The 57,500-nt window shown below is 37.3% G+C and overlaps 1 protein-coding gene and 2 long non-coding RNA genes across 3 annotated transcripts; all 3 read right to left on the reverse strand.

The window, feature by feature from the left end:
* Nucleotides 1–5,695: 5,695 nt before the first annotated feature.
* LOC145550497 (uncharacterized) lies at nucleotides 5,696–7,058 on the reverse strand. The gene is made up of 3 exons (XR_014086385.1): nucleotides 6,707–7,058; nucleotides 6,094–6,130; nucleotides 5,696–5,913 (listed from the first exon to the last, which is right to left on the reverse strand). It is a non-coding gene; the product is annotated as an uncharacterized LOC145550497 (long non-coding RNA).
* A 4,073-nt stretch (nucleotides 7,059–11,131) lies between these two features.
* On the reverse strand, nucleotides 11,132–13,637 carry LOC145550494 (uncharacterized). Its single transcript, XM_081604406.1, has 4 exons — nucleotides 12,702–13,637; nucleotides 12,484–12,552; nucleotides 12,006–12,152; nucleotides 11,132–11,329 (listed from the first exon to the last, which is right to left on the reverse strand). The coding sequence occupies exons 1-4, from the start codon at nucleotides 13,206–13,208 to the stop codon at nucleotides 11,132–11,134; spliced, it is 921 nt and encodes a 306-aa protein (XP_081460532.1). The 5' UTR covers nucleotides 13,209–13,637.
* Nucleotides 13,638–15,492: 1,855 nt separating this feature from the next.
* LOC145550496 (uncharacterized) lies at nucleotides 15,493–16,377 on the reverse strand. Its single transcript, XR_014086384.1, has 2 exons — nucleotides 16,068–16,377; nucleotides 15,493–15,975 (listed from the first exon to the last, which is right to left on the reverse strand). It is a non-coding gene; the product is annotated as an uncharacterized LOC145550496 (long non-coding RNA).
* Nucleotides 16,378–57,500: the final 41,123 nt, after the last annotated feature.

A 57,500-nucleotide genomic window follows, 5' to 3' on the forward strand; every position in this document is an offset into this window, starting at 1 on the left:
GTAGATGGCAGTCTTTTTGTTCATGGTCTGAAGACAAGATTCATACTCTTCTAGCGTCAAGTGACACCGAGAAAGGATCTGCTCTAAACTCATGGAAGCGACTTCAGGTTCGTTCAGGAGTTGCATCAAAGGTCTGAGTTTGGCTTTGGCAGTTTCAGTGTCATTGTTCTCACCTGGTCTGGAGATCACTGTGTTTCTGCAGGGGGGCTTTGGAAAACCAAATCGACAACCAGAGTTCACACTCTTGAAACAATCTGGTGTGATTCTTACTGTGTCTCTGAACTTCAGAAACTTTCCGATACAGTTCTGGTTCTCTGTCTGGATCAGGAAGCTGTGCCGAGATGTATTTATCAACAAAATTACACACAGTTTGATCGTCTGACTCATCCAGCTGTGGAGCTCCTTCAACCCATAGCATCGCATGGATGTGTGGACTTCCTCTGTGCTGAAACTCAACTCTGTAAAAATAGTCAATCACTCTTCCCAAAGGCTGAGCATCTGACAGCAACAAATCTCTGAAAAGTGCCTCAACTCGCTTATCAAATAAACGCATGCAGGTGACAGGATTGGATCGCAGAATCTCAGACTTGGCGGTCCAGTCAAGAGCGTCGACATCAATTTCCTCACCTTGTTGCCTCTTTATGGCTTGAATGATTTCAGGCCATCTGAACTCTGCAGCTGAAAACGTGACAAAAAAACAGGGGGTGCCAATTTGACGAATTATACTGAACAAGTCTTTTGTTGCTCTGTTCCAGTATGCTGGAGTACCTCTTAGAGGTTGCATGAATCTCATGGCGTCTTTATTTCTCACCAGTTTCTCAACCTCTCGTTTGTCCTGCAACATACCTGAGGTTATTCTGCGACCATCTCTGGTTCTGGTCTTTCCTTTTCGTAGCTGAATCGTCATGCTGTTGTTAGCCAAGTGTATCTCTGTCACAAACTGTGCAAAAAACAAGTATGTTGGGTCTCTGGCAAAGCGATTATCAACATGAAATAGCCGTGACTTGAAATATCCACTTGGTGTCACTTTAATGAGTCTCCTTGTGTCCAAAGTGTTCTCTGATGTTGGAAATTGTACCGGGAAGCTCATGGATTCCAAATTTGGGGTCTTAAAAAAGCTGACGGGTGAATTTGATTGTGCCGGCGCCAAGCAGTATGTACTTTCAGAGAAACAAAGTATCTCTTCTGATATGTCAGGAGGCTGAAGGCATGATTCTATAGCGAATCCTCCATTTGGCAAATCACCTTCTTCTCCATCATTCATCTGTGGCTGGAGTTGTTCACAATCACTGTCCTGATCATTTTCAGCCTCACATAAAGCATTTTTCTCATACTCATCAATTTCCATGAGATCTGCTTCATCATAGTCATCCTCATCCATACTTACATCACTATTGCCATCGTCATCGTCATCATCATCATCATCATCATCAGGAAGTGTAGGGTCACAAAGCTCAGCTTCATGTCTAATATCTATCTCCCGATACTCTGGATGAATCTGCTTAAGTTTTAATAATGCAGAGATTAGTTTAGACCAGGTTACTGTTTGAAAAAGCTGATGACCTCTGTAGGACAAACGTCGCTTCAATTTTACTCTCATCACTTGTGACTCGCTCCGAAGCCTGGGCAAGGCATTGACTGTCTCTTGGAGCTCTGATGGTACACACACAAAATTGCCCCTTATTAATCTTTGTCTGCCTTTTGGAAGCGGAATTATTTTTGCAAACGGTATGCACTTAGCAATTAGATGTCTTTCCAGAATATTCAAATCTGACAGCTCACTGGGAATTACTGCCAAGTCAAGTTTGTTAGCTACTGCTAGCGGTGGCATGGATCCTTTCTTTAGATGTCTGTGGCAGGTGTGACAAATCCACTCTTGACTTCTCTCATGAGGAACCGTACACTGTCCATCCATGCAGCCTTCATCACAAACATGAATGTACTTGCCTGTCAAACACTGTTTAACCACATCTGGTTTCTTTATATAATTCGACCTTTTACAGAGTTCAACTTGGTTGGGAAACGAGGACTTGTGACAGACAGTGCACACATAAGTGGGGCCAGCTTTTATATTTGATCTGAAAACTGAAATGGCTTCATTAATCAGTCTGTTCTCTGGCGTATTAGTTTGTGCAACACGTGTTTCAAGATTGTCCGTTTCTCTCTGAGGGAATCTTTTCATCTGTCTGTATTTTCTTTTACATTCAGTGCACATCTGTTCTTTTGCAGCATCCTGAATGAACTGTCTTTATTTGTCTCTCATTAGGGATTTCATCAGTTCTTTGTGTCTGAGCCTGAATTCTCTGTTTTTTGCATAAAGCTCAGTCATATAAGACCTCTGTCTCTGTCTAAATGTTGGATTATTTCTGTATAAATTTCTGATGTAGCTTTTCTGTCGTTCCTGAAATCTAGGATTATTTCTGTATAAATTTCTGATGTAGCTTTTCTGTCGTTCCTGAAATCTAGGATTATTTCTGTATAAATTTCTGATGTAGCTTTTCTGTCGTTCCTGAAATCTAGGATTATTTCTGTATAAATTACTCACATAGTATTTTTGTCTCTGTTTAAATTTTTCATTCTCTTTGTATGCTGTTCTGATGCGTGATCTCTGTTTCTCTTTAAACTCATAACTCTGTCTATACAGATTTTTCATGTACAGGTTTTTCTTCTGCTTCCTTTCAGGGTTGTTTTGAAAATTCCTGTGAGAATAAGATATTTTCTTTGCTCTGAAGGACTCGCTTAATGCATAGTTTTCTCTTTCCTTCCTTTTTTGATTCTCTTTTCTTTGTTTCGGTATCTCTGCCTTAAGTAGTCTCATCTTCATCTTTTGTCTTTTCGCTTTAGGGTACTTTGACAGTTTCAAAGACATTTCCAAAAGTGCACTTGTTGCATTTTTTGTTTCACTGGAAATGGGGAGTACTATATTTTCTTGTGTGACAGACGACATAAAACTAACTGCATTAGATACACCTTCAATTACATCATCAGAAGGACCACTTGCAACAGGACACATGACTTCAACATTGATGTTTGACTCAAGAGCAGGAATGTTTTGTGTCAGGGAAGCAGACTCAACCTCTTGCTGAACAGCAGTTGGTGTCTCGGATTCATTTAACAGTGGAGAGGTGCCAACTGTGTCTGAAGCGTCTCTCTGGTAAAATGAGAGGGGCTGGAGTTCAAATGCACAAGATGATGGAACATTAAGCATTGTGTACACTGATTTTAATCTGTGAATCATGTCACTAAGACGGGAAAATTTCAGCATCACTGCTGTGCCAAAGTTTAAAAGATTGCATGTCATTGGCATTCCATTTTTGTTCCTTGTGTGTGGGTCAAAGTATCCATACTCACCAAATCTGCTTCTAAAAACCCCAATGGCCAAGCCTGACATGATCAGCAGCCCATATTGTACATCTGATGACAATTGTCTCAATGCTTTTTCCAGGCTTGGAAAACTCTGTCCACCTCCAAATGTTCCACATACGGGTACTGGAGTCATGGCGATCTGATATGTTGACCTGCGTGCCAGTACCTCATTTGGTAGTTCATCAGTTGCCAAATGGATGCTACGAGGAAATCTTTCTCTAGCCTGTCTGTACACGGCATCACCTTTATCCAGAATGAGGTCAAGATCTGGTCTGGTAATTGTTTCATTCTCATGGAAAAAAGCCAGAAAAACCAAACTGTTTGCCATACACTGACTGTTCCTGTATTTTCCATATTTTAACGAATCTTGACTCCGTGAGGCACACACATTTATCACTGATGGCTGAAGTTCTACATTAACTCGAGACTGCTGAGCTGAACCACGTCCCCTTTTCACCATGTCAGCATAAGACATTTGTGATGCACTTTTTGTATCTCTTGCATTATGCTGAAATACTGGTTTGGCAGTGTTTCCATTAGATAGTGTCACAGAGGATAAACTGTTTTCACTTATATTGTTTACCTGCTGTCGTTCAAAAGACTCTCCAACTGACTTGTTCTCCGAGTCAGTACCTGTCACTTTATCGCTCTGAGGCTGTTTCTCCTTCTGCCATCTGAGCTTCTGAGCCTGGGAACGCTGATTCTTTCTGGGCATTGTTGTTTAGACTTCTGGACAGGTCAGGCAGGAAACAGCAACTCCAATGGTCGTTGTTGATCTTTTTATCTCAAGATAAGCAGATACAACACAAAACTACACCAATGCACTTACAATCAATGTATTAGTGTTGAATAGCTAGTCAGTACAAACCTGTGAACAAACCTGAAGTTCAGTCCAACGTCAGTAGCAGCAAGCAGGAACACGAATTAGGCAGCTCAGATAAAAACTGAGCTTTACTTCAGTCCAATTGGAATTTTGTTCAATAAAGATTTAGCTCAGAAGATTAATTTTCAGTTTTTAAATGTATACAGATCAAGTATTTAGTTGATCTGTTTCAGAAATTATTTAAAATAGAAAATTATAATCCAATTTTGAAATAGAAGTGTTTTTAAACTTCAGGTCCAAATCAGATTACTCAAAAAGACGTCTTAGAAATATCAAAGTTTTACGTTTTTTCTTTTTACTGTTTTTGACTTTATGCCAATAGTGCTCTATAAATATATTTTGTCAGACAAGACCAGAGCTTTACTTAAGTCCAATTAGAATTGGAGCAATGTAGTTCAGCAGAAAGCAAACTTTGCTTTCAATTTCAAAATTTATACAGATCAAGTTTTTAGTTGACCTGTTTTGAGTAATTATTTTTGGCCAATTTTTAAATGGAAGCTTTTCAAACTTAAGAGATTACTCAAAAATGACGTCTTAGATGTGTGAAGCTTCCCAGTTATTTACTCTTACGGTGGAGAGAGGTAGACAGGAAAGACAGAGCAGTGAGAGGGGAGATTCTCTCAGATTCTCAATGATAGTCAGATGAGTTACTGATGAACTCGATAGAAGTAGGATTTCTCAAATATATAGCCACAAAATCAATGCCACAAAATTCATGTCACAAAATCAATAGAAGAACTGTTCAGAGGTCACAGGACGTAAGATGTGAGTGGAAAACAGATCTAGTTACTGGTAAACTAGATTAAGAGAGACAGGCAAACATCAATTTGGCAGTAAACTGATGGTTGAAGAAATAAAGGGAACTCTGGTTACTGGTAAACCAGGCTCCTGAATTCGGAAAAACCAGGCCACCTATTGGGATGCTGGTTTTTGAAGAAATTCGTAGGAGAGTTTAGGGATGGGATAGTAAAATGCACAGTAAATGGTTTTCCAGATATGTTGGAAGGAAGAGGAAAGGAAAAAACACAGTTGGAAAATTAAAATGCTTCCGACAGTGGTTAGAAAAGAGGGTCCGTGGAACACCTGCGAGACAAAGAACAGCCAATAGACATCAAAATGAAACATTCTCAACAGAGCAGCTTCTGGGTCAGATTTCATCTGAAAAGGTTCAAACTGTGAAGAGATTCATACCTACTACTATTGTGAACTAAGCTTTGTGGTGTGAATTGGGTTGTTGCTGTGTTTTCATGACCTTTATTGAAATAGTTCAATGAATGTAGATTATGATATTCTTACTGAAATAAGATGCATCCCAGCATACCAACAGATAAAAGAGCCAGTTGCTTTAGCAGAATTTAATGTTGACTTGACCTTCTTCATCACAGAGATTAAAGTGAGTGACAGAAAACCTCATCATGAGTCCAGAAAACAACTCAGAGGGTTGTTGCAGTACTGAGTCATGTTTCTTACAGGGTTTTGGACAACAGGGTCGTCATGTGAGCATAACCAACATATCCTGTTTGAATCTAATTTAAAGCAAATGTTTGTGGACATGATTTTATTCAAATTGTGTGTGAGTCAAGTTGGATCAGCTGTGACAGCTCGGCTGATCCACGTTGAAACATCCGCTCACCAGGGAGAAAGGTGTTTGGGTCCACTTCTCTCTGTGAGGGAGAGTAGAAACAGTTTGTTATTAGCTGACCAGAAAACCTTCAGGAGTCCAGAACACACATATCCGCTAAGGTTCTTTGTCCTCTGTACACAAGCTGCTTTGATCTAGACATTTCTGGACGTTTCAGCTAACTTTTTTAAATCAAATAAAGCCACATGCTGCTAGTACTCACCTCACTGAGCAGAATTTGGTGGAAATATCTAGGTTGTCTGAAAGGAGGGAAATAACAGTTAAATTTATTGAATTTATTTAACAAAGGCACATAGACAAAACAGACTAACGTAAAAAGCAGCAGTCCTATGTTTGCATCACTCTGCTTCTGCTGTGAGCGTCTGTCCCTAATAGGGCCATTTTAATAGTGCATTTGAAATTCTATTGCAATGAAGAGTTGGGAGTGACACTATTACCTTATTTATGTTTCAGACAAGGTTCTGTCTAAGAGGATTTTTTAAAAAGACATCGAGTCTGTTTTTTAGATACTAAGATTGTAATGTATATGGATTTTAGACAGCTCATAAGATCACCACCTTGTTACACATTTGTTTAGTGCACAAAGATGGTACAGTCCAAAAAAATATTTCAACAAAATGAGGAAGTTTGCTAAAAAGCTTTAAATATTTTCAGTCCAATTTGTGAGATTTCTGTGTTCATAAAATGTTGGTTCAGAATGAAACTGTCAAAAACATTCAGGTTTTCCACATTGTCACTGTCTAATCGTATATTTCCAAATTTATTGTTAAAAACATTTGCGCTCGACAGGCTGCTGAACTTTGCAATGTACTTACCAGGCAAAGAACGCTGGTGAGCAGTTTTCTTTCATCTGTGAAAAGACACTGTGTGTTATCTCACAATTATTGACTTGATCAGAAAAATACACAACACGTTGTGTATATTTAGGTGAATTCCAACAGTTAACACGTTAGAATGGTTTTCAGTTAAGACATATAGTAGGCGTCAATGATAGCATATCATGCTAACGGTCGGCACCCATCAGAAATAGGAGGGTTAGCGGTTTATAACTTCATTATGGTATGGCGATTCGTTAAGAAGCGATTATTAATATCTTTAAGAATGAAACCGTCTTTCATCTCTTACATTTTCTGATTATTGCAAGCCAGCTCTGCACGTCACAACCCAAGAACAAAGCAACGTTATCGAACAGCCTCTTAAACGGCTGACAGTCCGTTTCAGTTGAACTGAAAAGTCTAAATCAACTCCGAGGTTACCGTAGCAATTTTATACATAGTTAGCTGAATAGAAGCTGACCATGAAGACAAATACTAACATACATGGTTATAAATTAAGTCAATTGGAAATACCCTCTTCAATCTGAATGGACAGGTTTTCATACGAGTGATACCGTCAATTTAGCATATGCTAATGATTGTTTGCTATCAGAAAAACTCCGTATAGCGGCTTTCAGCTTTATTAAGTTACAGCCACACTTAAGAAGCAATTATGTAATAACTATTTGACAAGGAAACCGTCTCTCATTGTTTATAATTTTATTATCACGACAGACCCAAATAACACACCGCTTACCTGTGGGGACAAACGAAGAAGTGAGAAGGTAACGGCAAAGAACGTCACGTCATGTGTCAGAGGCATTCAGGAGGACTCGGATATTTCCACTTCGATTACGACTGTGGCTTTTACATGCTTGTTAAATCAATTCAAGAAAGATTTGGCACCAATTTTAAGTCTCATGTACAATTCGGGTTTTGAAACAAACATTTTGAACTGCATTTATTTTTATCGAATTAGAATTAATTATAACATTCAAAATTATATAGACTAATTATTAATTCCCTTCGTTACTTATGCCTTACTGTGACTTTGTTGAAAGTTCAAAATGTATTGGCATAAATTGTTATTAAATAACACTACTTCTTCATCACTGTCATAAAAAAATATAAATAGAAAATATAAATGTAATTTACTGTGGAGAGGCGCTCATCAAATGCTGGTGACGTTCATTGAACGCCACTTAAAGCCACTCAACTGCGCATGTCCATAAAGCCGTGGCAGGTTAACGTGTTCTTGTTTGTGCTCTTGTCTCGCCACAGACATAACAATTAACACACTAAAGCAGGACTGTCGGCAAAAGCGGGCATTGGGAGAAATTATCCACCTCAGAGTCATGGTCACATCCATACTTATAGGTCTTTTTTTCTTCATCCCGCAGTTAATAAAATTAACGGCGGCTAGGATTACACAAAACCACAGGTGCAAACCGGAGGTGCAAACCATTAAGCAAAATTAAATAATTAGATTCAAAATCAGATATACTCCTTATTTCCCTTCGTTACTCATGTTTTACTGTGGCTTTTATTCAAAGTTCAAAATGTATTAGATTTAAGTCTTATTAAATAGCATTGCTTTTTCATCACTGTCATGAACAGCGCTCTGTTGATGAGTGTTGATGAGTCTCAGCGTTATGTGTTTAACAGTCACGATGACGTATCAGCGCATTTAATCAATCATAACACGCGGTTTTGTTACTGGAAACCATATTCAAACATCTGTCAAAGCTTTATAAGCAATTGTATTTTTTAAGTATGTTTTTATTACATAGTTCAGCATATTTAAATATGATTAGTGGCTATAACAATAGAATAGGAATAGAATATTCTGATATTGATGTATGAAGAGCAAATTACAAAGAACAGCCGTTCATAAATTAATAAATTAATTAGAAATAATGTAAACTGGAAATAATTCTCTATTATTATAATTACATAAAATGTATTCTTTTGTTATGTGTCTGGTCCTTATCTTACTGAAACACCTCTGTCATTGTTTTAACCGTGTTATTTTAAGATCTGAAGCCCCTCCGTTTTATTTCTTCTTCTGTGGTATTGTCTTTAAATTGTTTGCGCCCCTTAGCCCTCCCCTTTTGACATGTCATGTTGTCCTGCGGGAAAGGTGTGTGCTTTTCATTTTTCCATCTAAATACATTCAGTTTATTTATTGATCTATTAAGTTAATTTTTGTTTTATACTTTTGTTTGGTGTAGGACTTGGAGCGGGCAGCCTATAACACGGTTGTTTTGTCTGTATTTTCGTCAGAAATAAACCGAGAATCATCCGCTTGAAAGAAACTGTGTCACGGTCCATTCACTCAAAACCAGCACAACGCAGAAAAGTATCCGGTTACAATAGCGATACATATATATGTAAATATAGAAAGATAAGTAAATATATATAAAAAATGTCACAAATAAATAATGATTAATATATATATATATATATATATATATATATATATATATATATATATTATATATATATTATATATATATATATATATATATATATATATATATATATATGCTTCAAGAGATAGTCTTGAAGAATGGCTATGAGAATTATAAGAATTGCAAATATGCACTCTTGAGAATACATATTTTCTGTATGACTGCTGCTGATATACAAAAAAAATAGAAAGACTCTTAGGTAGGAAGATTGACGCTTCGATTCATATATTAACAATAATTATATTGTTTTGCCCTTGTATCTGCGTCTCTTCTCATCAACAGAAATGTTAATGGTTTTGTCATTTTCAATATGAACCTCTCGCTTGTTTGGGTTGTCATTATCCATTTGAGCAATACTCTCAGGTTTGGATTTCTCCGTAAAAAAAACCGCTACACGTGTTTTTTATTTTTATTTTTATGGTCCGCTAAAGGCTTTCATCCTTCAAAAACTATCCGGCATACAATTTTTGCCCAAAATGTTATGGTTTTCCGGCTAATTAAAATCAGCTGACGGATTTAAAGGGGCGTGTCCATTTACATGCCCTGTCATCAAATACGGTGTAGAAAGTAAATTTTCGGTCGGCTGACCGACAATGTTCGGTATGACTTGACACAGAGAAGACTCTTAACTTTGGATACTTGAAAATATTGGCTTTGTAACCTCACGTCAGGGTCGAAATTCACCTGAAACCCCCTCCCATGCTCTCTGAATGAATTTTAGCAGCTCTGAATGAGGTGCTAACAACGGCGCTCCTGCTTCAAAGATCACACGAGCCAAGCTGATTACCCTCTCCGTTGTCTTCCTGCTTCGTGCGTGGAAACTAAAAGCTAAATGGTGCGGAGGGGATTTCTCCAACCTGACTGTGCAGAAAACCCACGTTTTGGGAACTGATAAAAGTGGTATTTTTTATTGTGATCTCTTACTTTATAGTAGAATTTATATAATTTTAATGCTTTGAGGGGGGAATCTTAAGTTTTGAGATGGTAGGAAAAATTTTGCTGCAATTTAGTCTCTGATTTGTGCGTGATTTCATCACAATGTGAGGAGTCATAGAAAGAGCTGTCAGTTCATTGTTATGTATATTACACAGTGCACAATGGTACATTTTGCATGTATATGGTGTAAATGAAGGTTTGAAACTTTGTATAATATATGGGCACAACTTCTGCCGCAAATAGGAACTGCAATTTGTTTACATGTTAGCAACTTGCTAACCGACTTTTTTCAGATCTTTTACAGTAGCTGCGCTGTTACAGACTTATAGAAATACGTGGTTTCAGTTGTACTTTAACGTTTTCTCCCTTTACTTTTAAGCACAACACAGCAGGTTCACAGCCTCACCATCAGAGTCTAATTACACAAACACCAAACACGCACGCACACACACGCACACCACACACACACACAACACACACACACACACACACACACACACACACACACACACACACACACACACACACACACACACACACATACCTGAATAACCTGAAAAAAAGTCAAAAAGTGAAGTTTAATTCATTTTACCCCCTCTAGCGCCGGAAGAGTTGAGAATATTTAAAACAGGCATAAAACGTTGTGAATTAATGCATGGAAAAGTGATATGATTGTATAAGTTAATTTTCATCATACTACTTTTTAGACTCACAATCACTGAATAAGTGAAGGATTTCCACTTGTATATATATATGGTGTAAATGTCATGACCAAAGTTTATGTTATATGAAGAAAGTGTCATTCAATAGTAATCACCAATTTAATTTGAACAGATTAACTGATTATTTTATGAACTATAACAAAGCAAGCAAAAAATTCTAAAAGACCTGAAATTTCAAGAGTGAAACACAACAAATACCTTTAAAAGCATAAACAGAGATTAGTCAACAATTTTAATAGTGAAAAAAGTTGAAAAACTGAACTGAAAACATTTATTTAAATTGCAATTATTTTTGATTATTTTTTTATCTCATTTCCGTGAACCTCAATATCCACAACAAGGCTCCCGTCTTCCAGCATTTCATCAAAAGGACTCCACAAATCTGCAGCAATCCGATAGACTTCATCACTGTCCAGGAGGACATGTTTTTCATTTTCGTCTTCAGTGTCCATGACACCAATGACTACAGCCGCTTTTTTGTCTTCCATTTTTTCCTGTTAATACAGTACAAAAATATAGTATGTTATATTAGAAATATAATCAGGTATGTCAATTTTCATGTTGTCATCTAAAAATAAGAACAAAAGACGAAAACCAACACCAAGGTTAAATGTCAAATAACAGTAGCAACTTGTTTGATCTTTTGCTATATATACTATTTCCTTCAGGTTTATGTTTTTTTAAGTCCAAGATCATTTGTTTTGTGCATTTCAGCAATCAGCAAGTTCAAAGTTATTCATATAATAAAATATCATACAGTCAGCAACTGTAAATGAAGCAACAACAACAAGCATGACATTTGGTCACACACCATCATCAAAAACATTAACATTGTGGATGTTGGTTCCAGATTTGTGGTGCATTTATGTTAATTGTTGTTTCTCCTTTATTTAAGTCTTCTTTTGGCAAAGCATAATAGACTTGAGTCAGAAAATATTGAATGGTTTCCAGGATATCAAAATATGTAATAAGCCATTCCATAATTGTGAAGTTGACAAAAAATTACAAGGTTAGCTCTGAGCAGTGGCACTTTTCACACTTTGTGTATATCTCCAAAGTTAGCAAATAATTTTAATTAGAATGCCTCAATTTTAAAATATATGCACATTTCGCTTTAAATGTCTAAATCTACTTAAAATTAATTTACTTCTTCATGAATTGACAACATACCTGAATTGTTGTAAAAGTTGTGCTTTGCAGCTGTAATCCATAGCCAGAATCCTGGCACCGAACATGAGTAATTTTGACCTGTTGGCCAATTGCCAGTTCCACCAGGGTTGCTTCCCTCCAAAGGGAGACGGGCATTGTGCAGCTGCCCTGTAATTAAAAGAATTATTGACAAAAAAATTAGAGATTTATCCAAGAGTTCTCAAAAAGTCAACAAACAAACAAAACCCACCAATCTACCTTTTCTGACCAGACGCTGCAAAATTCACATGCAAGCTGGTTCATGACACAAAAGCTGGTTTTATGTCATGAACTTGACACACACACACACACACACACACACACACACACACACACACACACACACACACACACACACCCCATTTCCTTAGGCACTTACCTTTTTTTATCCAAATATTATTTGTTTTAAAAATAAATGACAACTGCAGCTTTGAACAAGTCTTAAAACAAGTTATTATACCTCTTTCAGCCGCACTGTCCGGATTGGCACCATCATTTTTCCCGACATCACAAGCCTGACCGCAGCAAACTGAGAAGTACAAAGAAAAGTACTTTTAGAGTTCGCATATTGTTCTGTAATGGGGCCTTTCATGTTATCTTCTACCCAGTTGAGATTTACAGTTAGCAAATTAAGTCCTCTCTTATGGAAAAAATTAAGAAATATAAGAAAAATCCTACCTCCACAATTTCCCCTTGCACCGTCATCAGTCCTTTTGACTCTGCTGCCTTCTCCAGATGGGCCATTGGTGCTGCTGGGTTTAAAATGGCCTCTGCTTTCTGTAAAAGCTCTGGAGTGATGTTCACCTTCGGCCCTTTATAAAATTGCGTGGCGGGAGTGACGTTAATGATAAGGGGCGGCTCCGAGCCCCTGAGAGCGTAGCTCCTCATCACATAAGATTGGCCCTCACAAAGGTTTTTTGAATTTTTTTCAAATATAATTATTTTTCCAATCGTTTGCCCATCTGTGACAGTTAGAATTTGATTTTTCTTTTTCTGTAATACCTTTGCTTTACCCTCCTTTACTGCCCAGCTAATTACTTTTTCTTCCTCTCTTATCTTTATAACTGCGATGTTTACTGGTGGTGGCCTGTAGATCGGCGATTGTGCGCGGTTTATTATGGTAGATAGAGCCATCCTAGGGGGAAGTGAAGGACAGAAACAAAATGTCAGTATTACAAACCCCATCAAGAGTCAACAGTGTCACCTCCTCAGCCCCACGCTTTAATGGGGCAAAGGACACATATTAAAGCGAAGAAGCTGTTTACCACACAATAAACAGCAGTTTCAACTGAACAGGCAAATGGTTAAAGAGCTGTTCAACACTTTACAGCAGATAAACACCTGATAAACGGTTTAGCCGTTGAACCAAAATCCTGTATTCAGTATTCAGTATTCAACGGCTGAACCGTTTGTTCCAAAGAAGTCACAGTTAGGCTTCACCTAACAGTGTTAATAAACGGACATTCAGTTTTAACTGTTAGGTAGTTTAACCTCCGCCCAACGGCAGTTTTAACGGCAAGTTAAAACTGGTGGTGGCGCCACCGGTTTTAACTATAGAAGTTAGTTATTAGATTTATTATTATTATTTATTATTTAATGCTTTTATCTAGGACCACCGACTTAAGAACGCCTTTTAAATCTCACCTAGGGGCCGATAGAACTAAACATTAAAGGCTGGTTGCTACAACTCAACGGGCTGGCCCGCTTAACTATCCACCCGTTGGACCGAGGTGGGCGGCTCCCGATTACACGTCATGAAACAATTGTCAATAAATAAAGTTGTAACATTTTACTTCCGATTCAATGTTATTACATTTACCTGTAGCTCGAAACATATGAACATAGCAAATAACCCAGAAATTAAGAATTTAGACAAAACTTACTTTTGTCGTCTTCTGGAAATGCTGAAAATGACCAACGGCGATTTGGATGGAACGTATTTATAGCCTACATGCAGCGCTCACGAGCGTCTTCACATCCAATCAAATAAGGAATGCAGCCTTTACAGTCAGTAGCCAGATTCGACTTACAGTCGTGATTAATTAATTTTTTTACTTTCACAAGGAGGAATCACAAGGAGGATTGTGATTCCTCCTTGTGAAAGTAAAAAAATTAATTATATATATAATATATAATTATATATATAATATATAATTTTATATATATATATATATATATATATATATATATATATATATATATATATATATATATATATATATATATTCTTTTATTGTCATCATTTATTCACGTTGTTTCCGTATATCAACTGCAACTGCAGTCATCCCTCTATAATGTCCACCGGACTCTCGGTTGCTGTCAGCTGTTCGTTGTTTGGGATTCCCTTAATTTTTTTATGACTCAGTGATTTCTGATTGGCTGCCTGCAACAGTCACACCCCGCACATCGAACCGGGCCCGTCAGCAATTGCGGGCATTTTATTAGAAATTCTGCGCCCAGTCATTCCACATCTCTGCTGAAAGGTCCTTTTTTCTTCTTCTTTTCTTCCCCGCACTTCCAATATCTATGCCTTAGGTACACTTCCTTTCAGTAGTCACAACTGTTTAATCCAATTTTTAGCAGGTCATAATCAGTTTTTCCGAGCCCCATTTAAACGCAACACGAACGCTAAAACGATCCTGTAATTCCAAGCAGGAAATTACAGGATCGTATTCATGCTTTACTGTGGCTTTTGTTCAAAGTTCAAAATGTATTAGATGTAAGTCTTACTAAATAGCACTGCTTCTTCAACACTGTCATGAACAGCGCTCTGTGACTGTGATGAGTGACTGCTCTCACTATTGTCGCTGACGAGATTTAGGGCGGCCATCTTGGAGCGGTCCACCCACTCAGCGTTATGTGTTTAGCAGTCACGATGACGTATCAACCTATTTATTCGATCATAACACGCTTTTTTTGTTACTGGAGACCATATTCAAATATCTATCAAAGCTATATAAACAATTGTATTTTTAAGTATGTTTTTAATACATGGTTCAGCATATTTAAACTGTCAGTTCATTATTATGAATCTAATTATGTCAAAGTGGGAAGTGTTAAACTATAAATACACTTTAAGTGGTGTTTTAGAAAAATAGTCATTCCACTAATTTTATACTAATTAACAGAAGCCAAAATTTGTACAAAACCTGAACTCTTTAAAAATGTTGAATAGTGAAATGTAACAAGAAGCATAAATTAGCAGGAGCTGAAATTATCACAGAAACTCAAATTAAAAATGTAGCCCTAGGCGGAAATTCAACCTGTAAGACTCTTCCGGCATCACTTATCACCACGGCTTCATCCCAACCAATCAGGACGCACCACCTCTCTACCTCCATCCAATCACCTGGCAAGAGATCCTTCAAAAGGCGAAGCAACCACAGATCCACCCGCTTCAGCCCTGCTTCAACCCACCTCATCCCCGTTTCCACCACCAGCCACCCAGATGCCTCCAGGTCCCCTCAAGACTCCTCTCTCCAAGCTCCGCTCCACCACCAGTGACTGGGTCCGGGGGAAGACCTATCTGAGCTTCGTTCGAGCCGATCATTCAAGCTCGCTGCAATTCTCGGCTCGCAGGTCTTCCGCCGGTGTCCGAGCGCCAAATTCTCGGTCCAATAAAATTGTCTAACTGCTGTTTCTCTCTCTGTGTGAGTCTCTACAGATTGCATTCTACTTTCACAATGAGAAAGTAATTGATATTATCTGTAAATATTTTTGGAACACATAAATCAAGGGAATGTTTGAAATTGTTCAAATTGACGGCAATAAACAAATCGACATCAATAAGCTTATGACAAAAGTTTATATTCTTTTATTGTCATCATTTATTCACGTTGTTTCCACACATCAACTGCAGTCTTCCCTCTATATTGTCCACCGGACTCCTGCCAGATGTTCTTTGTTTGGGATTCTTTTCCGTGCTTATGACTCCCGTTTTCTTATTGGCTGCCTGCAACAGACAGGAATAGGCAACAATCATTTATTGAGAGGGATTTATTTGTGGTAAAATTATTGTTTGATACTTTCCATGATTTCTTTTACATTCATTCTTATATCTGCTCTGATGCTTCTCTTCTCCACATCAACATCCAGAGGCTGCCAGAGAGCAGGAGAAATGTTAATGGTTTTGATACATTCAAGAAGAATCTCTCGCTTGTTTGGTTTGTCAGTCTCCATTTCGACAGTAATCACATATTTTTTATCATATATATCCACCTTATTCCTAACCCCCATGAAGCTTTGTATAATTTATGGGCACAACGTTTACTGCAAACCGGAACTACCACTTGTTTGGTTAGCAACTAGCTATTTTCAGACCATTTAGGCAATGAAATATATATATATATATATATATATATATATATATATATATATATATTAGTCACACTCAGAGAAGGTATACCATAATTCAGCTGAAGAAGCAAAAGTTTGTGTGCAACGATAATTATTTGAAAAAGTAAAAAAAGTGAAACAGAACTTGAGACAGAGCGTAAATGGCACAAAAGGAAATTAGTGCAAACCCAGAAATAGTTGAAACAATTGAGTAGTAAAACAGCAAATAGATTAAATTAGGGGAAGCACAAAACCCAGAAATATTTGCAGGAGTAAAACAGAGCAAAACCAAAAAGATAAAGGGTCTAAAGAAGCAGAACATGTTGATATATGAATTGCTGAAATTGATTAAACATTGCAGAAGAGCTTAGAAGATAGTAATACATGTAGAGTAGAAGACATACAGAAAAGTAGACAAGCAAAATGCATAGAAACATAGAAATAGTTGAAACGATTGAATAGTGAATATACTACATTAAAAAAATATAATAGTGAATTAATAGTGAATTATACTGTATAAATTATATAATATATAAATTATAGCAGAATTCAGCAGAAGAAGCAGGAGTTTGTGTGCAACCTGAATTATTTGGAAAAAGTCAAAAAGGGAAACAGAGTTTAAGAAAGAGCATAATTGAAACAACAGGAAATAAGTGCAATCCCAGGAATAGTTGAAACAATTGAATAGTGAAACAGTAATAAGTATAAAAAATTAGTGGAAACAGTAAACCAGAAACATTTGAAGGAGTAAAACAGATTAAAAGCAAAACGGATAAGAAGAAGCAGAAATGTTTGATATATGAATTTATAAAATTGATTAAAGATAGCAGAAGATCTTAAAAGAAAAGTAAAACGAGTAGAACCAGAAGGAAAACAGAAAAGTAGACAAGCAGAAAGCATAGACACAGATAAAAACAGAGCACAAGAAGAAAATACATTGAAAGAATAGGAGAAAGTGTGACAAGGTTGTACTCCAGAGGAGTTTAACAGAAAACAGTAAAACCTGTTGCAATAATGGTAATAATTCCATAAAGTAGACACTAGTGGCTACATTTTAATGCATAAAATATTTCTCTACAGTGAAATATGTATGAACAGCATAATTTTGTTTATAAAAGAGCAGAAAAAGTTCAAAAACGGCAGTTACTAGAGTGGCCACTCAAGTAACTGAAATCAGTTACAGAGTTCCACCATAGGAAATAATGGGGCAATAAATTTGCACAAAAGGGCAATTATTTCAAAAAGTGCAATAGTGAAGTTTACCAAAAGTCATAGCACCATTCTCCTGAAGGAGCTGAACGTTTTGATATATAAATTAGTACAATTAGTGAAAGATAGTGAGAGTAGTTAAACCATGAAAAACGTACGGAAGACAGAATAATAATAATAATAATAATAATAAAGATAAAGAAAAACAGAATCACTATAAGTGAGAATGCATTGAATGCATTCTCACTGATAATAATAATAATAATGAAAAACAGAATCACTATAAGTGAGAATGCATTGAATGCATTCTCACTGATAAAGAAAAACGGAATCACTATAAGTGAGAATGCATTGAATGCATACTCACTGATAAAGAGACATTCTATTAGGTGTAGAACATTAGGTGCCTGCCATGCAGCTATTGTGCATGGCAGGCACCATGCACAATAGGTGCATGGTGCACCTATTGTGCATGGCAGGCACATTGTGCATGGCAGTACTGACTTGCATCGCAAGTCAGTACTGCTCTCCTTATGCATTGCTATGGCATGCCCCTAACTAGAAAATTCCTGCAGAAATTTTAAAGGGGCATGCCACAGTGTGCCCGTCGGCTTTGAGCCAGTGTTTTTATGCTAAAAATTAGCATTCATGCTAAAGAAAGCTGCAACGTAATCAATAACCTGTGGAGAGGCAGAAGCATGTTGACTAAGCTGTGCTTGTACCATTCATTATGTTAAAATTGACGCACAAGCTAAAATTAGCCAATATGCTAATGTTAGCTTAAATGCTGGCAGTAGCATGTGGAGCATCAGGACCATGTTGTTTTAATTTTACTACTTCATTCAGTATACTAAACATGTCTAATTAATGAGAAATTAGCTAAAAGCTAACTTTAGGTAAAAGTGCTAGTGCACTAGTCAAAGACAGTTTAATGCTAACTTTTGTACAAATGCTAATGAACTGCCTTGCTGCGCAAGGCAGTTCACTATCCTGAAAAATAAATAACATAAAAAAAGCTAAAATTATTGCACCGCCATAGGCGGTGCACTAACACGAGGGGAATATGCAGACTTTAAATTTGAAACTTTCAGTAAGCTTCATTTTAACTACCACACCAATTCATTGTGTAACAGTAGTTTGTTTAAACCAGTCCCATAAAGCCCACAAGAGCAATAACCTAATGTGAAAATTGTCAGGGCTTTTATTTTGAAATTTTCATTAAGCTTCATTTCAAGAAGCCACACTAATCAAATGTGTACCTGTAGTTTGGTTAATCCACCTCTATAGAGCCCCTTACAGCAAGTAGATCTAAATGCCAGCTCATCCCTATGTGCTATTTGAGAGTTCCGCCATATTGTAGTTCTGACCTTCAGTCATTGTCGTTCTAAAGAGCAGCTCAACTATCGTGTGAGTGAGACACAAAGAAAGTAACTGCGCAAGGCAGTTCACTATCCTGAGAAATAAATAACATAAAAACGGCTAATAATATTGCACCGCCTACGGCGGTGCACTGACGTGAGAGGAATATGCAGGCTTTTATTTTGAAAGTATCAGTAAGCTTCATTTTAATGACCACGCTAATTCAATGTGCAACTCTGGTTTGTTTAAACCAGTCCCATAAAGTCCAAAAGAGCAATAACCTGATGTGATAAATGTCAGGGCTTTTATTTTGAAATTTTCAGTAAGCTTCATTTTAAATAGACACACTAATCCAATGTGTAACAGTGATTTGGTTAATCCACCAAAATAATGCCCAAAACAGCAAGTAGCTCTACATTCCAGCTCAGCCCTCCTCTGTCATAACTGAATGATCCACCATGTTGTAGTTCTGACCTTCTGCTCTGCCCTCTGTATTAAGGTGTTCCACCATGTTTAGAACTACAGAGACCTTGTAGTCCAAACCAGCAGTTGCCATAGCGATAAAGCCTCTGCCAACTGCTGTGTGTGTGTGAGAGACACTTCATGCAACTTTGAGAACACCCAGTCACTTTTTAGACAAAAGCAGTCCAAACGACCTCTTACTGTTCTGGTTCCGTAAGGCCGATCCAAAAACCGTTTGAAGCGTATGAGAGGGCTATTTGTCGTCTCCGATAGTCCTGGGATTCATATCTGTAGTCATTCACAATAATTGCACTGATGACAGAAATATGGTGTGCGCTGAGCTCAGTCATTTGTCAAAAACCTATATTAAACACTGAGGAGGAGCGTCAGTTGGTCATGTCCCATCACTTTACTCTGAAGCACCTGGACAGAAAACCGTAAGCTCTAGAAAAATTTCAAAAACATTTTACCGGAGCAGGCATTCGGTGCGATTTCCTGACCAACTTTCATACCAATAGCACAGGTTTTGCGGCCATGAGAGCGATTTCAAAATTATTTTTGGGTCAAATTCCACTCTGTTCCTCACTCTAAAAAAGCGGCAGTTGGTGTCAGTTACACTCTAACGTTTCGGCAGTTGGAAATTTTGCTCATTATTCGCTTTTTACGTCGCCGTTGTAACTCCGATCCCCAATAAAAGTAATAGCTCCCTTCTCGGCATCGAGCCGCACGATTTGATACCACTTTTGTGGGTGGGCACGCAGCGGTACGAGCCGCATTAACGGTGACGGAAGAATAATAAATAATAAAGAGACATTCTATTGGGTGTAGAACAATAGGTGCCTGCCATGCAATGCATGGAGGCAGTACTGACTTGCTTTGCAAGTCAGTACTGCCTCCTCTATAGCCACCGCGTGGTCCCAGCACCGCCTTCCCCCAGCCACCGCTGATGCTCTGACGGAGCAGCCGAACCCGCCTTCCTTGAATTACTCAGTGTGTCATGTTTGGCATTGCTCACAGACAATGCACAAAAATCTGTTGCAGATTGGCTGCAGCAAGTAGAACAGGGGTCACCAACCTTTTTGAAACAGAGATATACTTCATGGGTACTGAGTTATACAATGGGCTACCAGTTTGACGCTCTCTTCTGAAATAACAAATTTACTCAGTTTGCATTTTTAGTTATATATTATCAGTAATGATTAATGATACTGATCCATGAGAATAGTCATCCATGAGAAGACACTGTTCATGTTAATTTCTCACAATAATTAGCAATAAAAACAAGGTGGGAAACAGATATCAATATTCAGCACTTTATCTCTTAATCTCAGTAATTGAGTGATTCTTTTTTACGGCAACATTTCTGCCTCAGGATTTTTGAAAAAAAAGTATTGTTTTAAATTTTGAATATTTTGTAACAACACTGACATGTTTCACAATATGAAATTAATAATGGGCAAGCTCAGGAATAGATAAATTAATAATTACATGTGTTTTTTTCACTATTGTCTCTGGATGTGTTCCACCCTGTTATGAACATTTACATATGGACCACAAATAGTTAAAACATTTAAATTTTGAAAAATAATGACTTTTTCTTAGAAAGTGTGTGTCTCTTTTACTATATAAAATGTTTTATTCTTGAAATTGTAACACATCATGAAGTTACAAATAATTTATGACTGCATTGTAAAGAAAACTCTATTTACTCATTATTACTGACAGCATTGAAAATATTGGTAATTTTAAAAACTTATACCAACATTTGCATTTATTGGTCTTCAACTCCCAACAGGGCTCAGAAAAATCCACAGTACTTAATGTCTCTGTAACAATATTTAATAAAAACATGTGTGGAATGGAGCATAACATGGTGGATTATCCCATAACAGCGTGGAAAATCAGTCTTTGATTCTAAAATCTGATGATTTTCATTATAAGTTGCAGGATTGGCTCTTTCAAGTTAAAGTACAGGTAGAGGATTTTTCCTGGCTCTATTTGGCATGAACATGTGATATCCCTAGAGTGGATTTTTCCATGACAGGTACTCATTGTTCCCCTCACAGGAGTCAATGGATAGGCTTCAAACTTGGTCAGTTGGTTCAGAAGGCATGCCCGATTAAAAGTTATCAAAATGGTGAGTTTTCGTGCATGCTGAAGGGGTGATACTAGAGGTCAAAGTTCACTGACTCAGCATAAAATAATAAACAGTTATATCTCCTACAAAGAAACTCACAGAGCCACCAAACTTTCTGTGTGTGATCACCTTTGGATGCCCTACAAGAACCAGTTGTGAAATTTTGAGATCACTTAAGCCACGCCCCCTTAGAACAGGAAGTGTCATGTTTTATTGTGATCGGTCCCTATCTGACCTCTTTAACTTAATCAACATGAAACTGTGTCCACAAACAGAAGACATGTTGGTGTCTTATGGTTTCCAACGCTGTTTGTTTTGGAGGTAGCAAGTGGGCGTGGCGGCGTGGCGAATATACCTGTAACACCATGTCCATACGTTTGGCTCTGTATTCCACAATTGTGAGTCCAGCTGCACCGAACTCACTGAGATGGATCCTTATCCAACTCCGGACAGTAATCCAGTGCAATATTTGGTGGGCGTGGCCTAATGTCTCAACAGCGCCCCCTAGAATAGTACATCAAAGTATGTGGTCGTGGCTAAGTTTCAAACTTTGGCTTTGTGCCATGAAATACTAAAATGCAATAACTTCTACAGGAAAAGTGACAACTTCATCAGACTTTCCATGTCTCATTATTGGCCAGCCTTGATCACATTCACAAGGTCATATGATGACATCACCTTAGCCACGCCCCCCTCCAACAGGAAGTCACCTGTTTTTGTCTGCCGGAAGTCTTTTACTCTGACTCAAATGGGTTCAATGCTGTGCTAATTGATATAAAATGACATGATGATGATGAACTCTGAGTATGTTGGCTGCTAGCTGAAGCATGTGGGCGTGCCTTATTAGCAAATAGCAATGCTAGCCATGTCTACAATCGACTCTAAATCAATCAGGCTTCATGTGATTTGCACCAGATTTTCTATGATCGACTCTGGTGAACCTCTAAAGATTAGATTATAACTTGACTCCACTGCACCCTTTTGGTTAATGAAATAGCTGTATCTCCTCTATAAATTGGCCAATCTGCATGAGATGTTGCAGGCTGCAGTAGGGAGCACTGCTGTAAACACAATGTAGCTAATGTCAACACAAGTGAAAAGATAAAGTATCAATAAAGCTGTTCAGACGCACAAACATTCTCCCAAAACTTAAACTATCATGATTTGTGGTTGTTGGTGGTGAGGATGAACACTGAGACCCAGGTGATGATGATGATGTTTATTATATTTAATAAAGAGAAGCTCAAACACAGTCCAGTACGGGCAACACAGCAGGAAATCTTGCACACATCTAATACAGGTAGCCACTGATAAAACTGAAGACTGAATGTGACAGCGACATTATAACTTGATTCCACTTAGCCCTGTAGGTTAAGTGGAATCAAACAAAACCAAACCAACTTTATTTACAAATAACTTTAAAACAACCACAGTACTGTGGAGTACTGGTGAACAGCAAGCATTGCTAGTCTTCTAACTAATAAGAATGCCAGTCTTCTCATTAATAAGGAAACCAATACCAGATGTCAGTGGCAACATGGCAGTGTCATGGCAAAGTTCAATTAAAATATTGAGGAATTGTGTTCAATTTAAAAGTGTGTTCGTTACATATAACAGTTATAATTTTTTTGAAATGCAGCAGATTTGGTCATGAGTTCAAAATGTGATAAGATTTATTTAAAAATCTGTAACTTGATTCTTTTTTTGCGGCAATTATGAAACTTGGTACACATGTGTATCTTGTAAGGATGTACAAAAAAGTCTCTTGGAGCCATGGTCCAAACCCAACAGGAAGTCGGCCATTTTGGATCAAAGCCGCCATTTCCGGTTTTCATAGACGTCGCATCTGATCGAACTCCTCCTACAGCTTTTGAGATACAGACTTCAAACTCGCTCAGCACACACTTAAGACATTGAAGATAAAAAGTTATCAAAAGAATTCTCGTACATCAAAGCATGTGGGCGTGGCTAAGTGTCAAACTTTGGCTTTGTGCCATGTAATACTAAAATGCAATAACTTCTACAGGAAAAGTGACAACTTCATCAGACTTTCCATGTCTCATTATGGGCCAGCCTTGATCACATTCACAAGGTCATATGATTACATCACCTTAGCCACGCGCCCCCTCCAACAGGAAGTCACCTGTTCTTGTCTGCCGGAAGTCTTTATTTTACTCTCACTCAAATGGGTTCAGTGCTGTGCAAATATATATAAAATGACATGATGATGAACTCTGTGTATGTTGGCCGCTAGCTGAAGCATGTGGACGTTCCTTATTAGCAAATAGCAATGCTAGCCATGTCTACGATCATCTCTAAATCAACCAGGCTTCATCCAATTTGCACCAGATTTTCTATGATCGACTGTGGTGATCCTCTAAAGATTGGATTATAACTTGACTTCACTTCACTCCTTAGGTTAATCAAACAGCTGTATCTTATCTCTACATTTTCTAATCTGCATGAGATGTTGTGGGCTGCAGCTGGAAGCGCTGCTGTAAACACAATGTAGCTAATTTCAACACAAGTGACAAGATAAAGTATCAATCAAGCTGTTCAGATGCACAAACATTCTCCCAAAACTTAAACTGTCATGATTTGTGGTTGTAGGTGGTGAGGATGAACACTGAGACCCAGGTGATGATGATGATGTTTATTATAATTTAATAAAGAGAAGCTCAAACATAGTCCAGTACGGGCAACACAGCAGGAAACTTGCACACATCTAATACAGGTAGCCACTGAAAAAACTGAAGACTGAATGTGACAGCTACACTATAACTTCATTCCACTTAGCCCTGTAGGTTAAGTGGAATCAAACCAAACCAACTTTATTTACATAGCACTTTAAAACAACCACAGCTGATGCAAAGTTCTGTAAATTAAAACACAACAATAAAAAAATTAAAACATACAATTTAAAACTAGATCTCGCTGGTATTGAAAGTAAAATAGATGGTGCAGTGGTGTAAGCACAGCAGCTATGAAGGTTACCAGCCTGTTTGGTTCAACCTATCTCTGTGACTCAGCGTTTTCTGACATGAACTTCATCAAGAACAAACACAGAACATGTCTCACTGATGCACATCTGAAAGATGCACTCACAGTTGCAGTTTCAAGTTACACACCAGATTACAGAGCACTGGTGAACAGCATGCAATGCCAGTCTTCTCACTAATAAGGAAGCCAATACCAGATGTCTGTAGCAACATGGCAGTGTCATGGCAAAGTTTAATTAAAATATTGAGGACCTGTGTTCAATTGTGTTCAATTTAGAAGTGTGTTCATGACATGTAACAGTTACAATTTTGTTAAAAATGCAGCAGATTTGGTCATGAGTTCAAAATGTGATAAGATTTATTTAAAAATATGTAAGTTGATTCTGTTTTGCGGCAACATTCCATGTCCCCATGTTTTGCTTACAATTATTTTTTGTAAAATGCCAAATATGTACAACAAAGTATTTTAATTACACATTTAGATGTTTTCACGCCAGCTGGAGATGGGCACCAGCAACCCTCCCCTGCCCACTAAGGGACAAGGGTGCAGAAAAATGGATGGATGGATGAATTGAGATGTTTGCCATTATTCAAATATAAACAAAATGGCTTTTAAATATTAACTTGTTCTTTACACACCTTTTTGTTGACTGACATGTTCAATTTCATGTGTCCCCAGTGCAGCGTAATAGATTTCCTCATGACATTTAATCTGTAATATATATATATATATATTTATGTTTTTCTTCAATAAGTTGATTGACTGGACTACACCTTATTTTAATATGCAATTTAATCTACTGAAACTATTTTCACATTTGATATTTTCTTAATATTATACATGTCCCAGTACTAACTTTCCACAATGTTATTATGTTTGATTTCTGCCTTCAAAAAGTCTGAAATTCCACAAAAACCATTTAATGTAAGTGACATCAATTGGTTCTGATGTGAATTCAACCATGGAAAACAAAGCGAGCTTCAACTGTCACCATCTGTGTACTTTTTCTTATCTTAAATATGTTAAACCTGTATATGTAAAGCTTAAAGTTCCACCCTGTTAGGAAAGATTGTGAAAAATTTTTATTCAGTAGAATTTTAAAAAGCATAATATTAGATTTAGGTTTGTTATTTTGTTGAAGGTTAGCTAGCTAAATGTTTACCACATAAAGAGCTAAAGATGAATTAGTTAGAAAGTTCCACCCTGTTATGTTCCACCCTGTTAGGAAAGATTGTGAAAAATGTTTATTCAGTAGAATTTAAAAAGAATAATGTTAGATTTAGTCACTAAGGGTTTGTTATTCGGTTTAATGTTAGCTAGCTAAATGTTGACCACATAAAGAGCTACAGGTAAATTAGTTAGAAAAGTTCCACCCTGTTATCTTCCACCCTGTTATGTTCATGAACCAAATAAGGTAGAAATTAGGGTGAAAAGAAATAATTTTAAGTCAAATAAAAAATTTTGAGTTGATGGAATAGAGTTGCAGAGTAGTCTGAGGTATTATCAGATGTCTTTGCCATTTGTCTGTTTTCATTTCACTAGTTACCCCCATTTACTCATGTGAGGGGAACAATGAGTACATGTCATGGGAAAATCAACTACAGGGATATCAAATGATCTTGCGAAACAGAACCAGGAAAAACACTCTACCTGTACTTTGACTGAGCCAATCCTGCAACTAATAATGAAAATCATCTGATTTTAGAATCAAATACTTTGATTTTCCACCCTGTTATGGTACAATCCAGCATGTTATGTTCCATTCCACACATGTTTTTATTAAATATTGTTACAGAAACATTAAGTACTGTGGATTTTTCTGAGCCATGTTGGGAGTTAAAGACGAATAAATGAAAATATTGGTATAAGTTTTTGAAATTACCAATATTTTCAATGCTGTCAGTAATAATGAGTAAAAAAGGTGTTTTCTTTGCAATACAGTCATAAATTATTCGTAACTTCATGATGTGTTACAATTTCAAGAAAAAAACATATTATATAGTAAAAGGGACACACTCTTTCTAAGAAAAAAAATCATTATTTTTTTAATTTAAATGTTTAACAATTTGTGGTCCATATGTAAATGTTCATAAAAGGGTGGAACACATTCAGAGACAATGGTGAAAAAACCCACATGTAATAATTAATTTATCCAATCCTGAGCTTGCCCATTATTATTAATTTCTTATTGTTAAACATGTCAGTGTTGTAACAAAATATTTAAAACTTAAAACAATACTTTTTTTTCAAAAATCCTGAGGCCGAAATGTTGCTGCAAAAAAGAATCACACAATTACTGAGATTAAAAGAGATAAAGTGCTGAATATTGATATCTGTTTCCCACCTTGTTTTTGTTGCTAATTATTGTGAGAAATCATTAACGTGAACAGTGCCTTCTCATGGATGAGTATTCTCATGGATCAGTATCATTAATCATTACTGATAATGTATAAGGCAAACTGAGTAAATTTGTTATTTCAGAAGAGCGTGTCAAACTGGTAGCCTTTATATGACTCGGTACCCATGAAGTAGCTCTCAGTTTCAAAAAGGTTGGTGACCCCTGATTTACTCGCTGCAGGTAAATCAGCAACAGATTTTTGTGCATTGTCTGTGAGCAAAGCCAAACATGACACACTGAGTAAATTCAAGGAGGGCGGGTTCGGCTGTTCCGTCAGAGCACCGGTGGTGGCTGGGGGAAGGCGGTGCTGGGACCACGCGGTGGCTATAGGCCGAGCGGCGCTTGGCTGCGAGGGCCGCTCGATGCTCCGCGGAGCTTTAATTTATACTTGTTTCTCTTAATCATCATTAAATCAATATACAAGATTTGCCATTATTTCTCAGGCCTTTATTCCATTTTCTGCATGTACCTGGACAAATCTCACATTCTCATACCAGTTTTCACGACACCCCCTCCATGACATCGGATGGTGCTTTGCAGAAAACACAAAGTTTGACTACCAAAAGTCCAATTTATCACTACCATGGATAGTTAGGATGTCTCTTTCGTAGCAAGTCACAGGAGAAGATTACGGCATCCAGGTGTCCACAACCTCATACTCCGTCAGATGCGATGGTGGAGAAGCCCAGATGTTGGTGTCCAGCTCATCATCTGCTGCAGAGCTGGACGGCTCGGAGGGATCGTGGCGCTCCAGCTGAGGCGGAGAAGTTGGAGAGGGCTCATCAACCGCAGAATCCTGCGGCGGCACCGCTGGAAAGCCACAGCATTCCTTTAGTTCCTTCAGCAGGTCCTCGGAGCCCACAGCAAACGAAGGAGACTGCATCTGGCAAATGCAGGCGACGGAGGAGCTGACATTGCTACTGACAATGTTTATGAGTAATAATAAAGAAGTGGTCCCCCAAGTACTTTATATAGTTGTCTACCCCAGTCATTGTTTGACTCAGTGTTGGTGTTGCGATATTGTGCCCAATGGCTTTCTGGGTAATACAGACTAACTGACAAGCTACCGCTGCAGTTCTCCCCCCCGGCTCCCAGGGTAACTCTAGTCGAATGCCCCCCATTTCCCACCGGCCACCCCCTTATGAGTCTAGGATGAGGCGCATTAGTGGGCGACCCCTTATTTTTCTGAAAGGTGGCAACCCCAGGTTGAGGAGAAGCTGGACGCTTTTCCACTCCTTAATGTTCCCAAATGGAGCGGAGCAGAGAGCGGTACTGACTTGCGGCTGATGCCGCGAGGAGAGCTGCTGCTGCAGCGCCAGCGGACCAGATGGAAGGCGGCCCCCAAGAGTCGCTGTTCACTACCGGGGATCAAGGAGAACCTCGCCGAGGCTGAGGGCATGGGCTGTGCTCCCAGCATCCATGTCTCTCATAGCGAGGTGATCTACTACCAGGACTCAGACAAATCCAACGCCCCCCGACCAGACCACCACCATCTCCCACGGCACGGCGTTGTACGGGTTCTTCATCAAGATGGATGCGGCCAAGACCATCCCCTTCATCCTCACCTACCAGTGCTGCCACTCGCGCAACAACTCGCAACGGGAGCGAAGGGAGAACAGTGGGGGGCACATCCGCATTGAGGCTGAGACCCAGACCAGCCACTCCAACATTAAGGTACCGGTATCGGTATACCAAACAGATCTGCGGCCTGTTCATTGTATCTGTCGTTCTGCATCCATACAGTCAGCATTGAGATCTGCTGTGTAATGATGATGCTGAAGTTATGTGACAGTGGCAGCTTTGCTAAAAGGTCTAATACAAACATTCTGTCACGTTGCTCCAGCAGGTGGTTCATGCACAAACACCGATTACCCTGATTTAAGTTCTGATGACAGTTTAACCCATAAGTTGGTTTATTTTACCCAAAATGTCATTAGAATTTGTATAGGAGCCACAATAAAGTCCAAACCATGTGGAAATGGCCCTTTGTGCAGGACTGGATTCATAAAAGGATGGTCTGTGGGCTGCTCTTGGTGCCCTACCTCCCATGAATGGCAGTTACAATGGGTTGTTAAATAACAGTTGTGTGCTTGAATATTGTTTTATAATTCACATGTGGGGTGGGTAATATTTGCTTAAAGTTGTGTCATGATGTTTTATAGTTCTATTGTGGAAGTCAGTAGAAAAAGATGAAAAAGTAATTTGAGTCTTGTTTTATTCTCAATGTCTTCCAACTGAAAACAAAATGCAATGTATAACAACCGCTGGTGTCTTCACACCTCACCTTCTCCCCTTCACAATAAAAGCATACATTCTGGTGTGAGATGTATACATTGTATCCACCCTACTGGCCCCCCTTGAACACACAGAATGTCACAAACACAAAACACATAACTTGAGAAAACAACATCACAAATATATAAAGAAAAGAGACAAACAATGGAAAAACTAAACAGCAGTGACAAACAAAATAACTGAACTACGTAACGGTAACAGCTGAAGTGCTTAATAAGTCGGCCACCATGCCTTCTCTTCACAGGAAAGGGTTGAAATTTAATAAGACTCTCCAGATCGACTGCTACTGAACAGTCCACCTGAGGGGGACAAAAACCAGCTGTAAGGGAAGGACCCAGAAGAGTGAGTAAAGAAACTGGCGAGGTGACTGAGCCAACTCCACTGGGTCCCCTGGTAACACATGAGCTAGCTTCAAACGGTTCACAGAAATACTCTCAAAAATCTTTCGGTCCCCTCTCCAAAACATGGAATGGACCATCGTAAGGAGGCTAAAGCGGTGAGCGGTGTGAGTCATGGCCGATAAATACGTACTTGGAAGACAGGTGTCTGTGTCCTTTGGCACAAACACCTGTGGAAGGCAGTGATGTGCTGCTAACGGGCCAAAAGATCTAGATTCCCCATTTAGAACCATTCCATTCCCCTGGGAATCAACTGAACCTGACGAACCCAGGAGAAATTCACCTGGTACCCGCAAGGGCTGGCCCAGGACCAACTCAGCTGAAAAAAATCACAGGTCCTCTTTTGGGCAGAACAAAGGCCCAACCAAACCCAAAGCATGCAAACTAGCCAACTATTATCCACCAATGAGGCCCGCAACACAACCTTCATTGTGCGATGGAACCTCTCACAAAAACAACTGGCCTGCGGATGGTAGGCAGCAGTACGGTGGAGTTTAACCCCAAGGCTCTCTGCCACTGCCATCCACAACTCTGCAGTGAATTGGGGACCTCTGTCAGAGGTCAAATCCAATGGCACACCAAACCGGGACACCCAAGAGGAGATAAATGCCAGAGCCACATAAACCGAAGTGGTTGATGACAGCAGAACTGCCTCCGGCCACCAAGTAGTTCTGTTCACTGTCAGGAGATAGGTAAAACCTTTGGGAGATGGAAACAGCCCCACTAAGTCCACATGCACATGCTCAAACTTCCTGTTGCGGAACAGGAAAGTGCTCCAGTACAGCCTTAGTATGCCGTTGGACCTTGGCATGCTAGCAAGCGAACCAGGAAGATGCCCATGTTTGTACATCTTTACAGAGTCTCGGCCACACAAACATTGCCCCTACCAGTTTAACAGAAGGTTTGACACCTGGGTGTGAAAGGGAATGAACTGCATCAAAAACCCGCTGACGCCAACAAGAAGGGACCAAAGGCAGAAGTTTGCCAGTTGAGACATCGCATTATACAAATATATAATATAATCATTTAAAAGATATAGAGCCGAACCTAACCCTAATCGATGAATTTTCGTATACTAAAATACAAAAATTCATCGATTTTGAAGAAAAAAAAATCAGATTTGGTTAAATTAAATGAAAAATAGGTACTTTATAGTACAAACCACAGGGTGAAAATATCTTTATAAATAGGACTCCGACATAATTCCCCCTATTCCGCTTTAAAGTGGAATCCTAATTAACCTTAGCAGTTGTTTTTGTTAATTGCTATACTAAGTTTACATGGCTACCTGTGAACATAACTCTGTATATAACCTTAGAAATATATAAGAAAGTCAATTAAAAATCTAAGAAATGAATAGTGGGGGTAAACATTGTTTTCATGAGTAACTGTAACTAATATAATAATTTCTATACATTGATTAACTCAATTGGTCATTGCTTCCATGATTGTTCTTCCATTTGTATAATGTCAAAAACCCTGTTGGCCTTTTTGTTGAGTTGTGTTATTTCCAGGGAAAAATTACCTTATGGCCCCCCTGCTCGCCATGGGTGACCGCCAATATTCCCTAATATGGCATGAATGTAACACAATCATGGATCCACAGTGACCAAATCAGATATTCATGGCAATGGCTAATACTTCAACATTGATACATAATCTTGATGACAATTATGAAGAAGTGTCCATAGTGCACATATAGCGTGCACTATAATCTGTGATTGTGTGATTGAAATACTAATCATAATAATCAAAGTATCGATTGCTTTAATGCTTGTGCTCATTCACACACACTCACATTGTCATTCATACTCTGTCTCACTCATACTGTCTCACACATTCATGTTCATTCACACTTTCCTAGTGTGTCAACTATGTGTGGGCCACCTGTGTTGTACTGTATATAAGTTGCATATAAGTTGTGTAATAAGAATGTGTAATGGTGTATGCAAACAACATCATCGGCATGAGTCTGTTTTATTCCAACCCAGTTCTGTTTCATTTCCTTTGAACTCTTTAGATCTTTAACATCCCATAGAGCTTTTAGTTCAGGCATCTGCTGTCCTTGAGCTCAGCAGTCCTTTGAATCGGTCAAGGGTTCACTGGTTCGGGCGGCCTTATGTTTAGTCCTTCTGATGTTCACAATCCTTGGTAATCCATCTCTATACAGTACTCAAGATCCATTTCCTCATAATAGGGATCATACAACACACAAACAAAAAGATAACAATTAGTATTGTTGCCAGAGTTATTCCTATTTTGGCTGCTAAGGCTCCCCATTCACCTAAAATTTCCTCCAGACTTTTCCATGAACAGGTGTTCTTTCCTTCATTTTCCATGAATTCCGATTTTAGTTTAATCAACTTAGTCATTACCGCTCTAAATGTACCTATTGGTGAGGTATTCATAGGGATATATGTACAGCATTCATTAGCAAATATATGGCAAACTCCTACCATATTGGCTAAGACCCATTCTAATGCTTGTCTGTTTTGTTTTGCCATTCTACTTGTTTCATGGAGTTGTTCTCCTAGGGCCATAAATCCTTCAACTTTAAAGTTGATCATTCTCTGTTGGTTGTAGTAAACATAGTTAATCCATTCAACATTTTTGTTAATTGTGATCCAAGGTAAGATAGATTCAAAACCTAGTTCATGTTGCACTTTAAATTCATCTGGAATTCTTCTTGGTTGACCTATAAGATTCAAATATACTCCTTCATTCCACCCATAATCCCCTAGGCTACTACGAAGCCTTGTTTATTATGGTGCATTCTTACCAAGTCTTTAACTCCTTCATACACTAGGGTTACTGGTACTTTTATTCGAACAAAGGCCTACCCATTTTAAGGGTAATGTGTTCATTTAAACGTAATCACCGCACATCCAGTAACTGTCTGCTACCAGATATGTTTGATCACCGAGAAAAAATAGTGTGGGGATAGTCCTAGTTAAATTTACACAATTTGGTTCTTTATAGTTTGGATTTTGATACCAGACAGGGGTTGTAACAAATATTGGTGTCATCTTAGCATGTTTGAACCAAGATAAAACCCAAGTGACATTACATTGAACTGTGGTATTACTTATTTGCGTTCATCCATTATTTTCAAATCTGCCATTTGCAAAACATTCATATTCAGCGTCATAATCTACCTCATAATTTACCGGAGGACCAGACTGTGTAGTGGTAATATTAAATTCTGCGCAAACAGATTCAAACTTGTAACCTGCCTATTTATATAAATAATTGTGTGAATTACATGAACCATATAATAATCTACAGTTCATACCACACATTGTTAGTTTAAAGAATAAAACTACATTAGTTTCCGGAACAAATGCACCTTTCTTGCATATTTGTTGTCTTAGTTCACATAACAATTGGTGCTGCTCCGGGAGCAGTAGTATGTAACCCGAGTTTCATTTTAGGATTATTAAAGAAATTAATTTAAAAAAATAAATTTCTTGAGAAACTAGGTTCTAGGTTTGTTTACTGGAGGTAGTGGCAAATTGCAAAACACAGACAACTGGATGGTGCAAAATCCGTGAAGTGTATTTATATGTACAATATATACAAGTTATTTAACAATTTCGAAGTCCAGCAAGGTTCCTTAGGCCAAGGAAGTCTCTGTCAATGATGAAAGGAAAAAAACACAAAAAATAGTAATTCAGTTCCAACAATGAAATTGTTGGCTGAATTTCCAACCAGTTTGGAAATGTTTCCTCAAATGATGGGTGTATTTCTGATCCACTGTCCGGTCAGCACAAAATCACCAGACAATCCTTGATGTATTCTAGATCCTTCAGTCACTCCTCGAGCGGGGGTGGGATCCGGAACACATGGGGCCTGTGCAAACAGGTCCAACCAATCAATCTACATGTACATGCATTTCTAATAATCGCGTGAGCCTACATAATTACATGTAACCCATGCAAAACAGTACCCTCACACAACAGTAGTTTCAGTAAACATTTCAATCCAAATGTGCTTTTAGATAGATGTATAGTCACAACAGGCTGGGAGGCTAGTGCTAGCATGCTAGCTCCCCAACAACACTCACCAGTTCCCTCTTGCTCAACCGTGACCACACGTCTGTAAGTTAAGAGGCACACGATTGATTGATGTACCATCGACATTCAAAAACCGCTTTGGGAACAGAAGCCTACCTGCACGTCAGAGTCCGACAGCGTCTCCCATCTAAGGTGCGATTCAGCAGCAATATAAGCCATTGCTGTCAATTTAGGACGCTGACGTGCAGTTGTCACATGACGTTAAAACCTCGCGAGAACAATTGTGTTCTCGCTTTGTTCTCGCTTGGTTGGTGTTAAATAAATTATGGAAAGGAGGATTTTAATTAAATCTTTAAATAAAAATACATAAAATTAGATCTAACAAAATAGAAAAAATACAATAAACTGAATCTAACAGAAAAATTATCCTGGTTACAAGTACAAAATTGCAAACATTTTTCATTAATTCCTTTGCATTATACCAAGACCAAGTGTACCAGGTGTTCTGAATTGCTCTTTGCCAAAGTGGATCTCCTCTTGGCCGTAATGAGGTCCATATAATGTCCTTTACTACATGAGTAGCTCTTGGAGATGCTTTAGTCTCCTGTCTTTCTTTATAGAATGTATCTGGACCACCATGGTATTCATGAAAACCTTATTTTTCAGAACATGCATATTTATTTGAAATTGACATATTAGCCAATTGGTCTTGTGGCGGTATAGTTTGAATAAAATCTAAATCGTCACTGGAGTCATGTATTTCTATTTCTTTATTAACTTTTGTTATTACGGTAGTGAGTGTTTGTGTCTTAGGTGTCACAATTTGCTTATTTTTGGTAATTGTGTTTTTTTTAACCTCCTGGTGTCTTAAGGGCAATTAGGGGTGTCGTCACATCAATTAAGGTTGTTGGTTTAGTGACTAATATTCAAATTGGTTTGGGTTTCGGAAGGTTCTTGGGGTGGGTAAGATTTTAGTAGTTATGGGAAACTGAACTTTTGCTGATGTTTTAATAAGAGATACAGATGTAGCAATTTTGAGTGCTACTATTAGAATTTCCTCATCAATTGTAATCTCTCCACTAGGTTTTATGGTTCTATGAGCTGCCCTGTTAACAAGTTTGACTATGCTAACAGTGGTAATACGCTTAACAGTTATCACAAGCCATCACAGGACCAAGTCTTTGCCCTGCTGACGTTTAGCAAATTTTTGCGACCAATAAGTTGGTGAATCACATTACACACACAGGTTGTGACAATAAAAACACAGTACATTAAATATATAGAACAAGCATACTGTTTGATAACAGGGAGCTAGCCATACAGTAGCTGCGCTGATACAGAGAGCGAGAAAGATGCGGTTTTCTGGTGTACTATGCATATATATGTGTGTGTGTGTGTGTGTGTGTGTGTGTGTGTGTGTGCGTGTGTGTGTGTGTGTGTGTGCGTGTGCGTTGGTAAATGTGGTTTAGCAGGACATTTCGTCAGAATACACACAACACTAGCAGGACATTTGAATTAACGGGACAGGAGCGGTGTCCTGCTAATTTTGACAAAAATCTAAAAGCGTAGAAAGGTTTCAATTGGTCTAATAACCCCAAAAATGCAAAAAAAAACGAGATGTCCGGTTAATACACATAAACCTGATTTTGTGTATAATCTGTGTATCACCACAGCGCCCCCTATGGCAGCTTTGTGTAATAGCAGGACCTCGTGAATATTCACACAACCTCTCATTCTGATTGGTTGTCTGCCGGAAGGTCCTGCTAATTACTACAGTGTCTTTCTAATTCACGTGTCGCTGTTTACACACATGAATTGTGTGTAAATTGCCAACTCTTACACTGGGGATGAGATGGCAATATGATTACTCTGTGCTATAAGACTGAATATTTTATAAAGGTTAGTTGGATGCCTAAACCCAACCTTGGAATGTATGTGGCACCTAAAAATATACAGAAATTAATATATATTTGATCAAATTTGTTTAATTAAAATATTATGAATAATAAATGTGTGGAATAAGTGCATGGATAAAAATAAATATAAACCATAATAAAGCAATTTTTCACCAAACTATCCACTGCTAACAGTTTGTTGATTCTGGTCTGCTCTGCATCCCCAGAACCAAGCATTTTGAAGCAGAATTTAGCTTCAATGTACCACAAATCTTGAATAAACTTCCAGAAAACTGCAACACAGTTGAATTCCTTTAAATCAAGTCTAAAACCACACCAATTTACAGTTGTTTCTGAATCTTAATCATTGGTAGATGTATCAATATATTTATGTATATGATTTTAATTTTGATTTTACTTTGAATTTAATTTCTTTGTTTTCTTTTTATGGTAAATGTATGTTATTTTTATGACTTTTTAGTTCTTTAATGTAAAGCACTTTGGCCTTGTGGCTGAAATATGCTATACAAATAAAATTGACTTGTCAGCAGTTTTCAGATCTTGCCAAAGAATCTCTGCTGAGTTTATGTCTAGACTTTGACTTTGCCATTCTAACACATAAATATGTTTTTATTTAAACCATTCCATTGTAGATCTGGCTTTATATTTAGGGTAGTTGTCCTTCTGGAAGGTGAACCTCTCCCCCAGCCTCAAGTCTTTTGCAGACTCCAGGTTCAGGTGTGTTCAGGTTTCTTCCAAGATTACCCTATATTTGGCTTAGTCCATATTACAATCAACTCTAACAATTTTCCCTGTCCCTGAAGAAAAGAAGCACCCTTAGAGCAAGATGCTGCCACCACCATGTTTGTCAGTGGGGAAGGTGTGCTCAGATTGATGTGCAGTGTTTGTTCTCCACCACAATAGTGCTTTGCATTTTTGCCAAAAAGTTCATTTTGGTCTTGTCTTATCATTTTTGCTGTATCCCAATATGGCTTTTGGCAAACTGCAACTTCTCATAGTTATAGGGACTTCTTATCATTTCTTTATACCATGGCTTTTCTATTGCCACTCTTCCATATAACCACATTTTTGCAGTGCATGACTAATAGTTATACTGTGGACAGATTCCCCCACCTGAGGTGTGGATATCTCTGCATTTCATCCAGATCCACCATGAGCCTCTTGGCTGTATCTCTGATCAGTGCTCTTCTTGCTCAGCCTGTAAGTTTAGGTGGATGACCTTTTCTTGGTAGGTTCACAGCTGTGTGATTTGCTCTTTCCATTTCCAGATGATTAATGTAACAGTAGTCTGTGAGATGGCCTAAGCCTGCTTTAAGCTTCTCCACAACTTTAGCCCTGTCCTGTCTGGTGTGTTCCTTGGACTTCATGCTGTTTGTTCCCCAATATTCTCTTAGCCAACTTTTGTGGCAGTCATAGAGGAGTTGAATTTTTTACCATTAGCAGTCAACTTCTGAAGACAATTGGTTGCATTCAGGGGATGGGGGCTGAATACTGGACTTTTAGCTTTTATTTTCCATAAAATTCTGTGAAAATATATTTGCAGTTGTGACAAAATATGGAAAAGTTCAAGGGCTATGGATACTTTGCTAGCCACTGTGCTTACAAATAGTAAGGCAAGTCCAATGACAGAAACAAGGTCCAGACAATCAACAGGTATGCACTGACAGCTCCATTTGACAAAGTCTTAGACTGAACCACAGCACAGAGGCAGTATTCATGATGGCACATAAGCAGGTCCCTAGAACCAGAGTAATAATGACCCAGATTTGTAATACCAAGCAAGATATTCAGTGAATGCTATGCAATGAGTCCCCTGAGACAATCTAGTAGCTAACACCAGGATGCAAGATGGTAGCATGATAAGAATACATGGAACGCCACAACCAAGTACCCAGAATAGTGTGAAGAAACATCTGAAGGGAATATAACCTTGAACACACCTCTTTAAAATGGAAATGCCACACAAGGTGGTAGAAAACGTACAAGCTAAGATTCTGTGGGCCTTCCATATACAGGAAGACAAAACAGGAAAAGCAAACCAACTGAACATGGTGATCATTGAGCAGCAGAGCAAAGCAGTTGTTATGATTTAGCTATCCTGAATGAACAGAAGGTACAGAAAAAAACTAGAGAAATACCAAAGACTAAAAAGAACCATCATCCTCCTAGAACCTGAGAAAAATTTGTCCACATAAGTGGATGACTTATTTTGGACTGTCTAGTCCACAATACAAAATTTTGCTCTAGATGGGTCTGGTGTCCACACGTTAGGCCATTATTTTATGACTTAGTGGTGGTGGAAGATTATAACACATTACAGGTTAGACTCAAGATGTTCAGTGTTTCTTTGTTGTGTAAGTTTACAAAAGTTAGCAACTGTATAGCTTTACCATGGTGCTAAACATGGTGATTTAAAATGAATAAGTATTTTTCTGAGAAAAATGATGTCTAGGTTTCATATAAAAAGATAATTCTTTGTTTTTGCAATCATTAGGTCCCAATCAACCCAAATATCAGACGAATTAATAATGCATGCCATGCAAGAGTTTGGGTCTTAGGTGGTTACAAAGAATGTGGAAGTTGAAGTCAACAGTAGTGCCTGTGGTCACTGAAACCCTCAGGGTAATGACCCCTAAACTGGAAGAGTGATTCAAACAAATACCTGGAGATACATCAGACCTCTTGATACAGAGAAGCACACCTTTGGGAACTGCTAATATACTGTGAAGACCACTCACGCTCCAAGGCTTGTGGTAGAGGACCCAAGCTTTTTTTAAATTTAATTTCCCTTTTAGGATCAATAAAGTATTTTTGAATTGAAAGAAGGGATAACCAGTCATGGAGTAATACAGAATTACAAATATAAAAATAAAAAGCATTTATTTAAAAAATATTTAAAGTGCCAAAAATATCATGATTACTTATGTTACTGTTAGCACAAAACTTTTAAAATGTATATTTGTCGTAATCTCAATGTCGCTACTCTGCATACATGTAGATTGTCTAGGGAGTCTAAATTGTCTATTGGCAGGTACATCAGCCAACCTTTTCTGCAGGTGTTGTGTCTGCCATTAGACAACAGTTTATGTTGGATCTTTATCATAAAACAGTTTGTTTTTATGATAGTGTTTGGAACTGCCCTGCTGCTGAAATGTGCTATACAAATAAACATGATTAATTGATTGAACAGAAATGATTAACAGAAGTGACAACATTGCTGGTGGGAGATACCATCTAACTGTTGCCTCTTAAATAAAGAAAAATGTATGATAAACTATTTAACTTTGAAATATTGAATGAAAGTTACAAAATATTACTCAAATAATTTTTTCTTGTTCCTGGAAAAAAATCAGACCTTGTGTACTTCAGAAACAAAATGGAATTCTCCTTTTGTTGTATCCCTCCTCCTCTATCAACTTGGTACAATCCGACAAGTCCAGGTGCAAGCCATTAGTATTCATTTAACTTGTTTCATGTGGAGAAAGAGGTAAGACTCATACAGAATCTCTTAAGACATTTAAGTACATATAGTTTAGTAATTTTGCAGAATGTTGTAGGTTACTTGATGCTTGGATACACCAAAGCATCTGATTTGCAGCAGTTTAGCTAGTAATTACCAACCATGTTAGCCAGTGTACCAGAGTTTAAAGGGAAGGTGGCTCACTCCAGAATTAGATAAAACTGTATTTGGTCATTTTCTGTACATCAGTGAGTGATATTGTTTCACAGGCACAAATTATCCTAGATAGTAATCATTAGTATTAAGATGATGTTTTAATTTTTTTATGATTTTGAGAACCTGTCAATAGAAAGTCAATTATGTAGAACTGTGTACTTCAGTACATCATTTTCGCATAAAATAACACCAAATCATATTATGTACAGCAGGGGTGTCAAACTCAAGGTCTTGAGGGCTGGTGTCCAGCAACATTTAGATGTGTTTCTGATGTCACATGGCTGGATCAGATGGGATGGTCATCAACTTGACTGCACTGAGAAGCTATTTCAGTAATATACTTAAGGTGTTTTAGACCAGACAGACATGTAAAAGTTGCAGTACACTGGCCCAGGAGGCCTGGAGTTTGACACCCCTGGTATACAGTATCATGTTACTCAGCAACACATTCTCTGATTGTTGCAGAAGATGTCAGCAAAGAGGTATCAGAGAGCAAACATGATTCCAATTGTTATTGCTCCTTAGGTGAAGATAAAGAAGGATTTGATGTAAAATACTCCAATTCATTTAAAGGTGAGTTGTGACTTTATTATGCATAGGATTCCAGTGTTTATTAAAGGATTGTTTTTTCCTTTGTTTTGCTTTTTCACTTTTAAACTATTTTTATACTACACATTATTAGCATAGATCATGTTCGATGATCATTATAATCAGAATACCTTTCTTTTTCCAAAGGAGACAAGCAACTGCTCAAAATACAAAAGCTTATATTATATGCAGCATATATATATATATATATATATATATATATATATATATATATATATATATATATATATATATATATATATATATATATATATATATATATATATATATATTACTCAAATAGTTTTTTCTTGTTCCTGGAAAAACAATGAACAAAAACAATAGGGAGGACTGAGTTTTGAAATTACAAGTACAAAATAATGAGTTGCATTCAGTTGACAAAAAATGTTTAAACTATTCCTGGGATTGCACTAATTGCCTTTTGCGCTAATTGTGCTCTTTCTTAACTCTGTTTCACATTTTGACTTTTTTCAAATAATTCAGGTTGCACACAAACTCCTGCTTCTTCTGCTATAATTTATATAATTATAGCGGAGAGAGAGACAGAGAGACAGAGAGAGAGAGAGAGAGAGAGAGAGAGATAGATAGATAGATAGATAAATAGATAGATAGATAGATAGATAGATAGATAGATAGATAGATAGATAGATAGATAGATAGGTAGATAGGTAGGTAGGTAGGTAGGTAGGTAGGTAGGTAGGTAGGTAGGTAGGTAGGTAGGTAGGTAGGTAGGTAGATAGATAGATAGATAGATAGATAGATAGATAGATAGATAGATAGATAGATAGATAGATAGATAGATAGATAGATAGATAGATAGATAGATAGATAGATGTGTGTGCAATTAGTCAGTGATGTGCGTTTAGGTGCATAGCTGGTGAGGCTATGAACCTTTTGTGCTGTGCTGAAAGTTTCACACTTTCCACAAAGTGTGAAACCGTTAAAGTACAACTGAAAACCACGTCTGTCTCGTTCTCTGTAACAGCGCAGCGACTGTATGGCTGCGTTTCTGATCACTCCTCAGCACACGAATCACATTACACACACAGTTGGTGACAATAAAACACAGTACATTAAATACATAGAACAGGCATCCTGTTTGATAACAGGAGCTAGCATGTTAGCGAGTTGCTAACTTGTAAACAAATGGCAGTTCCGATTTGCGGCAGAGCTTCATTTACACCATATAAATGAACTTGAGCGAGGGAAAACTATTAACTGGAGGTTGGGCAGAAACGTCGGGGCTGGGGGGCAGGAGCCAGAATGATGTCAGTCCGGGGAGCTGAGGGAGAGAGAAACCGACTCGATGGTGCTCGTCGGGGAAACCCGGATCCAGCTGACGGGCTTGGTTGGTCCTGGACTCGATCCGGCTCTCAGACTTGATCGAACCTGGGGTGAGGAGATGGAGGCGTTAGAACACGCAGGATTAACAATATAAGGCTTTCTTACTGATCTCTGTTACCGCGAAGGTCAACACTCTGGCGAGGAAGTGTTGTTAGGCGGCTCCTCTTAAGCTCCTGGTGATGATCGGATGACCTGCAGGTGCGTAGTGACACACCCGCGGGGTGGGGCGTCAGAAGGTAGCTAGGGAAACTCCTCTGGAGTACAACCTTGTCACACTTTCTCCTATTCTTTCAATGTATTTTTTCTTGTGCTCTGTTTTTATCTGTGTCTATGCATTCTGCTTGTCTACTTTTCTGATTGCCTTCTGGTTCTACGGGTTTTACTATATTTGAAGATCTTCTACAATCTTTAATCAATTTTATAAATTCATATATACTTCTTCTGATCCTTTTGCTTTCGTTCTGTTTTACTCTTTCAATATTTCTGGTTTACTGGTTCCACTAATCTTTTATACTTATTACTGTTTCACTATTCAATTGTTTCAACTATTCCTGGGATTGCACTAATTCCTGTTGTTTCAATTATGCTCTTTCTTAAACTCTGTTTCACTTTTTGACTTTTTCAAATAATTCAGGTTGCACACAAACTCCTGCTTTTCTGCTGAATTCTGCTATAATTTATATATTATATAATTTATACAATATAGTTCACTATTAATTCACTATTAAATATATTAATATAGTATATTCACTATTCAACTGATTCAACTATTTCTATTTCTTCTGATTTCTTCTGCTTTCTTCTGCTTTCTTCTACTCCTTAAACCTTTCTATACTTTTCTGGCATTTCTGCAGCAGTCATTCTGCAAATATGCATTCTCACGGCTGTTTCGCTAGGAACAGCTATTTTTCTAGTTTCTAGTTATTATTCTGTCTTCTGTATGTTTTTGTCATCTAACTACTTTCACTATCTTTCACTAATTGTACTAATTTATATATCAAAACGTTCAGCTTCTTCAGGAGAATGGTGCTATGACTTTTGGTAAACTTCACTAATGCACTTTTTGAAATAATTGCACTTTTGTGCAAATCTTTTGCCCATTGAAATACATGGTGGAATTCGGCGTACACTCTAGTAACTGCCGTTTTTGAACTTTTTCTGCTCTTTGACAAACAAAATTATGCTGTTCATACATATTTCACTGTAGAGAAATATTTTATGCATTAAAATTAGCCACTAGTGTCTACTTTATGAAATTATTACTGTCATTGCTACAGGATTTACTGTTTTCTGTTAAACTCCTCTGGAGTACAACCTTGTCACACTTTCTCCTATTCTTTCAATGTATTTTTTCTTGTGCTCTGTTTTAATCTGTGTCTATGCATTCTGCTTGTCTACTTTTCTGTTTGCCTTCTGGTTCTACTAGTTTTACTATATTTGAAGATCTTCTACAATCTTTAATCAATTTTATAAATTCATATATACTTCTTCTGATCCTTTTTGCTTTCGTTCTGTTTTACTCCTTCAAATATTTCTGGTTTACTGTTTCCACTAATTTTTTATACTTATTACAGTTTCACTATTCAATTGTTTCAACTATTCCTGAGTTTGCACTAATTTCCTGTTGTTTCAGTTGTTCTCTTTATTAAACTCAGTTTCACTTTTTGACTTTTTCAAATAATTCAGGTTGCACACAAACTCCTGCTTCTTCTGCTGAATTCTGCTATGATTTATATATCATATAATTTAAATAAATTATACAATATAATTCACTATTAATTCACTATTATATTATTAATATAGTATATTCACTATTCAATTGTTTCAACTATTTCTATGTTTCTATGCATTTTGCTTGTCTACTTTTCTGTATATTCCTTTGGTTCTGGTTTTACTGTCGGCAAAGGACTTCTAAAACTTTTATCAATTTTATCAATTCATATATCAAACTTTCTGCTTCTTCTGACCCTTTTGCTTTTGGTTTTGCTATTTTACTCCTTCAAATATTTCTGGTTTTTTGCTTCCGCTAATTTAAGCTTTTTGCTGTTTCACTGTACAATTGTTTAAACTATTTCTGGGTTTGCACTAATTTCCTCGTGTGCTAATTGTGCTCTTTCTTACGCTGTGTGTCACTTTTTGACTTTTTCAAATAATTCATGTTGCACACAAACTTCTGCTTCTTCAGCTGAATTCTACAACACTTTTTCAAAGTTTCACTACTTGGCAAAGGATTTCTACAATGTATGACTAGCTTTCTTATGCTTTTTTCCAATTTCTTACTCGTTGTTCTCAAGTTTCTTATATTTCTCCATCAATTATTCTGCAAATATGCTTATTTGGCCCTTTATGTTAAGTTTCACTTCTTCAAATATTTCTGGTTGTGTACTAATTTCAGCTTCAGCTAATTTCTGCAGTTTGCTACGTTTCACTGTTCAACTGTTTCAACTATTTCAATTTCTTCTGCTTTCTTCTACTTCTTAAGCTTTTCTCCACATTTTCTTGCATTTTTGCAAAGTTCAGTCTGCAAATATGCATTCTCACGGCTGTTTCGCTAGGAACAGCTATTTTCTAGTTATCAGTGAGAATGCATTCAATGCATTCTCACTTATAGTGTTTCTGTTTTTCTTTATCTTTGTCAGTGAGAATGCATTACCGCATTCTCACTTATTAAGATCCTGCTCAGATTTTTAGGTCGTTAACTACTTCTACTAACTTCAACTAATTGTGCTAATTCATATATCAAGACGTTCTGCTTCTTCTGGAGATTTGTGCTATGTCTTTTGCTAAAATTCACTATTGTACTGTTTGAAATAATTGCCTTTTTGTGCAAATTTTTTGCGCCATTGAAATACATGTTGGAATTCTGTAACTGTAGTCAGTTGCTAGAGTGTACACTCTAGTAACTGCCTTTTTTACTTTTTATGCTTTTTGACAAACAAAATGATGCTGTTCATGCATATTTCACTGTAGAGAAATAATTTGTGCATTAAATTGTAGCCACATAAGTTTACTTTAAAGAACTATTACTATCATTGCTACAAGTCTTGCCAAATTCTTCTGGAGTACAGTCATGTCACACTTTCTCCTATTCCTTCTACTGCATTTTTCTCATGTGCTCTGTTTCTATCTGTGTCTCAGCATTCTGCTTGTCTACATTTCTGTATGTGCCTTCTGCTTTTACTGGTGTTGCTGTTTTCAAAGATCTTCTGCAAACTTTAATCAAGTTTAGCAATTAATATATCAATCATTTCTGCTTTTTTTGCTCCTTTATGCTATTTGTTTTGCTATGTTTCACTTCCTTAAATATTTCTGGTTTTGTACTAATTTCTGCTTCTGCGAATTTATACTTTCTAATATGTTTCACTGTTCAGCTGTTTCAACTATTTCTGGTTTTGTACTAATATCCTGCTTCTTGTGCTAATTATGCTACTTCTTAAGCTCTGTTTCACTTTTTGACTTTTCAAATAATTTTGGTTGCACACAAACTTCTGCTTCTTCTGCTGAATTCTGCTATACCTTTACTAAATTTCATTAGCAAAGGTGTAGCTTTGCTAAATCACTCTTTGTCTGCTACAAAGACAGTAACTTCCTACAAAGGTCTTCTGTAAACTTTAATCAATTTTATCAATTCCATCCATCCATCCATCCATCCATCCATCCATCCATCCATCCATCCATCCATCCATCCATCCATCCATCCATCCATCCATCCATCCATCCATCCATCCATCCATCCATCCATCCATCCATCCATCCATTCATTTTCTTTCACCCTTGTCCCTCAGTGGGGTCGGGAGGGTTGCTGGTGCCTATCTCCAGCTAACGTTCCGGGCGAGAGGCGGGGTACACCCTGGACAGGTCGCCAGTCTGTCGCAGGGCAACACAGAGACACAAAGGACACACAACCATGCACACACACACCCACACCTAGGGGCAATTTAGACAGACCAATTAACCTAACAGTCATGTTTTTGGATTGTGGGAGGAAACCGGAGTACCTGGAGAAAACCCACGCGTGCACAGGGAGAACATGCAAACTCCATGCATTTAACCCAGAACCTTCTTGCTGCAAGGCAACAGCTCTAATTTTATCAATTGAACCCAGAACCTTCTTGCTGCAAGGCAACAGCTCTAAATTTATCAATTCATATATCAAAATTATCACCTTTCTGTGCTATTTTGTGCTTTTTGTTATGTTTTCTTTTCAACAATTTCTGGTTTTGTACTAATTTCTTCTTATGCTAATTATGCTATTTTCCTATCTTACACTTTTCAACAATTTCATGTTTTATACCGATTTCTGCTTTTGGTAATCTATACTATTTGTTTTGCTATGTGTTACTATTGTACTTTTTCAAATATTTTAGAAATGCGGTGATTTCTTCAAGTTGCCATCCGTCCCCGCAATAGCTGTTGATTGCGGTAAACCAATATTGTCACATTTAAGCTTTCATTTGAATAGATGTGTGTGCGTGCGTGTGCGTGCGTGTGTGTGCATGCGTGCGTTTGTGCGTGGATGGATGGATGGATGGATGGACAGACGGCTCGTTGGGAAGACAGACAGACAGACAGACAGACAGACAGACAGACAGACAGACAGACAGATAGATAGATAGATAGATAGATAGATAGATAGATAGATAGATAGATAGATAGATAGATAGATAGATAGATAGATAGATAGATAGATAGATAGATAGATAGATAGATAGATAGATAGATAGATAGATAGATAGATAGATAGATAGATAGATAGATAGATAGATAGATAGATAGATAGATAGATAGATAGATAGATAGATAGATAGATAGATAGATAGATAGATAGATAGATAGATTAGATAAAATCCGACAAAGATTAGCTCCAGCACCAGGGTCTTTCTTCTGTGATTAACAGTTTGTTTGCTTAATGTGATTTTTGCTGCTCAATTTCATTTCTGCTTGTGTTTCTGATTTCTTTATGCTCCTTCCACTTTCTAGCTTTTTTTGCACTTTCTTTCTACTTCTTATGCTTTGTTCAGATCTTTTTTTTTTTTTACTAATTTCTGTTTCTTCTAATTTATATTTTTACTTTTCACCTCTTTCAATTATTTCAGGTTTCATATCATTATTTTATTATTATTTTACGTTATATTACAACATTCCTTGACAGTGTTCAACTCTCTGCATATATATTTGCTCTAAAACTAAACTTCAGAGCACGTACGAAGTTTATCGGATTCCAGATATTACATGCCTTTCAAAGAAGCGAGAATTTACCACCATTTAAATATGAAGGAACAACAGATTGTTTGTCAACAAGAAGCTTTTCCAGCTGAGCTTTCTTGGGTCGACATAATGGATCTCAACATCCAAGTCGACTACGACGCGATCATTTTCCCTTTAGAAGATGACAGCGATTTTGTTGTATCTGTTGATTCATCTTCCATTAAGTCGGAAGATGAATCGACAGACATCCAGGGGGAATCAAGTCCTTCAGGTGACTTGAAGAATCCAAGGTCATTGGAGGTCAAGCAGGAAACGACTCCATCTGCTGACTTCAAGATCATCCCCTTAGAAGAGACAAGCCAACACGTTAGAGATCTGACAAAGCAGGTAGACGATCTTAAAACCGAACTGCAGAGTAAGATCTTCGAACTCCATGAAGAAAGAGATCGAAGTACTGCATACCAGGCTGAAGTCACATCACAGCAGGAGGAGATTCAAAAGCTGCAAAAAATGTTGGAAAAAGAACGTCACTTGCAAGCTAAACGTGAACAGGCTGCTTGCTCTTCCAAAGTTTCAACCGACAAGACCATTCTTCGACAGCTGGAGCACTTCAAGTGGGAGGCTGAAAAATATGCCTCCCGCTATAAAGGTCAGATTGAAGTAATGGTCGAAGAATATAGATTGAGACTTAAATATGAGGAGCAGCTCAAAAGTTACTCTGAGCAAGCTTCCAAGTTCAAAGAGCAGGAGGAAATGGTGAAATCTTTGCAGGGTCAGGTTGCGGACCTGAAGCTGAAGTTGAAACGTACTCTAGAAAACAACCATCCTAGAGTTTCCACCCAACCAGAGGTCCCCCTGCAAACAGAAGACTCCCTACCAACAGAGGAGAACAAGGAAAGACAGACCTTCAATCAACCAGGGACGTCTGAGGAAAGACAGACCTTCAATCAGCCAAGGAGGTCTGAAGAAAGACGGACCTCATATCAACCAGGGAGGTCTGAAGAAAGACAGACCATCAATCAACCAGGGAGGTCCGAGGAAAGATGGACCTCCAATCAACCAGGGAGGTCCGAGGAAAGATGGACCTCCAATCAACCAGGGAGGTCCGAGGAAAGACGGACCTCCAATCAACCAGGGAGGTCTGAAGAAAGACGGACCTCATATCAACCAGGGACGTCTGAGGAAAGACAGACCTTCAATCAGCCAAGGAGGTCTGAAGAAAGACGGACCTCATATCAACCAGGGAGGTCCGAGGAAAGACAGACCTTCAATCAATCAGGGAGGTCCGAGGAAAGATGGACCTCCAATCAACCAGGGAGGTCCGAGGAAAGATGGACCTCCAATCAACCAGGGAGGTCCGAGGAAAGATGGACCTCCAATCAATCAGGGAGGTCTGAAGAAAGACAGACATGCATGCAACCAACCTCCACTGGTTGCATGGGAGGCCTTCATGCTGACATTCGAATGAAGAAAAAGCTATGCCCGGCTCCCCCTTTACACCGACCCAGACCCAGGTGGAACTAATCACCTGAGTGTTAGCAAACCCAGGTTTTGCCAACACTGGGCATTATGGAAATTCAACGCTTCACACAAATTTAGGAAATCAAAACAGACACAATCAAAACAGTGTGTGTGTGTGCAAGGATAAGTGTGTTAGACTTAACACATATAAGTGGATGGATGAATATTTGTTAAGTGTCTGACAATAAAATATGAAACAGAGAATCTGTGAAAATTCCTCTGTCTTTGCTTCTGTCCAGAAACAACCAATCAGAGCCAAAAGTTTGTCCTTTGGTTCTGATTGGTTTCTAATGCGTTGAATGGGTCACAGCACATACAGTTAGTCTGCTGGTATGCTGCAGCTATGCAATTGCCAGAAAAACCACCTAACATTATATAATTATTTATAGAATGATTTAGAAAACAAAATTCTATACACCTTTATCAAAACTATTTCGACCTATATTAGAACTATGCATTCATTTCCCTTCATTTTAGTAGCTGTGACCCTAACCCCTACATTTACCCTAACATTTTTCCTAACCCCACCCAATACTAGTCTATTCCTAACCCTTACATTAACTAAAATTTAATTGGCATCTTACCTCTAAACATTATCCCTGAACCAAAAGAATGAATCCATCATATTAGGACCGCACCTTGGTCCTAATATGATGGAACTAATATGACCCTGTACATATAATGGTTCGTTCACACCAAACGCGTTTTGACCATCAGGCGCATCTGGTTTACTTTCACAGACTATGTGGAGGCGCGTCGAGGGCCTTTGCGGCACGTTGCAAGCGACTAGCGTGGCGTTGGATGCTTCACATAGACTTTGAATGTAAATCAGACTCGCCTGATGCTCAAACGTGTTTGTGTGAATGCACCATTAGAATGTTCAGTTCCTATGGTAACAATGACATCAGCAGTGAAGTGATGACATCACTCTTTCATACATCAAATGTAGCACACAGTTTTTTTCAGACCTGTTCATGTTTCAGACTTATAAGTTATGAAACTTCTCCAGGAGCTGTTAAAATTATTTGAAGGCACAGAATCAGCCCAGTACAGGTTCACATTCTCATGTGAGAGAGACTCACCTGGTATAAAGTTAATTTCTCATATTTTTCGTTCGTTAACTACTAGGGTTTGAACGACTACATATTTTTTATGGTCGACTACATCATGATAATAGTCGAGTCGATGTCGACTAGTCGCGATGACGTCATAGTGACGTAAGCGCAAAAAACCTTCACAACTACTTGGAGGCTTTATGAGCTATTTTCACGGCAAATATTGACATCCCTCTCCCCTTCTCCCGCTTTTACTAAGTCTATTATGGAGAATTAAAAGAGCAATAAACAGATCATTCTTTGTGAGCAGCAGAGAAAATTTTGTTGCACAAAGTCGGGTCTGACTTTTTTCCGTTTTCCCAAACACCGGCTCATACTGATGATCTCTGGATAGTTACTCGTATAGGAGTCAAATTATCACACTGACCACAATGGCGCTTTTGGAACATCACAAACCAAAGTATTATGAACGGATTCCGTTTGGTTACAGTTGAATTCAACGAAGCTTCCTGCTGCTTTTCCACCCGACGCGCAGCAGGACGCTCTGCTGACTCAGCAGCATCTCTCTGAACCGACATGCAGACTGCGGCCGAGATCGCCTCTATCAGACCCTCCGGATGAAGCTTGGACTTAGTTTCCAGATGTAGTCAAACCATATTTTATAAGAGCGTAAAGCTGCCAGGTTAGAAGCTTCAATATAGGGTGACGCTGATCAGTTGGGGGGATAAAAAAGCCTGACATCATGACGCATTGTGACGCATTACTCCGGTAGCTCTTTACTTTTTTCGGCACTACTTTATTTGACAGCAATCTGACTGTAAGGAGTCAGAGAGAGTGGAGAGAGGCCTGGGCCCAGCGAATGGAGGACTGGAGTTGGACTCCAGACTACCGTGGGCTAAAGTCTCTATATGCGGGGCACCGCGCTAAACACTGCGCCGTGCAATGCCCCTTTTGCGGTAGCCTGTACAGTAATTTACAGTTTATCTTTGTTAAATTATTTAAATTTTTATACAATTTGAGCTTTCTGACGAACTCACCTAGTCCACCTTCTTCCATTTCCTTGGAAAAATCTGTTTTGTCATCTGATTGCGACTAGTCGACTGGCCCAGAAAAAAGTCATTGCAGAGAAAAGTATCGACTAGTCGACTAGTCGGCTAATCGGTGCAACCCCTATTAACTACTTTTGCTATCTTTCACTAATTGTGCTAATTCATATATCAAATCGTTCTGCTTCTTGTGGACATTTCTATGACTTTTGGTAAACTTAACTATTGCACTTTTGTGCAAATTTTTGCCCTGTTGAAATACATGGTGGAATTCTGTAAATGTAGTCAGTTGCTAGAGTGTACACTCTAGTAACTGCCATTCATGAACTTTTAATGCTTTTTGACAAACAAAATGATGCTGTTCATACATATTTCCCAGTAGAGAAATAATTTATGCATTAAATCGTAGCCACGTGTGTCTACTTTATGGAACTATTACTATCATTGCTACACTGTTACTGTTTTCTGTCAAAGTCTACTGGAGTACAGCCATGTCACACCTTCTCCTTTCTTTCAATGTGTTTTTCTCTTGTGTTCTGTTTGTATCTGTGTGTTTGCATTCTGCTTGTCTACCTTTCTGTATATGCCTTCTGCTTCTACTGGTTTTACTGTCTGCAAAGGTCTTCTGCAAACTAATCAATTTTAACAATTCAAATATCAAAATGTTCTGCTTCTTTTGCTCCTTTATGCTATTTGTTTTGCTATGTTTCACTTCAAATATTTGATTTTGAACTAATTTCTGCTTCTGCTAATTTATGCTTTTTGCAATGTTTTACTTTTTCAACTCTTTTAACTCTTAAAAATAAGACTTTACAACTGTTGTTGTTACAGGTTTTACTGTTTTCTGTCAAACTCTTCTGGAGTACAGACATGTCACACATTCTATTCCTTCAACGTATTTCTTTCTGTGCTCGGTTTCTGTTTGTGTGTCAGCATTCTGCTTATCTTCCTTTCCGTGTATGCCTTCTGCTTTACTGGTTTTACTGTCTACAAAGGTTGTTTGCAACCTTTAATCAATTTTACCAATTCATATATCAAAATATTCTGATTTTTGTACCATTTTTGCTTTTTGCTATAATTTCTTTCAACTCTTTTAGGTTTGTACTAATTTCTACTCTTTTAATTTATGCTTTTTGCATAGTTTTCCTTATGAGCTTTTTCAAATATTTCAGGGTTTACACTTATTTTAGCTTTTGCTAATCTATACTATATCTTTGTTGTATGTTGCTGTTGCATTTTGTCAAATATTTCTGTTGAGCTATGCTATATATCTTTTGATATGTATTTCAATATTTAAGGTTTTATACAAATATTGTTTGTCTACCTTTCTGTATATGACGGATGGATGGACAGACACTTCTTATTCTTTGTTCTCATGTTTCTTGCATTTCTCCATCAATCATTCTGCAAATATGCTTCTTTTGCACCTTTATGCTATGTTTTGCTATGTTTCACTTTTTAAAATATTCTGTTTTTTTTACTAATTTCTGCTTTTGCTATGTTTCACTGTTCAACTTTTTAAAATATTTCTGCTTTTGTACTAATTTCCACTTTCTGTGCAAATTGTCATATTTATTATGCTCTGTTTCACATTTGACTTTTTCAAATAATTCAGGTGAGAACAAAGAATAAGAAGCAGAAACACAAACTTCTGCTACTGTTGAATTCTGCTATACCTTTGCTAAATTTTATTAAGATTTCTACAATGTATGACTAGCTTTCTTCTGTTTTTTTCTACTTCTTATTCTTTGTTGTCATGTTTCTCTCATTTCTACATCAGTCATTCTGCAAATATGCATTCTCATGGCTGTTTCGCTAGGAACAGCAATTTCTCAAGTCTGTGAGAATGCATTCAATGCATTCTCACTTATAGTGTTTCTGTTTTTCTTTATCTTTATTATTATTATCAGTGAGAATGCATTGAATGCATTCTCACTTATAGTGATTCTGTTTTCTTTATCTTTATTATTATTATTATTATTATTCTGTCTTCTGTACGTTTTTTGTCGCTTAACTACTTTCACTATCTTTCACTAATTGTACTAATTCATATATCAAAACGTTCAGCTCCTTCAGGAGAATGGTGCTATGACTTTGGTAACCTTCACTATTGCACTTTTTGAAATAATTGCCCTTTTGTGCAAATCTTTTGCCCCATTATTTCCTATGGTGGAACTCTGTAACTGATTTCAGTTACTTGAGTGGCCACTCTAGTAACTGCCGTTTTGAACTTTTTCTGCTCTTTTATAAACATAATTATGCTGTTCATACATATTTCACTGTAGAGAAATATTTTATGCATTAAAATGTAGCCACTAGTGTCTACTTTATGGAATTATTACTGTCATTGTTACAGGATTTACTGTTTCTGTTAAAGTCCTCTGGAGTACAACCTTGTCACACTTTCTCCTATTCTTTCAATGTATTTTTTCTTGTGCTCTGTTTTTATCTGTGTCTATGCATTCTGCTTGTCTACTTTTCTGTTTTCCTTCTGGTTCCACTGGTTTTACTATCTTTTAAGAGCTTCTACAATCTTTAATCAATTTTATAAATTCATATATCAAACATTTCTGCTTCTTCTGACCCTTTTTGCTTTTGGTCTGTTTTACTCCTTCAAATATTTCTGGTTTTCTGTTTCCACTAATTTTTTACTTATTACTGTTTCACTATTCAATTGTTTCAACTATTTCTGGGATTGCACTAATTTCCTGTTGTTTACATTATGCTCTTTCTTAAACTCTGTTTCACTTTTTGACTTTTTCAAATAATTCAGGTTGCACACAAACTCCTGCTTCTGCTGAATTCTGCTATAATTTATATTTTATATAATTTATACAGTATAATTCACTATTAATTCACTATTATATTATTAATATAGTATATTCACTATTAAATTGTTTCAACTATTTCTATGTTTCTATGCACTTTGCTTGTCTTCTTTTCTGTATATTCCTTTGGTTCTACTGGTTTTACTGTCGGATAAGGTCTTCTGCAAACTTTGATCAATTTTATCAATTCATATATCAAACATTTCTGCTTCTTCTGACCCTTATTGCTTTTGGTTTAGCTCTGTTTTAGTCCTTCAAATATTTCTGTTTTTTTCTGATTCCGCTAATTTAAGCTTTTTAATGTTTCACTGTTCAATTGTTTCAACTATTTCTGAGTTTGCACTAATTTTCTCATGTGCTATTTGTTCTCTTTCTTACGCTGTGTTTCACTTTTTGACTTTTTCAAATAATTCATGTTGCACACAAACTTCTGCTTCTTAAGCTGAATTCTACAACACTTTTGCAAAGTATCACTACTTGGCAAAGAATTTCTAAAATGTATGACTATCTTTCTTATGTTTTTATCCAATTTCTTACTCATTGTTCTCAAGTTTCTTATATTTCTCCATCAATCATTCTGCAAATATGCTTATTTGGCCCTTTATGTTAAGTTTCCCTTCTTCAAATATTTCTGGTTGTGGACTAATGTCAGCTTCAGCTAATTTCTGCAGTTTGCTACGTTTCACTGATAAACTGTTTCAACTATTTCAATTTCTCCTGCTTTCTTCTACTTCTTAAGCTATTCCCCACATTTTCTTGCATTTCTGCAGCAGTCATTCTGCAAATATGCATTCTCACGGCTGTTTCGCTAGGAACAGCTATTCAGTGAGAATGCATTCCATGCATTCTCACTTATAGTGTTTCTGTTTTTCTTTATTATTATTATTATTATTCTGTCTTCCGTACGTTTTTTGTCGCTTAACTACTTTCACTATCTTTCACTAATTGTACTAAATTATATATCAAAACGTTCATCTCCTTCAGGAGAATGGTGCTATGACTTTTGGTAACCTTCACTATTGCACTTTTTGAAATAATTGCACTTTGTGCAAATATTTTGCCCATTGAAATGAATGGGGAAATTCGGCGAACTGCCGTTTTTGAACTTTTTCTGCTGTTTGACAAACAAAATTATGCTGTTCATACATATTTCACTGTAGAGAAATATTTTATGCATTAAAATATAGCCACTAGTGTCTACTTTATGGAATTATTACCATAATTGCAACAGGTTTTACTGTTTTCTGTTAAACTCCTCTGGAGTACAACCTTGTCACACTTTCTCCTATTCTTTCAATGTATTTTTCTCTTGTGCTCTGTTTTTATCTGTGTCTATGCATTCTGCTTGTCTACTTTTCTGTTTGCCTTCTGGTTTTACTGGTTTTACTATCTTTTAAGATATTCTACTATCTTTAATCAATTTTATAAATTCATATATCAAACATTTCTACTTCTTCTGAACCTTTTTGCTTTTGGTTTTCCTCTGTTTTACTCCTTCAAATATTTCTGGTTTACTGTTTCCACTAATTTTTTATACTTATTACTGTTTCACTATTCAATTGTTTCAACTATTCCTGGGATTGCACTAATTTCCTGTTGTTTCAATTATGCTCTTTCTTAAACTCTGTTTCACTTTTTGACTTTTTCAAATAATTCAGGTTGCACACAAACTCCTGCTTCTGCTGAATTCTGCTATAATTTATATATTATATAATTTATATAATTTATACAGTATAATTCACTATTAATTCACTATTATATTATTAAATAGTATATTCACTATTCAACTTATTCAACTATTTCAATTTCTTCCGCTTTCTTCCGCTTTCTTCTCCTTTCTTCTGTTTTCTTCTGCTTTCTTCTGCTTTCTTCTGCTTTCTTCTACTCCTTAAACTTTTTCTACTTTTCCTTGCATTTTTGCAGCAGACATTCTGCAAATATGCATTCTCATGGCTGTTTCGCTAGGAACAGCTATTTTTCTAGTCAGTGAGAATGCATTCAATGCATTCTCACTTATAGTGTTTCTGTTTTTCTTTATTATTATTATTATTATTATTATTATTATTATTATTATTATTATTATTATTATCAGTGAGAATGCATTCAATGCATTCTCACTTATAGTGTTTCTGTTTTTCTTTATCTTTATTATTCTGTCTTCCGTACGTTTTTTGTCGCTTAACTACTTTCACTATCTTTCACTAATTGTACTAATTTATATATCAAAACGTTCAGCTCCTTCAGGAGAATGGTGCTATGACTTTTGGTAACCTTCACTATTGCACTTTTTGAAATAATTGCACTTTTGTGCAAATATTTTGCCCATTGAAATGAATGGTGGAATTCGGCAGTTACTAGAGTGTGCACTCTAGTAACTGCCGTTTTTGAACTTTTTCTGCTGTTTGACAAACAAAATTATGCTGTTCACACATATTTCACTGTAGAGAAATATTTTATGCATTAAAATGTAGCCACTAGTGTCTACTTTATGGAATTATTACCATTATTGAAACAGGATTTACTGTTTTTTGTTAAACTCCTCTGGAGTACAACCTTGTCACACTTTCTCCTATTCTTTCAATGTATTTTCTTCTTGTGCTCTGTTTTTATCTGTTTCTATGCATTCTGCTTGTCTACTTTTCTGTTTGCCTTCTGGTTTTACTATCTTTAAGATCTTCTACAATCACTAATCAATTTTATAAATTCATATATCAAACATTTCTTCTTCTTCTGACCCTTTTTGCTTTTGGTTTTCCTCTGTTTTACTCCTTCAAATATTTCTGGTTTACTGTTTCCACTAATGTTTTATACTTATTACGGTTTCACTATTCAATTGTTTCAACTATTCCTGGGATTGCACTAATTTCCTGTTGTTTCAATTATGCTCTTTCTTAAACTCTGTTTCACTTTTTCACTTTTTCAAATAATTCAGCTTGCACACAAACTCCTGATTCTGCTGAATTCTGCTATAATTTATATATTATATAATTTATATAATTTATACAGTATAATTCACTATTAATTCACTATTATATTATTAATATAGTATATTCACTATTCAACTGATTCAACTATTTCTATGTTTCTATGCATTTTGCTTGTCTACTTTTCTGTATATTCCTTTGATTCTACTGGTTTTACTGTCGGCAAAGGTCTTCTGCAAACTTTTATCAATTTTATCAATTCACATATCAAACTTTTCTGCTTCTTCTGACCCTTTTGTTGTTTCAACTATTCCTGGGATTTCCCTAATTTCCTTTTGTTTCAATTATGCTCTTTTTTAAACTTTGTTTCACTTTTTGACTTTTTCAAACAATTCAGGTTGCACACAAACTCCTGCTTCGTCTGCTGAATTCTGCTATAATTTATATAATATATTATATAATTTATATAATTTATACAATATAATTCACTATTAATTCACTATTATACTAATAATATAGTATATTCACTATTCAATTGTTTCAAGTATTTCTGGGTTATATCCTAAAACATAAAGTGGCATTATTGTCAGTTGCTATGGCAGCGAGTCTGCGTAGCTTGGGGAAAACAGATCACTTTGCTGTGGATCATAGCACGAAATTAATACCTACATTTAAGTTTCACTGAGTTAACGCGGCTATAGATGACATGTAAAATATTAGTCTTTTTGCCCACAGCGTTGTATGCATGCGCGAAATTTCCGTAGGTCCAATAGCATGCATGGTGTCTAAGTCATAAGTCAGTGCCTCACCAGCAATGAACCTCACCGTACGTCACTGATATATAGTGTGTGTGTGCCAAACTGGTGCCAAATCTTTCGAAGTGAAAATATCCAAGTGCTCCTGAATGTCTCTGACGTTCTGCTTGGCGTTCTCTGCCGTTACGTTCTCCCTTCTTCGTTTGTGGAGTTACAATATCTGGGTTCATGAGCGCCCCAGCGATGAGGCAGAGAACTGAATACCTCACCTCGAATCTGTATGGCGTTTGCCGTCTCGAGTAACATGCCGTTTTCGATCGCTCCTCAGCACACGAAACACGTTACACACACAGTTGGTGACTATAAAAACAGTACATTAAATACTTGGAATTAATTAAGGGAAATCAGTTAAGACATTAAATGTTTTTAACCATGTTATTTGCGACGCACAGACAGACGGAGCATGCTCTCATAGAATAACAACCAGTGCAGTTAGCGAGAAGTTGTGCAATCCCAGGTGCTGCATCACTGGCTTTGCTTGTTATACTTATTACTGTTTCACTATTCAATTGTTTCAACTATTCCTGGGATTGCACTAATTTTTTCCTGTTGTTTCAATTATGCTCTTTCTTAAACTCTGTTTCACTTTTTGACTTTTTCAAATAATTCAGGTTGCACACAAACTCCTGCTTCTGCTGAATTCTGCTATAATTTATATATTATATAATTTATATAATTTATGCAGTATAATTCACTATTAATTCACTATTAAATACTTTTGAAGGGTTTGCTACTTTTGAATATAGTATATTCACTATTCAATAGTTTCAACTATTTCTATTTCTTCCACTATCTTCGGCTTTCTTCTGCTTTCTTCTACTTTCTTCTACTTTCTTCTACTCCTTAAACTTTTCTCTACTTTTTCTTGCATTTCTGCAGCAGTCATTCTGCAAATATGCATTCTCACGGCTGTTTCGCTAGGAACAGCT

The sequence above is a fragment of the Poecilia reticulata genome, unplaced genomic scaffold (genome assembly GCF_904066995.2).
Source record: "Poecilia reticulata unplaced genomic scaffold, P_reticulata-male-v2 Scaffold_58, whole genome shotgun sequence".
In the NCBI taxonomy this organism is placed as follows: Eukaryota; Metazoa; Chordata; class Actinopteri; order Cyprinodontiformes; family Poeciliidae; genus Poecilia; species Poecilia reticulata.

Bases quoted from the DNA above. Each gene is read 5' to 3' on its own strand.
- LOC145550494 (XM_081604406.1), bottom strand. From the start codon at position 13,208: ATGGGGTTTGTAATACTGACATTTTGTTTCTGTCCTTCACTTCCCCCT. The intron at 12,553-12,701 runs GTAGGATTTTTC...TGTACTTCTCAG, and splicing joins TGCAAGGGGAAATTGTGGAG to TTTGCTGCGGTCAGGCTTGT. The intron at 12,153-12,483 runs GTATAATAACTT...TTTTAATTACAG, and splicing joins GGACAGTGCGGCTGAAAGAG to GGCAGCTGCACAATGCCCGT.